The sequence below is a fragment of the Apteryx mantelli genome, chromosome 3 (assembly GCF_036417845.1).
Source record: "Apteryx mantelli isolate bAptMan1 chromosome 3, bAptMan1.hap1, whole genome shotgun sequence".
Classification (NCBI taxonomy): Eukaryota; Metazoa; Chordata; class Aves; order Apterygiformes; family Apterygidae; genus Apteryx; species Apteryx mantelli.
In genome coordinates, this window is record NC_089980.1 from 105,997,038 (window position 1) to 106,069,126 (window position 72,089).

Consider the following 72,089-nt stretch of genomic DNA (forward strand, 5'->3'; position numbering starts at 1 on the left):
CTCACCAGTTTAGAAAGAATAGGTGAAATGTTGTATTCAAACTTAACTGAAACACTTTTCATAACTGTCCATATCTAAGTACTGCTGAGAGTAGGATTATTAAATAGTCTGACAGAAAAATGGAGAATGAAGCCAGAAAGGGAGATATCTTTGTCTTTCATATGTTCACATCTGCACTATAACTAAGCATTGGTAGATACTTCAGCACTATCAGCACAGCGAGCACTCTGGAATTACTTCACTGGAGGCAAAAAAAGAAAGAAAAGAAACATCCCCCCCTCCCCAAAGCAGCAGGCAATAGCAGCTGTTCTCAAGGAGAAGGTTTATGTCAGCAAAACTTACACAGCTATGCTCCAAAAGTTTGTGTCAGCAGCCATAAAAGCTGGCCTGTCAGCATTTCTGTTTTCTTCCATACACAAAATGCATATTACTGAACAGTTATGCCAAAGGCAGGGAGTATTTCTTGATAACACAACTTGGAAGTAATGTCTTCCTGTGGGAGCTATTCATGTCACGTGCCACAGAAATCTGTGGGGTTTTAAATGCAAATCCATGTTGTTTATCCTTACTACAAGATTACCATTGGAAGGCAAATCATTTGTATTACATCCTAGCAAAGGCAGTTTTGGCCTGATCCAAACTCCATGGAAATCAGTGAATCCCCGTTAATTCTAATGACCTTCCACGCATGCTGAAAAAGCATATTCATTGTGAAGGAAACTGGGTGATGCTTAGCTTTTTCGCCCCAAAAGACTTCTGTGGATATTTAAAAAGAAAGCTTCGTCCACTGGTTTCAATGATCTTGTGATCTTACCATTATAAAAGGCAGGGCAGAGAGCTGGAGAAAATTTTGAATACAGACTGATTTACTGCTTTAATATATGTTTATTTCTCTCTTCCAGACACCATTTAACTGTGTTTTGGTTGTCTCCATAAGCAAGAAGGGTTTTTATTCCTTGTATAGAGGTCACAGTTCAGAACAAATATTTTATTAAAAAGCATATGTGGAGAAACGGAATTGTTTTTTTATTTCATTTTTTTATTGAATGAGTCAATTTTTTTATTGAATTCCCTCCTGTGAACAGACAGCAATTTGTTGTGCTGTCCTCATCTTTACTTACTGGGAAGCACAAGTGCTTTAAGAAACTTGCAAAAAAACTCAGGCAAAAGTCTTGTTTAGAGTACTTGAGGAAGTAGGAGGAGGATAAAATTCCCAGACACTCACTGTAGATTTGACCTCTGCCTATGTACAGAAGCTTGACTAATCGAATACATTGCGCTCTAAGTCTGTTTTCTGAAACTAATACAGACCTCTGTTTGGACACTGAGATTGTGGTGAGCCAAATCAGCATAGAAATTGCTGTGACACTAAGATCCACCTTGCCACTTGTCGGTTGTTACCAGTCTACTGCCGGAGGTTACCCACTGCCAGCAACTGAGCCAGCAGAACAAATTTTTCAAGTGCTCCTTATCTTTTATTCAGCTTCAGTAGTATTTTGAACTGATTGGGATGTCTGTGCAAGGCAGTAAAGGAAGTATAAGGATAAGTAGTGCTCACAAGTGTCCTGCTGGATCACTTGTGTCAGGCAGACAACCTTCAGCAAAGGGGAGTCACCATAAGAACCTTAAAAAAATAATAATAACAAAAAAGATATCTGTGACAGCTCTCTGCAGCAGTTGTCTGACCACAGCTCAAGCCAAACTTAAAGGTAGACATTGTCTACATAAAAGATAATATTGATTTAACAAAACTATGCCAGAGGACAAAAATTATAAGAAATGTTTTCATGGATTTGCTGTTAGAGAAGTTTTCTTTCCTTTTTTCTTTCTTTTTTATTCCGATAAAGTTATCTTCCATTCTTATTTAAACCTTCTCAATCTAAAATCAGGAGACTCTAAGAAAAGAGAGGAAAAGTCTAACAATCTATTTGCTTTTTGCTTTTTTTATTGCTTTATTTGCTTTAGTATTTGCTTTTTTCCACAGGCCTTCAGTCAAAACAAATAAGTGAATTTTATCCATTTTGGGAACAATCAAGCGTACTCTAAAGGGCAGTGGCTATTCTCTAGCTTAATGTATTTTTACTTTTTTTGCATGTACAGGTTTTATTTTTCTCCAACAAACACAAACACTACTTTTTGTTTTTCTTTGCGTCCAAGAATTTTCACTTTCATTTCAATGAGAAGTAAACAGGGCCTCTTGCCCTGTCTTTTACAGGGCAGCATTGATCTCTTCTTGCACTTTGGAGGGAGGTGAATGGATGATATAGCTTTGTATAACCAGAGAAGCCAAGCCTTTGCCTTTGCGGTTCATTCCAGGACATCTTTTTTGAGCATTACTTCTCCGTAAATGCCAACTTGTTGAGGGAGGGGAGGCACTATACTCTTGTGGCAAATGTACTGGGGAAGGCAATGACATTGCTCTTTTTGAGGTTGATAAAATATAGCAGTTGATTTTGCTGCATTGTTCTTATGAGAGAATAACCCAATTGTTAATTTTTAGCTAAATATGCAGGCAAAATCCTGTACATCTAACAAAATGCAAAAAAATTCACTGAGGACAAACTACAGATGTTTCTATGTAAGCTAAAACTTAGGCTTTCTTTAGGATATCATCCCATCTGGAGTATCTCCCCCCCACCTATGGACTGAGTTAATAGTCCATGTCTAGTGTTTTTTAACTGGTTCCTCAAAAACTTGTCTGTGATAGTTCCTTTAACACCTCTGATATGCAGGATACTGTATACCTTCTCTCATGTAGGTTCAGTGTCCTGCACTGGTCAAGTACATTGGCGGGTACTGTAGTGTTCTCATTACCTTCCTTGTCTATCTGAACACCTTCCTGAAAGCTTTCTATAAGCTAAAACATCTCTGCTGGTTAATTTTGTCCATGAAGTGGGTAAAATTGGAGGATAGAAGCTCTTGAGAGTTTCTAATCCTGTAATCTTTCAACAATTCAAATTATTTTAGGGACTCATGAGAGATGCAAAGGCTAACTATTTCTCTTTGCCTCTGACTTTGAAAATAGTATGTCAAAACACAAAAAATTAGGCTGGAAAGGACTGAAAAAAAACTCTTTATTTCCACTGCAGCATTGTATTTACTTTTCTTCTTCTTGATTCACTTTAAAAGCAGTCACAGTGTCCTTTCTGTCCAGCTATCCTTAGTGTCTTCAGAAACAATTTTTCCTAATGCAGAGCTTAAACTGATTCGTTTTTAGCTTTAGCCGTTTACACTGTACAACTAATCCCCAGTAGAAATATTTCCCTTCCTTTCATTATGTTTTCTGTGAATATTTATACAGTTATCTTGCTGTTTCCTTTAATTCTTATCCCTCTAGGCCAAATAAATTTAGGTCTTGTCATCTTTCTTTCAAACTTGTATTTTTAAATAATAAAGCAGTGTTAAATATACTTGAAAGCAGACAACATAATGTGTCTTCACAATAATTTAGGCTTTTAGAGACAATGGTACCCATTTTACTAGGACCAGCAATCCTATATTATGAATTAGTCCCTTGTCAGAAGTTTTTGAACATTTGAAATAATAACTGTCTTTTAAAAATAATTTATTGTGTGTTGCTGGCACTGTAAAAGCCCATTGTCAGACTTTACGTAAATTCTCCATCCTGTTTTAATACTAATTACAATGAGAACTTGAATGTTTAATTTTTAAACAGTGAATTAATTTTTCCCTTTGCTTGTTGAAACTCTGTGAAATAGCTTGGAAACTTTTGTGACATCTGACATGGGACTTCATGGTGCATGATGGAAACTGTAGCATGTTTTCTCATATCCTACTCTGGCAGTGTTAGCGCTATTCATTCTTTAGCAAGTGGGATTGGGAAGAAGTCCAGGTTTATCAGTCTTTTCTGGGGGGAAATGGAAGGTTCAGGAGATTTTGGGATTTAGAGATTCTTAACTTCTACATGATTTGTTTAAATTGCTAGTAACAGAAAAGTTTAATATACCAAATATATTTGCAAAGCCTTTTATTTACTATTTGTATACCAAATGGTATCATGTAATGAGCGTTTTAGTGGTTTCTCTTTCCTGGAAAAGTTGTGTAGAAGTTAACTAGATGTTTACTAGAATTTGACAGAAGTTAACTCTTGTGTAATTATAGAGTATCACTCCCTATTTTATTTGTTCATCACAATTTTTTCACATGGTATTGCCAAGTTATTACCTTGTAGCAACCATATACCTTTTGTTTAGCTCATATTCAGAGATACTCTTGAAATTAATATTGGAAGTGATGAGGATCAGAGCTTTATCACTGATTCCTGTATTAAGATCTCGCCTACCACTGGTTAAAACTTCTGAGTGAACTTCCAGCCAGAGTTATTCAGATGGCTGCACCAAGACTAAAAAATACTTTGCAGATAGATCTTTTTAATGATTTGACCAGTAATTTGAACTTTGCAAAGCCATGCATTTGGCTCCAAGCACTGGAAATTTTAAAGCAGGCTCATAATGAGCGACAGAAAGTTGCCTTTTCCAGGTGACACTCTAGACACATTGCCAATATACCTACTTTAAATTTACTAAGCAAGTAAGCAATAAAATAAAGTCTACAGAGGTATATAAAACTACAGTTGTTTGAATTTACTGCAAATAGGTACATGATGAGTATGATTAAGAGGTACTTTATGCTGACTTTCTAATAACTCTCTCCTAAAATATGAATTTCAGGCAGTTCTGCCAGCTTTATTGTTACTTTCTAATTTTAGTCTAAAGATTTTTATCAGATGTGATTGTTCCCTTTGGGGATTATAAGATGTATAAATTTCTCAGGATGAGAGAGTTACTGTGATTCATTTTTCTTGGGCTCTAGTGGTTAAGATGAAACTTCACACCAGTGTCTGTAGTAAGTGTTGTTTTTTTCCTTACTCTGAAATTTTTTCTTAAATCTTCAGTTTGATTTAATACTACTTCTAGCACAGAAAAAGTTTCCTTCCTGCATGAGTGCAGGATGCCTGCATACTGTTTTGAATAAAGAAAGCATTTTTCTTTTCATTGTTGGAAAGACTTTGGGTTTGAATTCCCATTATTTTGCTTGTATTACAACTAAGTTCAGACATGATTGTGCTGGAAGAACCTAGAAATGGAAGCCCTCTGTGCCCTAAAGCTAAATGTATATTGTTTTATCTTCATTTTCACAATGAAAATGATTTAAATCTTGTATCTTTAAGATAAATATTAAAACTATACACATCTTGCTCATGAGGTAAATATGTTTTGGAATTGATTCACTTGTTTAAAGCAGGCATCTGCTGCCCTAGGCCTGTCTGGCTTCTTGCTTCTGATCTGAAAGGGCACTGGTGTCTCATCAGCCATCCCTGTTTGGACTTAAATGAAGCAGTCTGCTAATGTCTTGAAAGACTTTAAAGAAAAAATAGAAGACTAAACTGTGTGCCATGTCTTGGAACAGGTGGATGGAAACAGATACAGTTTTTAGTTTAATTTCTTGCCAAATTCTTTGACTCTGCAGTAACAGCCAGCAGAAGCCACAAGAATCAATGGGCTTAATTTAGATCCCTAAGCATTGGCATCTATTTATTTCCTAGATATCCTGCCCGGCCTCCAGCTGCTGCTCCAGAAGGACATGAGTTTCCATTAAATTCTGTGTTATATATACCAGTGCTGTGTGAATGTTTTTGTTGCCAGCCCTGGGTTGAGCTGAGTCAATCTCCAGGGTCTCTTGGCTGTATCTGCCTCAGCTCCAGGGGTAGCTCACACACCCCGCTCACAGATAGACATGGTTACGTGTCCAGCGCTAGGCAGGATGCTCTAGTGCAATCCTCCTGGCTCCCAGATGCTGCTCCAAAAGGTCAGGGGTCTCATAAATCCTGTGTCATGTCTGCCAGCCCTGCTTGGACATCTCAGATACCCCAGAGCATCTCCATGGCACTGGACACAGTTCCATCTTGAAGCAGGTGTTAGAGCAGAGAAGCCTACTCTAACTTGATTTCCCAGGCAGCCACTGCTGTCTTCCTGTCCTTTTGGAGAATGGAGTCTTAGGGAAAAGCCTGTTCCACCTGCAGTAAACTATAGGTAGTATGGGATGGGATTCACCTCACCTAACTCTAGAGACCAACTCTCAGACAGCTAGTCTACAGAAGGAGTCCAGACAATTTGCTTAGAAATATAGACACTTTCAAAAAGTCTTGTATTAAAGGGGTGCCTAAGATGAGTGACCTGATGCTGCCTGCTTCTTGTGACTGAAGAGGAAACCTAGATGACTAACCTGAACTGCATTCTCAGAGCATGTGTCTATGCTGTACCTCAAAGAAGCTGTGACGAGCCTGCATGTGTGTGCTAAGGCACAGGCAGGCATGCTGTGCAGATAGCCCAGGACCCCAAACACCCATGGTGACGTCTCTGCTAGTGCATCAGGCACTGTGCTAATATAGGCATTTGGGGGCTAGCCACGAGAGAGCAACATGGGAAGGGGGTGGAATGGGTCATGCTCAGAGCCACTCTGGAGAGCACTTTCTGGGCAGCCTAGGTATAGGTTTTAAGGCTTGTCCACATTGCCATCAAAGATGTGTGTTATGGAAAATTAGGCTCGCCGGCCACCATAACAGGGTCCGACCCTAGGTTCCTGCTGAGGCAGAAGTTCGAAGTCAGATTGGAGAGAAATAAAATTTAATAATACACACGTGGTAATTACAGCTTGAGCTGGGTGCCTCTGAAGAGGGACCCCGAACAAAGAAATCCCTGGGCAATTACACCCTTACAATCTAAATTCCCCACCCCTTAAGCGATAGTTTGGACCAATAGTAATAGTTAGGTCTGGGTTCTTCCCCTTCTTCACTGGGCCCCTTCATTGTCTCTAGGCAGGCTGCTTCTTATCTTCAAGGTCTGCTACTCCTGCTGTCCGTGTAACTTCTTTATCTCTCTGGCTTGAACCGGTTCTGGGGCCCCCTTTTACTTATCTAGGTAAAAGTTCAACATATCTAGGCGAAAGTTCACATCTTGAGGTCTCAGGCTTCAGCAAATTTAGTTACTAATGCTAAGCAAGTTATGTTAAGCGATTAATTTTAGACAGCTTCAGTCCAATTTTCTCTAACAATGTGCATACAGTTATGCAGGTGTACCCAGGACTGAATCCATGTTGGGGATGGATGTAGCCAGGCTGTTGTTGACTGGAGGTGTTAAAGGCTTGGAAAATTGTGCAGCAGACAACCTCTGCCTTACAACACCCCCGTGCAGGCAGTGCTACAGCCCACTAAGGTATCCCCATCCTGTTTCAATACACCAGTTAGCTCAGTAACTATGTAGCCATTTTATGCCAAGTTCAATGTGAACTAACTGCTTAAATATTTACCCAGTTTCACAGCAGGCCAAGTTCTGTGTTGCTGCTGATTCACTATTATTAGTACTTATGCTCCTTAGTCTTAAGGCTATTTTGAGCTTGTCTAGAAGGGTTGTGCTATTATGTAAACCTGCAATATAGACATATCCTTATAGGGAACTACTTGTACTTCTTTAGAAATCCTCAGGGGAAAATGAAGACACCCATTTCCCCTTTGTGGCAGCATAAGTTCCCTGGGGAAAGGTGTTGTTTGTTGCCTTTGTCTTCCCCCATCCTGCTATATACATACTGTAAATAGGGAGCGTGGGTGGCTGTACTTTGGAAAGTGAAAATTAGGTTTTCGGTGTTAAAAATTGTGTACAGTGCCCAGAGCAGTGGTTCAGCTTTGCTTCCGCTACCTGTTTGTTTGGTAACCATAGATACTGTACTTTCATTAATGTGAGCTATTTCTCAAAAGATTCCTCCCTGTAGAATTATTGGATGCAATTACTTACAAATACCAGCAGAAAGCTTTTGAAATGAAAGTGACATCTATTGCATTTGCATCAGACTGTTTCCTGATCTACCTGCTCAGCCTGTGAAGAAAACCTGCCCCCCGGGTTGCTCTGTGCTCAGTTCTTCCCTCACATAATTGTCACCAGTTTAGCTTTGCTGGTTTTGGTTGACAAGAGCACCTGACACCACCTATTGCTAATCTAAAGAAAACAATTAGTGGTCCTGGTTCCTGCTGAGTATATTGATGCTCAGCAGTAAGGCTTAAAAGATTGATTATCCTAAATCATCTTCACCAGCTATTGGAGGTGCAAGTGTTAAAAAAGTACATACCTCTTCAAAAAAAGTCTGCAAGGATTTCAGGTCTTATGCAGAGGAGGCAAGCTTCAGTGGAGCATAAATCATTGCAGACACTGTGGTACCGATGATTTGTATTCCTGTAGTACCTATTCCTTTAGCCCTGAACAGCCACAAAATAAAAGGCATTCCCTTGCCCCAGGTGATGGATAATCTTGGCATAACCGAAGGAAAATAGCAGATGGTATAGATGCATGGGGGAATATAAACAGTCAGCCAGGGTCAGGATGGTGCCAGTCTCAGCTTAGCAGCTGTCTAACTACAGTTGAATTTTTGAGGCTTTATGACACTGGACCATTTCAGTGGAGAGGTACTACATAAACACAACTGTCATTGAGCATGGATAAAAGAAAAGGAGGAATATTTTGTAAAATTTCTAAAAAGTAAGGAAGCCTGTTCTTTTTTGTATGATACCTATTTACAACATGTTTTTTTCTGTGAATAACTCACTACTAGTTGCCACAACCCATCAAACCAACAGCCTGCGATGAAAGTAAAATCTAGACAGTGATAGTTGTCAAAAATACTCTGGCTAAGTAGGCAGGATTCAGTTTGAGATTGATGCCTTAATATGGGTGTCTACAGCCTTGCAAATGTTGTACACTCCCGTTTCAGTGAGTGTAGACATAAAACCAGCTCTTGACTAGTGTTTGAGGAATGTTCACTCTAGATCTATGCACAGTCAACAAATCGCTAGAGACAAAGAATTTGACATGGCAGTGGAAGAAATCTAATTTTCAGTAGCTGGGCCAAGCAGGCAGAGATCCTACACAGCGTGCACTCAGTTACATCCTGTGGGTTGCCCTAGCATTTACTACAATATATTGTCAATGCTTTATTCTCATTTTGAGTGCCTTTTCATGCATGTCACATCAACTGATCACTATGTCTTGCTTTGTACCCAGTGAGTCAGCTTAGCAGGGAACAGGTACACCAGGAGCCACCCATCAGGGACAGTGGCGTAGGCATCACTAGCACATTGGTACAATATACTTTATGGGTCTTGTGATGGTATCAGCCTGCATGCAAACATTTTACTTTGGCAGCAAGCAAACACACCTGCAGCTGGAGAACTACTCCAACTCTGCTGTCAGACTCTGTGGTCTGAGCCCTCAGAGCAGAGCTCTGGGGTTGATGGGCACTTCACATGCTGTAGAGAGATAGCATTGCATAGGCAGGGCGATGGCATCTCACAGACCTTTTTTGATGCCTGACAGGCACCTGAGGTAAACTCTGGGCCCAAGAAACTGAGAGATCCATCCCCACGTCCTGCATGTCCTGCGTGCAGCCCACCAAAGTGAAAACACACCACTTTCTCAGCGTCACTCATCTCATCTGCCTTCCCACACTCCCCATGTTCAATTGTCACGTCACTTTGTTGCATTTTGTCTTAATTTAGAGCTAATTTTACAAGCATACTTGTGGGTGAAGACAGTGGTGCTGTACTCACATACGCTATATGACTTTTGCAGCAATGCTTACACAAGCTGAGATCTCAAGTGAGTTATCCAAGGTCAGGAAGGTAGCTTGTGATGGCTTTGTCCTAGGGCCTGGCACAATAAGTCCCTGATCGGGACCAGTGGATGTTACTTTAATACAAACAATAATAGGTTAATTTACAAGGAGAACAAGATTGATGCTGCTGTTATGAAAGGTAGGCATGGAGAAGGATGTAAGTTCCTGTTCACATCTGAAGCTATATGATTTTTTCTATATTTTTATATTGCTTAGCTTTGCTAGTCTCTTCCATTCTTGGAGGAAAGAAATGTTTTCAATAGAATAATGCTTGGTTATTTTAACGTACACCTCCTTTGCAAATGAATGGGGAGAGTTAGAGAATAAAGAAGCAGTATCACATCAGTGTATGAAATCATGTTATATGCAGAGACACCCACAGATGACCAGAATTGTCTGTGTTGTCTTCTTGCCATGCAGAGAAGCTGCAATTGTATTCATCTCCCATCTTATTTTATTTGAGTGGAAGTAGGAATATTTTGAACAAAGATCACAAGGACTGCTATTTTAGAACATTAGCTTTAAGGGATATATTGAATTGTGTCTCTTTAATTTTGTGTGTAGTATGCAAAAATAAAAGAGTACTTCATAGAACATAGCATTAAAAACAACAGAAAGGATAAATACAATCTCGGAAAACCACCACAGTAAAGTTTGAATGTTTGTAAGTGTAGAGATTGACATCATTTTCTGTTTATTTTTTCCATTATACACCTGTTTTACAGAGCAAACAACTGATGAGATATCCTGGTTTGAATGTACTTCAAAAAAGTTGGGTTTTTTTTAAGTTTGATGCTTTGGTGGCAGTTTTGCTAAATTTTTTATTAGAGCAGCCTTCCTGAGCAAGCTCAGATTTAACTACTTACTGAGATTGAACTGTGAAGGATTGAAACAGTTTACTAGTCTTAAAAAAATGTGCCTACAGAAATGTGCCAAATCTAGCTTTTTAAACCAAAATGATTAAAAAACAAAGAATGTAAAGTATGTAACTTTTTTTTCCTGACAATGAATAATCCATTTGTTTACAGGAAAGATAAGGGGCTTGTAACTTCCTTGAAAATATGCAATAGAAAATACATTGCATGAGGAAGATCTTAAAGCTTGTGAAGCAATGAAGGTACTCTTAGATAATGTCATCTGAAGTAAGTCTTGTAATAATCCCTTGGAGCAGTTGCCCAAGTATACCTTTTCCAAAGGTTTGATCCAAAATCAATGGAAATCCAAGAATGTCTTTAAGCTGACTTCAGTAGGCTTCAGATCATCTTGGCAGAGCCCAGTTTTGCCTGCCTAGTGGTGTTTCTCATCAGGTGCCTGTGCCATCTTTTAGTCTAATGATTTAACCTAAGTATTTTCTTCCATATTGTGACTTTGACAATGATGCAGTAACTTATTATCAGTGTGCAGTATTACTTCTCACTGGGGTACTTGGTGTACTCAACTAGGTCAATAGCACAGAAATGGTCTTTATGCATTGTTTTGCCATTTGTTTTGCTCTTTGCAGACATATTAACCTGTAGGTAATAACATCGCAGTTAGTTTACTAGAAGTCCTTGCTTGGATGAAGTCCTAGAGCTGTACTGCTATAAATGAAATCCCATGGGTAGCTGTATTTTGAAATTACCAACAATCTCAGACAGCAATCTCACTTAGGAAGCCTAGAAGAGTACTCAGATATCAGCAGGTACTTTGTATTCTCAGTGAATTCACTACCTCAAGTCTTGTACAGAACTTGTTTCAGCTTATGTTTAATGGATGTTTCCTTTGTTTTAACTTTGAATTTGGCAAAAGTGGCATAGAATCTGTTTGGTGGTTATTTGTATCATTACTTTTAAGTACACTAACTTAGCTGTCTAGTCTTCCTAAACTCCTCCAATAGTCAATGGAGCAAGGGGCTCTTCCAAGGGCTATTCAAGTTATGTTTACATAAGCAATTAGTGCAAACTAATAGCAGACCTGTAGAGCAAAACAACCAGTGATGAGGACCTGACAACCACATGATAAATATTTTAGGGGGGTGGGTTTCAGACTAGTCCTAGCCTGGTCTCATGGGCTGAATGCCCATTGCAGCTGGAGTGCATTAGCAGCCCTCGTGACTTCATCTTTCAGTTTAGTTTATCTAAAAAAAATAAAGTTCATGTGCTCTGAGAATGAGTGAACCAATAATGTGAACCAAAGCCCAGTAAGAGGGGAGGACTGGGAAGTCTGCTTCGAAAACACACTTCTGGTCCAAGCATTAGTATAGATGCACCCTCAAAGCACCAAAGTTAGTTAGATTATAGTTCTGACTCTCCTGGTGAGGGAGTCTCCCTCTCTCTCTTCATTCCCCACAGAGGAAGTCTGTGGAGACTTGCCAACTAATTCATCACAGCAAAGTTGGGTGCTGTGTTGTGCTGTGCAAAGTTGTGCTGTGATCCCCGCGTGACATCATTACAGTATGCAGCTACCCTCCTGGTGGGATCAGGCTTGGCAAGAGTCCTTGAAACCAGCTGATTTTGACAGTCACTTGTCAGATGGCCTGGCAGAACAAGTTCAACCTGCTAAAATGTGCTAATATGTCCAGGCACTGAAGATGGATTTCTTCTTGGGTAACTTTAGACAACTTTAGTCTTGATGTCTACATGTGAGCAAGTCAGTTGATCTCCCTTTATAAAGAAGGCAAAGAAAGAGGCCCTTCATCTGATCTAGTTTAAATGTCTAGGTTAGGATGAAGTGAATCATCACCTAAAAGTTTCAATTTTTCTCCACTGATTGTAAGGGGGGCAAACAGTCAGAGGCATAGCGCCCGCACTGTAGATGTCTAAAGTCACATGAGAAGCCCACCTCTCCTTTCTGTATCGTAGCCAGACTTCAGAGATGCACTTGAGGATTCCTCTTGAGGATTTTGTCAGTTTGAAGCACTTTTTTCATTTTTCAATGTTTATACAACCAGTATGCGAATCACAACTTCTTTCATAAGTTTTATTCAGTTCCTGATGTTTTCTCCCTGGCCCAGAACATCTCACAAACATATCAGCCATTGCTAGCTTTTGCCTCATGATCTGAGCTCTGATCCCCATTAATTCTCAAAATTGCATAAAGAAATACTGATCCTGGAACAAGGTTTAATTTATATCTTGGTGGATGGTTGTTGGCATTAATAGCTTGTGGTGTATTAACATACTGAATTATCAAGAGCCTTAAAGGAATAATGAATACTGCTTGCACTGTCTTTCTGCCAAAAGCATTCCTTTGTAATGTAAATGAAAGAACACCAAAACTGTTATAAACATGTCCCACTGCTGTGTCTGCTCAAACCAACAGTGCTGAAAAGAGCTGTTTCAATGTATCTTTTCAGTTTTAATATGATGCTTACACTAGAATGGATGCTATATTTTTCACTCTGGCGTGTCCTCAGACCTATAGAATTATCCTTGCTTAAGGACAATTGTGAGTGGTGTTAAAGGCTGACAAATTTCATAGAAAGGTAATGCAAAAATTAATCATTATTTTCATCGGGAGCAGCATAGGGAGAAGATCTATTACATTCCTAGAAACTGCAAACACCTGCATGACAGTGAACTGCTTACATCAGAGTTTCAGCCAGCTCTCTTAAAAAACGTCTCTCTAAAAATCCAGAACACTCGATTTTGTTCCTCATGAATGTCTGTCAGTCTTTATTTTGTTTTCGTCCTGATTCCTTTGAAAAATTTGTCAATTCATGCAAACATGTACAGGCATACCTCAGAGATATCGCAGGTTTGGTTCCAGACCACCGCAATAAAGCGAATATCGCAATAAAGCAAGTCACACGAATTTTTTGGCTTCCCAGTCCATATAAAAGTTATGTTTACATTATACTGTAGTCTATTAAGTGTGCAATAGCATTATGTCTAAAAAAACAATGTACATAGCTTAATTAAAAAATACTTTATTGCTAAAAAATGCTAACCATCATCTGAGCCTTCAGCGAGTCGTAATCTTTTTGCTGATGGAGGGTCTTGCCTCAGTGCTGATGGCTGCTGACTGATCAGGGTGGTGGTTGCTGAATGTTGGGGTGGCTTTGGCAATTTCTTAAAATAAGACAGCGATATGAAGTTTGCCACATCGATTGACTCTTCCGTTCACAAAGGATTTCTCTGTAGCATGCGATGCTGTTTGACAGCATTTTACCCACAATAGAACTTCTTTCAAAATTGGAGTCAATCCTCTCAAACCCTGCTGCTGCTTTATCAACTCAGTGTATGCAATATTCTAAATCCTTTGTTGTCATTTCAACAATGTTCACAGCATCTTCACCAGGAGTAGATTCCATCTCAAGAAACCACTTTCTTTGCTCATCCATAAGAAGCAGCTCCTCATCCATTAAAGTTTTATCAGGAGATTGCAGCAATTCAGTCACATCTTCAGGCTCCACTTCTAATTCTAGTTCTCTGGCTTTCGGTTCCGGTTCTCTTGCTGTCTGTCTGCCCTTTGAAGCTCTGAAGCCAGGCATTGACTTCTCCTCTCTAGCTATGAAAGTCCTAGGTAGCATCTTCTTCCAATATAAGGCTGTTCCATCTACATTGAAAATCTGTTGTTTAGTGTAGCCACTTTCATCAATTCTCTTAGCTAGATCTTCTGGATAACTTGCTGCAGCTTCTACATTAGCACTTGCTGCTTCACCTTGCATTTTTACATTATAGAGACAGCTTATTTCCTTAAACCTCACGAACCAACATCTGCTAGCTTCAAACTTTTCTTCTGCAGCTTCCTCACCTCTCTCAGCCTTCACAGAATTGAAGAGAGTTAGGGCCTTGCTCTGGATTAGGCTTTGGCTTAAGGGAATGTTGTGGCTGGTTTGATCTTCTATCCAGACCACTAAAACTTTCTCCATATCAGCAAGAAGGCTGTTTCACTTTCTCATCATTCCTGTGTTCACTGGAGTAGCACTTTGAATTTCCTTCAAGACCTTTTCCTTTGCATTCACAACTTGGCTCACTGTTTGGTGCAAGAGACCCAGCTTTTGGCCTATCTTGGCTTTCAACATGCCTTCCTCACTAAGCTTCATCATTTCTAGCTTTTGATTTAAAGTGGGAGACGTGCAACTCTTCCTTTCACTTGAACACTTAGAGGCCATTGTAGGGCTATTAACTGCCCTAATTTCAATATTGTTGTGTCTCAGGGAATAGGGAGGCCCAAGGAGAGGGAGGGAGATGGGGGAACGGCCGGTTGGTGGAGCAGTCAGAACACACACAAGGTTTATCAATTAAGTTCGCCGTCTTCTATGGACATGGTTCGTGGTGCCCCAAAACAATTCCAATAGTAACATCAAAGATCACTGATCACAGATCACCATAACAGATATCATAATAATGAGAAAGTTTGAAATATTGCGAGAATTACCAAAATGTGACACAGAGACATGAAGTGAGCACATGCTGTTAGAAGAATGGCGCTGATAGATGTGCTTGACGCAGGGTTGCCACACACCTTCAATTTGTAAAAAAACAAAATATCTGCGAAGCGCAATAAAGCGAAGCACAATAAAACAAGGTATGCCTGTATCATGCTTTTTCTTCTGTCGTCCTTGCAATGTTAACATTATCTCTTGGTCTTAAATTCTAGCCTCCCACTACAAAGCAACACCACCTCAAAGCACCACAAGCCAGGAAATATCATTGTTCTAATGTTCTCAAGAAAAAGAAATTATTTTCTGTCCTTTTTCATGCCAATTTCATACAGTAAAATTTGCCTCTGTTTTCTTACATTCTGCACATTTCTACTGTAGGATGAGTATGGTTCTTTCAGGCTGTGACTGTGATCAAGCAAGTATACTGCTTTGCTGCTCTTATCCTCTTGATAGGGATCCTCCTATCCTCCAAATAAGCTGCACTTGCTCAGCAAGGAAGCTGTTCTTTGCTTCCTGTCACCGGCCTGGAACAGTCCTTTTCTTTTCTGCCCATCCTCAGCTCTGCCTGCTGACTCTGGAATCCACCAGGTTTTTTTGCCTGTTCCCTGATTTGTGTTTTGCTTCGTAATGAGCCTTAGGTGACAATGTATTTGAACAGCTTTATCTACTGTCAGTTCTGGTTTTATCCGTAATTATGGTGACACTGGGTTGCTTTTAGTGTTATTTAACAGCAATGCCAATGATTAATGCATATGAAATTTGTACTCCCTTATTCACCCCAAATCTTGGAATTTACCAGCTCACCTAACATTTTCTTGGCAAATGCCTCCGGAGATTCCTCCAAATTCTGATGCAAGCAAACTCTTGGATATAATGTACTGAATTAGGACAAAGCACTCATTGCATTGTACTGTATTGTAAAGCACATTACCATCAGTATTTTGCTGGCCCACTTTGTCACATGCAAAAGGAAAATGATGTATCCATTCACTCATCTCTTTATTCAAGACAGAAGTGAACCCGTTTGGATGCCACTGGTTCATTTGACTTGGTCAAACACTGGTATAAAAGAATAGCAGTGTCTTTCTAGGGCACATCAAAGGCTGACTGTACTCAAACTGTCAGGTACTTTAAGCTGTAACATGGCAAGTTATAAAATGCAACAGGCTAATTCTGGAATACTGAATATGCTCACTGTATTCAGGTAATTTTGGTCACTGTATCAGATTCCTGAAATGAACATTTGTTATGATTATTGGTTAGAACATAACTTCTGTCATAATTGTACCAGGAAAAAATTTTCCCTATATGATAATATACCACGTTAGCTCTTCTGTGTCACTAGCAGTAGAATTTCATCTCTTTCAGCTTGCCATCTTTCATGCTCTATTCAGATGGCAAGTACAGTTAATGCATTGAAGATGCTGAGGAGATAAATGGGGAACTTTTACAGGCATTACTAAATCGTGTTTTCTTCAGAATAAAAGTATGCAATAACATTATGATAAGGCTGTCCCATGGTGACCTAAAGCCCGTGACCATGAATATTGGAGGCAACAAGTAAAATAAAATAAATCAGGCCTTTCATTCCAGAAACTGTATCTGTGTGTACCAACTGCTTACAAAACTTTCTCTGAAACTCAAATACTACAAAGCATAACATGCACCAGTACCATCTTAAATCAGTGTAATGTCACAAACTGTGGGTCATTTGTCACTCCTCAACACTCTGAAGCAGGTGAATTCTTGAGCTGGGTGGTCTGTGCCCTCCAACTGCCCCACTCTGAAGTAATGCAGAGGTTGGTAGGGATGGGGAAGGGTCACTGAGGTGCCATCAAAAAGTAATTGGCATGGCTGACACAGAAATCAACTCTGTTCTGGTGCAAGCTGGGGAGCTGGACCTGTATTTTAATGCTATGCTGAACTGTTTAACTAAGTGAACTAGCTCAAATGGTTATAAAAATCACTGGGCCTGAGATGGTAAATGAAGCCAGAATTGTTGGTGGTTTCCATTTCTGATTTTGTTTGTTTTTAAATCTCACACTACACATTTTTCCCCTACTCACAAGCTAAAAGCACTCTGAAGTATCTGTGACCTAATTAAAAATGGCTTCCCTGATGAACTTATTCCCTGGTTTATTTATATAGGTTTTCTGCAGATGACATATGAAGCATGATATAGAAAAGGACAAAAAGCAAGTGCTGGCAGAGTCATTGCCTGTACATAGACCCGTAGCCACTTGTGTTATTTGCCCTCATGCCAGGTTTAGACTGGAACTAACCGTTCTAGAGCTTGTCAGCAATCAATGATGACATTTTCAAACTGTCTTTGATAAACTCTGTGAAATCCACACTTCTTGTCCCAAAGGCAAACTACAAAACTGCACAAATGTGCATTATTTAACACATAGTATTTTTACTTGTAGGGATTCTATGAATTCCATGACTCCCATCAAGCTTGATGTCAATTCAATCTTGGAAACAGCTATGCTGCACCATCCCTACTATGTAATTCATACAGTCACATAAAAAAACTCAGTTAAGAAAGAACCAGCAGAGTTTTTTGTTTTGAAATAATGGTTTACTGAAAGTATCTTTTACACTGAAGGGGTCAGATCCTAGTGTAGTCAAATAAAAGTACCACTGATCGTGCATGCTTTTCTTTCAGCTGGCAGAGGTGGGCCAAATTTGCAATGTCTGTATATTGGTACTGCTCGGTTGCACTCAGAGGAGCCACCCCTGCTTTAGGTTGCCTGAAAGTTGAGCCCTTTAACTTGAGCAAAGCAGAAGAGGATTCATTACTGCCTCCCCATTGCAGATGGGTAATGGGTTGTGCACAACTTCTGCTGTGCTTAGGTGAGGAAATAAAGCACAGTGTAATGATGTATCAGGGTTATGTGGCACAATGAGAGAAACACCAGTCACTTCAGTACCTTATTTCAAACTCATCTTTACTATACAGGCCGAATACTTAGAAGTTTTTATATATTTTAGCTTGTGCCCATCTAACAGGAAGCAAATGTTCTGATTTGTCAAAAGAGTTTTTTCAACCAATAGAAATGGGTATTTTGTATGGAAGACCATTTTGTGTGGACAGTGGGTTAGATATACAGCTCCCATTATTGCAAAGGGAAATGAAAAAAAAAATATGGAACTCTGAATTATCTCATAGTACTGTGTAGAAGATATGACAATAATGGCAATGCAAGGAGGAGAACATATAACAATATAATGCTGTAGAAAGGCATACAGTATATTCTAATATACACAAATCACACACATGTCATACTGTGATCTCCTTCTACCAGTTCATACTTCTCTAATGCTCCTACAGCCAAAAACTGTTTTTTCATTCAAAGACCAGGGAGAAAACAACTTTCTTGTTAGTCTCCTTATATTTATGCTCCTTTGCTTAGGATATTCAGTAGGATGTGGTAGGAAGGTTAAAGCCCTGTCTCTTCCTAAGGAGACTAAAACTCTGAGTTCTACATACCTGGCAGTAGATATTCTGAAACAAGGGTCCTCTCAATCTCTCACAGAAAGTGTGTTACTTAATATGACCTAATTATAGATATTCCTTGTGCCACAGAATAAGGCAGGTTGACCTGGTTAGGGATGCTGACAGGTCCAGAGGGAGTATTGCATTTCATCTCCTATTCCAATAGGAAGTTGAGTATTCTATACAAAATTCAATAGCTTCAGAAAAGCTCAGTATAGAACGATTAGGTATCTTCATACAGAGTAGAAGTGTGGGATGGGATCATGTCATGTAATTTTTGAATCTGAAAGTCTGATTCTAAACCTGAGTTTGGCTACCTTCCTTAATAATCAATGTACACAAACAACTCTTTAGAGTGATTTCTATTACATATCTTAAATGCCTGTCTTCGGATGATATGAATCATCCTCTGGAGGTGCCTGTTTCTTTCAATTGACTATACAAGGAGTCTTATGTGATTAGCTCAGGCTAAGGCATCTACAAGTTGGATTCCTCAGGACATATAAATCCCCCAAATGAGAAATATGCTCAGGCTCAAAGAAGGATTTCAATGCGTCCTTGAGCTAATGTCCTAGAGGAGGCAATCTCCCGGTTTTTGTGGGTTTGGGCTTGCTCTGAGTACACTGTTAGGTCAGGTCCTACAGATGGCGCAGCTAGGAAATGCCCATTTTATGATCCTGGAAATCGGAGACAGGAGATACTGTGTGCTGTCAGATCAGAGATGTCCACTTACACGTCCACTAGCAAAGACAGTCTGTAGTGGACCTTTCCAGCAGAAATATGGATGCCAAGGGAGATTAGGGGCTGGATCAAGTCTGTGATAAAATGTCTAAATTTAGCTGTTTACACATAGATGTTGGACTACAAGCTGACTAGGTGTGTAAGCTTCCATTAGAATAAATAGAGTCATACAGTCAAGGCAGCTTTCAAAGTGATTCAGTCAACCAGCCAGTCAGATAGAGGCACAGTTGACCACATGTAAGCATATCGTGTCATTTGAGATTCCCCCAAGGAGTATCCAAGACATCTGCATTGAGCTGGCAGCTCTGTCAGAGGACCTATGGATCATCGCTTCTGCAGCAGCAGCTGGGTACACAAGGGGATCTCCAAGCATACTTGGATGCCTAAGTTTGGGTGTCAAAATCACACTCTTGGTGTGATTTTCAGGGAGATGAATCTCTTTCTAGGCTCCACTGCCAAAATGGCTAGCTTTCCTGGTGCAATCCAGAAGTCCCTGAGGAAAACTAAAGGGCATAACTGAACCCTGTGTGAATTTCTGGCGAGTAAATGTCATATCTTGTCAGTGGTCTCAGGCAGATGGCCTGTGGAGGCACCTTAGTCAAGCCCTGCCACAAGAAAGCAGAGTGCACTAACCTAGTCAGCTTGGTTCAGTCCATCAAAACGGTTATGTAGGACCCTAGCTATAAATCAGTTTGCTGCACAGCAGCTCATTTAGACCGTGTTGCATCCTACAGCTGGGATCACTGCATCTCAAGAAACTGGCGGCTGTTGTGTGATGTGTTTGAAAGGCCAGTTGAAGAAGAAACTGAGCAGAATCTTTGTGGATCGGAAGCTTAAGAACCAGAGTGAGACTACTTCTCCAACCATCTAGATCATCTTAAAGTAATACAGTATTTTAATTTGTTCTGGGCTTCCCTTGGCTACAATCTTGTGTACAGTCCTAGTACAAGACACTGTAATAAACAGGGCTTTATTTAAGGTCTTCAGGATTTTAATCACAACCCAACAAAATCAGTCAGAGGAACTTCCATTGGCTTTAGTGAGCTTAATACACAGAACTGTGGTGACTAGTGTGATCTGTGTGAAATCTTTTCTTCCCTGTGAATTAATTTCAGATTTCAATAGAAACAAATTTACACAAATATACAATCTGACTTCTGAGTTTCCAGTTAGTTAATCGTTTCCAGTGACATTCATTAGACTCAGATCATAGAGAACTTTATAAATTAGATGCACCTTCTATAGATCCTACATCAGGTTTGTCATTTCAGCAATCTGGGGCTTTACAGAACTAAAGAAGAGAATTAAATTTCACCATAGTTAGAAATCCATTGAGAATGCTCAATTCCTGTCAAAAGCAAACGAACAGGGTAACAAATCCTATTGAAAATATCAGTCAGTTACAACTATTGTATATAAATCACTGGCATGCCTGTCTGACTTCGGACCCTTGTCCAATTAGCTGGAAAGTTAGCTTCTAGCTAGTGAATATACATTAATAATACTGTAGCTCACAGACATTTCTGTTGTACTGCTGCCTTTCTGCCTTTCTAAAATCTACCTTTGTATGTTTAAGTATCCACTATGAATCATTTTACATTATCTTGACTGAATTTCATTTTACCGAGGTTATTTATTTTGCCCACTTTTGCCATTTATCAAATGGTATTATAGTCTACTCATATCCTCTAAAGATGCATAATCCCTCCCACCTTTATATCACCTTAATATTAGATTGGTGAGAATCTCCACAGTTGTTAATTGACCTCCTTAGTATCCTATTCAAAACATCCTCCTAAGGTAATAATGAAGTATTACAATTACCTCGTATTTAATTTGTAATCAAATTTTACAATTATCACACTGATATGCATACAGCATCAGTTTCCAGAAAATGATGTTGCATCCATTTTAAAGTCCTTATACAACCATGTCCTCATAAAAGAAAAAAAAAAGAGTTCAATATAATTTATTTTTGACAAATTCAAGCCGTTTTTAATACACACTCCTTTAGGTATATAACCAGCAGTTAAATGCTACATAACCAACTTTCTTTATCAGCTTTATTAAAGCTGATATCTAACGTAATAATGGTTTACAGTTCCCTAGGTCTTGTCCTCATCCTTGGGCAGGAAGAGAACTCCTCTGGCCTGTGTTGTGCAGAAGTCAGATTATTGGATCAAAACAGGTCCTTCTGGCTTTAGCACTTAGTAACCTTCTGCTGTACTGGCATATTTTGGTAAACTCAAGTGCCCCAAATTCACCAAATTCTCAAAAATGACTACCAGTGACTGTGAGATAACTCATATTAATTCTTTTATTTTTTAAAAAGATCTGTTTTGTGGGGATCTGTTTAAGTTCTCAGATATTACCCTAAGAAGTTATGTAAGGTGAGAAAACTTCTTCATGAATCCTGACTGCCTCTAGTTCACAACCAGAGCCAGCAATAAGCAGTGACTGTGAAGGACAGGCATTTTTCACAGGAAAATGCACACATCTGGGAAAGTACAGACCTGCCATTCAGAGCTTTGAATATTCTTATCTCAAAAACTCCAACCCATGTCCTTCTGGGCAGCTAAGAGACAGTTGTGAGTAATTCAGGACAGAAATAGCAAACGACTCATTCACAGAAGGAATTCTTCCTTTCTCATTCAGCTGCACAATAGTGCAAACAGGTCTGAATAGACACAAGCTGGATGCCCCATCTCTGACTGACTAGCTAGTCTTGCTGGATGTTAATCTACACAAGAGTTGTTCAATCTTCCTTTCCTGAGCAAACTCACTTAGAAACTAGCCAGTGTCCAATGATAAACTAATGGACAAAAATCAATTGTGTGAAGGTTGACTCCAATTAAAACAAAAGTAATTTGGAGGGGGATCTGAAATATTTTGAAGGGTTGCATCATTGGTGCCACTGCCTTATTTTAAAGTGCCACACTGACAATCAGTCAATTCAGTTTCTAATTTGAGAGGTCTTCTAGATTACCTGCTGATAATAAACTCCATTATAGCAGTGAGTAATGCCTTATAATGTCTCTGGTTGGCTAGGAAAATCTGTACCACCCTGGCAGATGGTGATCAGATTTCAGTCAGCCTCAGTTCTGTCATCTCTTGTGTAGACTGCAAGCAATATGATATGCCTAGCTATCAAACCTTTAGAAGCTCCAAAAATACATTGCAATACTTCAATAATCTCCATCACATCACCTCAGCAGCACAGATTACTGTAAGCAAGTCAAAGCAGTCCTTTGCTCTTGGCAATGGCTTCCCATAGCAATACCAAGTCAATTAATTTGACTCCCAGTTCTTATTTTCACTCCCCTGAGCTCCAGATATTAAAAAAATCCTCCTAAAACTCTGTGATTAGGTTTGACTGACAGCTTTGCTCTTCAGGTAGAACTGAGCTTTCTATAATAAGGTGCAATTATTTGCACAAGAAACAGAGCTTTCTCACAGCATGATCTGAGTTTGTGGAATCAATTGCCATGCAAACTAAAGATCATCAAAACCTTCACCTGATTTTTGATCCATGAACAAGGCATGCTTTTGAGACTCTGCTGTCACTAATATAAACACAGTCAATGTGAAGGAGTATTGATAAAAGCAGTAATAGGGGAAGGGAAGCAGAGCTGGTCTACACTGGAACCTGTTGATGTTAGTTAATGGAAGTAGCTAGTCAGCAAGGAATCAAGACAAGTGGGTTCCAGATATCAGAATCTGGGAAGCCAGTCACTTCAGATTATACTTAGAGAGTGGGAAGAGATGTTGTGAAAGCAGGAAAAAAAAGTCTGCTTTTCCTCCAAATAAGGCTAGAGAAGAAGGAACTCTCAAAAGATGTGAGCATAAGTCTTATAAAAGACTGTTTCCCCAGTTGCAGCTGTAGCATCCAACCTTAGTACTTCCCTTATATGACCTTTCTGGTTCCTGCCTGATGAAGACTTTTTTATTCCATATTAAAGCATTGTCTGCTGGCATGAATGAGGTTGAACCTGCCTGTATGTTGCACGCATTCCTGGATATTGCATTTCAGAAAAGCTCCAGTAGAACTTAAAAAGCTGCAGGAAAAGGTCACAAGTATGATCAGAGCAATGAATTGGCTTCCATACTACATAAGACTGCAAAGAGTAGGACCTTGCATCTTGGAAAAAGACAACAGGTGTAGAAGTGATAGAGGTCTATAAAATAGTGAGTAGCATCAAAGTGAATAGGGAACAATCGTTCACTGTTTCTCATAACATAAGAACCAGTTGGTATCAAAAAATATATATATTTTAAAATATGATACTTACATAACACATTTAAACTGTGTAACATTATCTAAATATGTAACAGAGGTCAAAAGTATAAATAAGTGGTATAAAAAGAAGATTAGACAAATTCATAGAGGACAGGTCCATTGGAGGCTATTAAAATGAAGATTCAGGTGCAATCTTTTTGCTCTGGAATTTTCTAAATCTTTGTTTTTTCATAAGTTGGCAAGATATGTAAAGGTAAAGATTGTTCAGTAAATGTCCTGTTTCTTAAATCTTTCATTAAATATCCCTAACTGACCATTTCCAAAAACAGGAGAGGGGACAAGATGGACCAACTATCGTGATCATACTATTGTTCAAACCATTATTGTGGAATGGGGTACACATCCAGTACTGGGGCAAAAATAGAGGCAGAAGGGCTTGAACTGAATGTTGGGGAGGGGGGGTCTTGGCTGGGACCACCAGGTTTGCTCTTGGACTGAGTGGGAGGAGCTGGCTTCTGAGGAAAGCAGCAGCTGACATGATTGTGACAGAGGCTGAAGAGGCAGAAGTCTTCTTGTTAGTGTCTGGGAAGAGAAGAACCGTTTTCACAGCATCACAGAATAGTTGAGGTCATCACAGAACGGTTGAGGTTGCAAGGGACCTCTGGAGATCATCTGGTCCAACCTCCCTGCTCAAGCAAGGTCACCTGCAACTGGTTGCCCAGGACCATGTCCAATTGGGTTTTGAATATCTCTAAGGTGTTAAACCAACCTCACAGTGAAAAAGTATTCTCTCATGTGCAGACAGGATTTCCTGTGTTTCAGTGTGTGCCCGTTGCCTCTCACCCTGTCACTGGGCACCACTGAGAAGAGTCTGGCTCTGTCTTCTTTACACCCTCCCACCAGATATTTATACACATTGATAAGATCCCCCCTCAGCCTTCTCTTCTCCAGGCCAAACAACTAAACAGTTTTGTGTTTGCCAGACAGTTGGGGGGGGGGGGGGGCTGAGGGAGAGGAATACAGCAGCAGAAGCCTGGGCTCCTGAGGCAGATTGAGCTGTTAAGACAGGTCCCTGCAGTTTGACCATGCAGCCATAGGTGCCTTTAGGTGAACTGCAACTGTAAAAGCTTGCCTGAAACAAGGCCTGACAACCAGGATATTGCCAGTAATTTGCTGTTCTTGTACAATACGTATAGCCCATATACTCAAAATGTACCTGAAGACCGCGTATGTGTAAAAATTAGTGCACACCTTTAGGAGAAGTGGATATATTGGACACTGAAAAGCTGTCTTGAGAGAAAAAAGCAGAACTCCATGAGTGTAAACTGAAGCCTGAAAATCCTAATTAGAAACGAAGAACACTTTTTTAATCATGAGGGTGAGAGCAGCCATTGGAACAACATATTAAGCCTTCGTCTCATCTGGTCTTCCACCCAAGGGAGAGTTTCTGTCCAGCAGACGTGCCCTAGCCAAATGCAAAATACACTGTCCTCGATTGTTGTGTCAGTTTTATCTCCAAACTATCAGGGATTTTAGGTTCAGGGAAACCTGGCTGGGTACCACAATATTGTCTCCTCCAGTCCTGTCTCCTCTGGCGTCTGTCTATTCCTTGAGGTCCACCCACTGCAGCCTTCTCGAATTTAGCGGACAGCCTGTGTTTGGCCACTGCTAGTGACATGACTGTCACACAAAGAGCGTCCCCTCCACAGACCACAGCACGGGAGGGGCTATCCTCTCCGGTCTTCTAGCAAAACATCCTCTTGCAAAACATCCAGGCTTGCTTTTCCGAGGAGAAATCCCCACCGCGCACCTCGAAGAGGAGCTCTCCGCTCTCTCCCGCACGGCTGCCCGGGACCCGCGGCCTCGCCGCGGGCGGGGAGCAGGGCAGCGCGCTGGCTCGGCGCAGCCGCGGGGGCCGCCCGGCCGCGGGGCCGACAGCGGCGGCGATGCCCCGGCGCCTGGGCAGGGCCTGAGGCCGCGGCGCGGGGCTGCACCGCCCGCCGCGCTGAGCCCCGCGCCCGCCGCGCCGCGTCGCGCCGCGCCGCGCCGCGCCGCGCCGGGGGAGGGCGGGCGCGTTTCCTCTGGAAAGCCCGGAGCCGCAGCTCCGCCCCGCGCGTCTCTGCGGGCTGGGGCCGGGCGGGGAGCAGCCCCGGCCGCCGCCGCCGCGCCATGCCGCAGCGCTAGGCAGCCCGCGGCCGCTCCCTGCCCTCGGCCCCGCGGCCCGCGGGCGGCCCTGCCCGATGGGCAGCCTGCTGAGCGGGGCCAGCTTCAAGGAGCCCACCACGGTGGAGGACTGCGACTCCACCTGGGAGACCGACTCCGAGCCCGAGGCGCCCGAGCCCGGCGCCGAGCCGCGGCGGCCGGAGGGGGAGTGCGCCGCCGGCGCAGGCGGGGAGGGGCCGGCCGAGCCGCCGCCGCCCGCCGCGGGCTGCCGGCCCGAGGAGCCCCCTCCCCCGCCGCCGCCGCCGCCGCCGCCGCCGCCGCAGGACGAGGGGGAGCGGGCGGAGGCAGGCGCCCCCAGCGCCGAGCAGGTACCGCCAGCGCCGGGCGCGGCCTCCCCGCCGGCCGGGGCGGGGCAGGAAGGGGCGCCCGCGGGGGCCGTGGGCACCGGGCGCTTGCCGCCTCTGCAGTCCGCGCTGCGCGGCGCGGCGCTGCGAGCGGAGGCAGCGCGCCGGGCCGCGCCGGGCCTGGCAGCTGGTGCCGGCGGCGCTGGCAGGGGAGCGGCGGGAGCGGCCGGCTCGGGGCAGCAAAGCGCAGCGCAGCCCTGCGGGGCTCCGCGCGGGCAGACCCGACGGGCCCTTTCCCACCGCTCGCGCCGGACGGGGCTGGTGCCGGGGCCGGCGAGGAAATCGCCGTCCGGGCTCCCCGCATCCCTAACCCCGGGAAGGGGCCGCCCGGCGGCTCGGTCTCGCGGCGGGACCCCGGCTGGACGGGGCGGGCCGGGCCCTGCGCCTCCTGCCGCCGCTGCCGCCAGCGCGGGGTTTGTTGAAACTTTGAAATACCGAGTTAAATGCAGACCCGAACCGGTCCGGCTGGTTTTACTGTTTAGAAACCTGAATTTTGGATCATACGTAGCACATGCGTGTGACTCCTCACTGGGCCTGGGGCCAGGAATTTTTAGAGCCAGCTTCTGTCTTTTAGGAACTTTTGAAAAACACTGGCTCTAAAAAGGTACAGAGTTGCTTTGCCAGTAATTCTTCTGGAGTTAGAACTGAATGTAGGATGGACAGGCTGGGTTTTTCTTTTAACTTCTTAGATGTGTTGCATTTAGATATGGTTCAGAAGCTGCCATTGTGCAAAATTAGGTAAGAATAAGCTTTTTTCCTTTTCTACTTGATACCCGATCAAACAGCTAATGCTTGATAACTGATTGTCAAGGGGACTTCCTCATTCAAGTAGGCATGTTTTCTCTGTAGCTGTGGTCAAAGTTAGTTTGGCAAAAGGCTCCATGAAAACAGGTGCCAGTTTGTCAGTAATGCACTGTTGATAAGATTCATTGACAAGGGGATGGGTAATAACAAAGGCAAATGCCCAGTGCAATCACATGGACCTTTTCTTTATTAGGCTTGACTTTAACCTATTGCATGGATATTGCAAGGAGTGGAATTAAATATTTTTTTCTCATTTGACCTTTGGCTTTAGAGTAGAGACTTATTTCTGCATATTAAAAAATACAAAACCTGTTGTTACAGTAGAGCTATAAAAAGGAAAATGAAATGGTTAGTGGCATGCTTAAGTACTCTGTACACAGTACTACTTTTTCTGGTTTTCTGAAATAGGGGCAGCTTTTTCAAGTGCTCTCTGAAGTCAGTGGGATCATTTCCATTGACCTTGATGGGCCCTGGTTGCGTCAGCTCATGGCTTCCAAACAGTTGAGGTGCAGTATAAGTTTTCATACAAGGCATAATTTCCCCATGAAGGCTTTCCTTGGCGGTTTAGTGGTACTTCTTACTAGGATTTAAAATTAAGTTCTAAAAAAATGAATGATAGAAAATGGTTCAAGAAAGTGTTAGGACTGCAAATTGGCTTGTCTGGGACTATTCATTTTCTTCCACAGGATGCAGTGATAGCAATTACACGTGCCACAGGTTTGCAAACAGCATGACTTTCTGTTCAAAATGAGTAATGTTTCTGCATTTTCCTGTTCAGTTACTTACTTCTTGTATTAGCACTGTCCAGGTCATTTCAAAGTTTTACATTTGGTAATGCTGATCAACCTGTTGATTGAAATCAAATGCAACTCAGTGAAAAGATCTGTCATATTTCGTAGTCCATAGGTTTTTTTTTTTTTTTTTTAAATTTAGGTTTAAAGTGTGTAGTATTAAGTATTCAGCAGGGAGATTTTCAAATTTTTGAAAAAAATTGACCAAAAAAGTAGGCACTTCTATATGTTTGCGTTGTTGGAACCCATTAAGAAAAATGATTATTTTAATGTTATATCAATTCAGTAGTTAGTGTGTGTACATATGGCTATTATCTACTTTTTAAATGTTTCAGAGTGGTGATGCAACTGAGCTCACAGCCAAGCCAAAGAGAAGTTTCTATGCAGCAAGAGACTTATACAAGTACCGACACCAGTATCCAGTAAGAATACTTAATGGTTTAAAATTCTCTTGTTTGTAGAGAACAGCACACAACCCCCAAATTTGTAAACCTTTATGTTGCTTAATATATATGAGAATGAGAAGAGTCAAAAAGCAAGGTATGCCAGTGGCAGAGGAGTGAAATTAGTGCAACATCTTTTCAGCACAGATGTACAACTCCTTCATGCAAACACCATGAGTTATATCAGCCTAGCAGTAGTGTCAGGAGCCCAGAAAAAAGCTTTTGCCTTAATATCAGAGAGGGTGGATATAGTTTGGACTTCTTTTTGTTCTCTCTCTCTCAGAAATTCCTTGATACTAAAGTCAAGCTCCTGCTATGCTTCCTGCCCTACCTCTGTTGTGGTAGGAGAAAGTACCAGCCAGAAGGAGTTTGCATATTCCTCAAACTATTTTTCTTGGGCTGAATCTTTAAGTACATGAGTAATTCTGAGTGGCTTCAAGTTTTCCTAAAACTCTGTGATTTTTTTTTTTTTTGTCCACAAATTATTCAAAGAGCCAAGTACCACTCTGTGGCTGATAATATCTTATTTTCTTTCTTTCAGCAGAACTTTAAAGATCTTCGATATCAAAATGACTTGTGTAATCTCCGCTTTTACAAAAATAAAATCCCCTTTAAACCTGATGGTGAGTAATCTGTAACAATAATAGTGATAACAGTAGAATGATCACTAATAATAGTAACAAGTAAAACTAGTGTGTTAATTACAGTGCTAATGAACTAGAGGTGCATAGTTATATATTGTATGACTTAAATCTTCCATGTTGGAGTAGCATGTTGGCAACACTGTGGATAACATGGAAGCAGGTTATGTTTAAACCAAAGTTAGCTCCTGGTCTTGAGAGGAAGTTTTCAGTAGTGGTGCTATTCTCATACATTTTCAGCATGATGTAGTTTAGGGCGCTGCCTGTACTGTTAATTTACAATGGGTGTACTTTCTTTTATTTAAAAAAAGATAAAGTTGTGCCACTACACTCCACAAACTCTTGCTGCTTGAAAAGGCAGCAGCAAAGATCACAGTTTTATCCCTAGCCCTGTGTAAGGGATAATGAATGTGTTGCCACTTCCTCATGTGTGAGAAATGATATTATCATTGTTATTATAATAACCATTGTCCCTAGTGGTTCTGTTTATGGACAGGAATCTCATAAGCTAGGCTCTGCACAAACACAGAATGGACTGAAAGATGCAAACCCTGCTCTAGAGAGTTTGCAGTCAAAGTGTGAGAGACAAGAAGACAGCAGACAGATGGGGAAGCAGAATGAGCCAGTAAAGGAGCATTGGGTAGAATGATAGACAGGGGTCTCAGCACATGAGAGCTTAGCCATTGTCAAAAAAATTTGCAGGCAAAAAATGAGCTTTTGAGATTTTTTGAAAGAATGATGATGAGGTTACTTTGAAGGTGGTTTGCAGCGAGAGCCTCTCAGCATGAGAGCAGCTTGGGAGGAAATCTGAAAGTTCATATTTCAATATGTAAGAAGTGAGAGCTGGAGGCTTCCATTGAGGGCTGGTCAGAGGCAGGAATCTATCCTGTAGCAGCAAAGGGTTGAGATAAGGTAGGAAGGGACAGGTCACAAAAGGCTTTGAAAGTGAAGGCATATAGTTTTTGTTTGATGTTGCAGAAAAGGGTATCACAATGGAATAATACAAAGAAAGAGGCAATAAAAAAAAGTAGCAGTCTAGAAACAAGATCTTAGCAGCAGCATTTGGGGTAGAGATAAGTGTGGCAGAATTGCACTTCTCAAGGTCAGAAAAAAGGATGTTGAGATGCAAAATGTCAGAATCCTGATGGAGAGCTGGATGGGAAAGACGATGTATAGATGGATGAAGACATGTAAATATAGCCTGGAAGGTTGAAGATGAAAGGTGTTTATAGGCAACATAGTGATAATATCCTCAGTAACTGAGAAAAAAAGTTAGGTTGTATGAAAGAAGTTTGTTCTAATCTTCTTGAGCTTTGTCTAGGTATCTATAGGCAGATTCTGAAGGCCATGTTTTTAGCTTGGCTAGAAGAAGAGTTAAATCTGTGAATTATCAGCACAGAGATAACAGATTCATGAGACAGTTCACAGAGAACAGATTTAGAGAGAAAGAGAAGGGCACTGAGGATCAGGTGAACCCGAAACTGAAAGACAGAGAAGGTTTGAGAAGGATCCTTTAGAGAACAGAATGGGAGCAATTCAAGAGGTTTATCCAAAAGAGAAGATAGTCATGGAAGTTAGAGGAAGGCAAAATTTTAGGAGCAAATTATGGTCAGTGGTGTCAAAAGTAGCTGATAGGCCATCAAGGCTGAAGTGTTGATGGCTATGAACTCTGGCTTTGCACAAATTTTTATTGAGAATGGGAAAGAATAGCCATCACCTTGACCTAACAACATGAAACTGTGAGAGTGTTCAGGGGGAGTCTAAGGTGCCCCATGGAGTGAAATACTGGGGAATGTTCTTTAAAAAAAAAAAAAAAAAGGGGATTTCTAGTACAGTACTGGATTTGAAGTTTACTTCCACAACCTATAGATTAGAGTGTGGTTCTTGCTCAGAGCTGGCCTGTCTCTCCTCCCTGGAATTCAGCAACAAGTCATCCAATGCTTGAAATGTAATTACTGTGAAAGTTGGATACAGTGTGGTAATGGCATGAGGTCCTCTTAGTGATTTCCAGCCTTGTCCGCACTGGAAACCCCATGTTCTTAGCAGCCCCTTTGACTGGCTGCTTTCTTCATTTCCTGAAGAAAAGCAGCAAATGAAGCAACACTTGGAATGAGTTCTCTCTTCCTGTTGGAACCCAGGTAGAAATTTTTACTGAGGAAGGGAGTAAGACCTCTCACATATAATGGGAGACTGTTTTAGAAATTAAGACGATGGGGGCTTTGGATTTTTTAGGCCAGTCCTGTGCCATTTGACTTTAAGAGAGGCCGTGCTGCAGTGGTAAAACTCTGGTTAGTTGCAGAGAAGAAGTAGGCTAGCACTGAGTGCTCATTCATGAAAAGAGAATGTAGAGCGTTTGGAACAAGAATATCCTTTTGGGTATATTACGTATTTGTACAGTGCCTAGAAGAGAGGTACCCTGGTCCATGACTAAAGTTGAAGGGCACAGCCTCAAATACAAAGAATGATTAATTTCCTTTTATGTGTACTTTGTGCCCTTTTTCTCTCACTCTTTCTTTCCAAGAGGAACTGACTGAACTTTGCACCTTTTTTGAGATTAATGGAAGTTGCAATTCTCATTTGTTTAGCGTGAAATGGGGCCCGCAAGGTCAAACTCCTGGCAGTGGTATCAGGACTCTTAGCCATAGCTAATTGCAAAAGATTTCTAGATCTTAGTATTGTTTGCAGCTGGAGAGATTCCTGAAATGGAAGATTTATTAGTGTTGAGGCTTTATTCTGCAAAGATGATATATATGCACAGCTTCGTCATGTTAAAGCAATGGCAAGTGATTTGTGGTACAATATTTTATTGAAGTGGTTTGTCAGTTATCAGTGTGATAAAGAAATCTAGGACATGAGTACTTTTTGGAAAGTATATTGTACAGGGATCACATACCCTCAGCTGGTAAGTAACTCAGTTATAGCCAGCTGATTTTGTTTGTATTAAAATTTGATAAATCTCCTGCTTTTATATAAGTTTTAGTAACTAAATTCATTTTATATTAAAACTAATTTATTTATGTCTGTAATAGTCCTTATTATAGAATTTGAAATAGAATTAAAGAATGTATTCTATCATTATGTTAACTGGGCGTGTACTTTCTTGATGTAGCTGAAAGCTGGTTTTGATGGCTACCTAACAGTTTTCAAATTATTTTTATGCAGGGGTTTATATTGAAGAAGTCCTAAACAAATGGAAAGGAGACTATGAAAAACTGGAACACAACCACACTTACATACAGTGGTTGGTCGCTTACTACCTATTTCTTTCTAAAGCATTAATTTGATTAAGTGTTCATATGCTGAGAGCTGTAATGCACTTCCTGTTTTAACAGGCTTTTCCCACTGAGGGAACAAGGTCTGAACTTCTATGCTAAAGAACTAACTACATATGAAATTGAGGTAATACACATTGAGTTTAACACAAACCGTCAGATTAATATTGATACATTGCTGCTTATTGTATACAGTTGAGTTGTTGTGTACAACGCAACAGTACTTGCTTTAGTACCATTTAGAATTTTGGATGTATTCTTTGTTTATTAGGAATTCAAGAAAACAAAAGAAGCAATTAGAAGATTCGTTTTAGCTTACAAAATGATGTTGGAGTTTTTTGGGATAAAACTAATTGATAAAACTGGAAATGTAGCACGAGCTGCTAACTGGCAAGAAAGATTCCAGCATTTGAATGAGTAAGTAATGACATGTACTTGACACTCTAAAATTGCCATAGACTTCCTTTAACCTTTTGTCTTCTAGAGAAAGGGAAGATACGTTTTCCAAAGTTTGTCAGGAAAAAAGAGAAAAAGAAATAGTCAATCATTGGTTTCTGTCTCTGTGTGTGTTCTCACTACACATTTTTGTGATTGTGCTTCTCACCCTTTACCAGTCTAGCCAACATCACTGAATTCCCTGAAAAATATAACTTTCAGATGGTGCTGAAGAGGATCACAGTTCCAAATTAGTTTTGTCTGTCATACTACTGAACACATTTTCACCTGATCCCAAAGTGATGCTTCTCAATTGTAAGGGAAGAGTGGCTTATCTTTGTATTCACTTTTCTTTTATGAGAAAAGGCAAATTCTCCACACCTGTGTGGAAGCTAAATAATCAAGATTTCTCTCTCCCCTTAAACATGAAATATTTTCTGTTTAATACTTTTAATTGCAATGCTTGACTGAAGAGCTTTGGACATGTATTGGGTCAGACTTTACCCCAACTTTCACCAAATGACCATCTGTTACTTTCTTCAGCTTTGGGGAGAGTGTAAGTCTGCACCGAGTTTTGTACCATGCAGATTCTTTGTATCACAATTTCTTTTCAAATTTTGTGATCGCTTTTCCAATACCTCTGATCTTGGAGCTCAAGTTTGTTTTCATGCAGTATTTTGTCCTCACATGCAAATGCAAGCTTGTTTGCAAGGTAGGATTGCTGATGACTATATCTGGGTGAATAATGGAAATAATGTGTTATTAATTTCACTCAGGTGTTATATGAGTCAAATCACAGATGTGGGCTCTGACTCAGGCCGCAGATAAAAGAGGGTTTGAAGAAATCTGGATATCACTCACTGCACATCTTTACATTGTAATTTCTGTATTCTCACCAGTGAGTAGCTACACAGATTTAAGTCAGGGACTGGGACATTTTTTACCTAATTTTAGCCATCTAAAATTTAGGTATCTAAAATTTAGGCATCTAAGTTTTACTATTTACTTAGATTTACTTTATGAGGGAAGAGCACTTCAGAAACACTTCCAGAAGACAGTTCATTCCATTTATCTTAGACACATACTTTGTGACAGAAGGATTTGCTCTCCAGAGCTGCCTGTTTTTCTCTCAGCATTGACTATAGAAGGAATGTAGGTAGACAGTCTAGACTGGTCACCCAGCTTTTAAATGGCTTAAGTGAAGTATAATGACTGTGCTTTCTTCTCAGGAAAAAATATATATAGCAGAAGAAATCAAATTCAGTAAACACTTTGATACTTCCTCTATTGGCCTCAAAGCGTTTTACAGAGACTAATTTTCACTCACAACGTCCTATCAAAGGAAGTACTAGGAAGCTTCATTAGCTGTGAGAAATTAGAGTACAGAAAGCTTGAAGTACATGTCTTGAGTGATACAAATAAGTCAAGAATTGCAGTTCTAGTTCTGTATCCGTAAGTTTTTTATTTTCCAATTCAATGGAATTTTTTCAGCCTCTTCTTTTCTCCCAAAGGTCTCAACACAACTACTTGAGGATCACTCGAATTCTGAAAAGCCTTGGTGAACTTGGATATGAGAGTTTCAAATCTCCCCTGGTAAAATTTATTCTTCACGAAGCTCTTGTGGAAGATACCATTCCAAATATTAAGCAAAGCGCTCTAGAATATTTTGTGTATACTATTAGAGACCGAAGAGAAAGGAGGAAGCTCCTGAGATTTGCCCAGCAACATTATACACCTTCAGAGCATTTTATCTGGGGACCGCCAAGAAAACAGAAGTCAGAAGGAAGCAAAACAAGTAAAAAGCCAGCATCTCCAGTTTCTATTCACAATAGTTACATTTCTAAGCATAAGAAACTGAAAGATCCTAAAAATACATCCACAAGTGGAAGTTCAACTAGTAAAACAACTGAAGAAAGAAAGGTAGACCTCACAAAAAATGGGGAAGGAAATGAACAGGATGAACAAGAAATGAATTGTGATGTTGTTAGGCAGAACAACAGTGAAAAGAACAGTGATACTGATACTAGTCAGCATTCAAAATCACAAGAAATTCATGATGCTTCAGACAAAAAGGAGGACACTTCTCATTCCAAAAAAGATGATGAAAATCTGAACAATGACTGTGGAAATCATCCAGGTACTATAGATAAAGATTTATGTGACAGTGAGAATTGTTTGAATAATATGTCAGCGGATCCACAGGATAACCTCGATAAGGATATGCTTTCAGGGGAGACCAACACAAAAAACAAAGATGAGATAAAATCATGAGTCTGAAGTTAAAATCCATTATGTTTCATATTGAATGAAGCAAATTATTCATTACTCCTTCATGTTGGGTGAAACTTACATCTGGTGTAGCATAAAAGTTCAGGAGACCTTGTTGGGTATGAATGCATCGCTTAAATTGATAATTTTCTTTTTAACCTTCATTTATCAGATGTAAAGCAGGTGTGGCTATTTAAAACAATTGTGTAAGTTCAAAGCCTAGAAATTCATTATATTTTCCAGATAGATTGCAGTTTGCATAGAAAAAAACATTATCCTTTTTTGCCAGTAAATTCATCCATTATTTAAAAAAAAGTGTAACTTATTAGGAACTCTTGGGACATCAGAATCTTTAAGTTTTTTAAATATGTGTTGTAAGTATTGGTTTCCTTTTATGAAATAACTAGAAATTATTTTGAGAGCACTGTTTTTCCCTAGTGGATATTAGTTAGGATCTTTGTTCATATTCAAGGGCAGTATTTGCACAGCATCTTTTACCCTAGATTAGCATCCTTGTCTGAGACACTTTATAATGGATATCAAATCGTCCCACGGATCTGGGCATCATTTTACATTGAATAAAAGTTTAACTTATGAAAACTGTATCCACAGCCTTTGGGTACAAGGGAAGTTGCACTTTAGACGACTTTTAGTCCTTTTCAAGTCCTCTATTCTCACGACTCATTTGCTGCTTCTGCTAATTTGGTGGGGAATCACTTTGGTCACTCTTAGATTTGGTCTCAGTTTGACAGCTCTCTGTTAATCAACTGTAATAAAACAACTCACCCAGCTGTGTTTGGTTCCTGTACACCCTCTTCCCTGGGGGTCAGTCGCCAACAACTCAAAAGCAATGTCTTTGCAATGCTGAAACTGCTGTTCCTGGTTTGAGTGAGAAGGATAGTCCTGCTCTTTTCTTTCAGCTGTCTGCTCTCTCCCTTTGTTTTCTCTCTGGGGGTCTTTTGCAGTTTAATTTTATTTTGATCAATATTTAATGTTATTTTAGGCTCAAACCTGAGAAAAGCCAATCTGCTAGCCTGGCTAGAGCCCCACGGATAGGAATTTCCCAATTAAGAGCTTTCCCAACTTTGTTCCCTTAAGGACCATCTGCTTTCCCTGAACAGCCTCTTTTGACTTCATTACATTCAGTCAAGCAGGATTATATCCAGCAAGTTAATTGTATACAATATGAATTACAAAATAATGCGGATAAAACTCAGATTTTGTATAGTCCTAAAATAGTCTTAAACATCTGTTCATATTTTCTGTTTAAAAGTGTATATATTATCCACTGCCTTTAATGTATTTTTAATGAAATGTTTTGATGCTGGTAGCTGACTGCAGTTTGAGTGTCAGAGTGCTACATGATTTTATTCAAGTCCTGTAACTCAAAATGACAAAGGCTTCGGGGGTTCAAAGCATAGATGAAATGTCTTGTATTTTTCTGTTTCACTAATTCCCATTCTGGCAGTACATGCATCCATTGCTCTCCCCAGGTAGCACTGTCTCTTGAGGTCAAACAGAGTGGCAGTTTGAGATTTCGGTTCCCATGGAGTCAGGATTTTCCTATCTAAAGAGGCAGGGAAGGAGCAAAACACATTCTTCCTTCTCCTGCACTGACTTGTAAGAAGAGGAACATACGTATGTGGATTCTCTTAGGGGTAACCCAGGTTGCTCAAGCAAGAGTTGAGACTGAAGCAAAATGCCCCAGAGAATTACCTCCCACAGCCACCACTTCTTGAGAGCTGGAAAGGTGCTGAGGAACCTTTCGTATTACCCTGGACTTGATCTAGGATCCCCTCTTTCGTGTTCGCCTCTGACCTTTAGCACAGAAGGGCACAGGAAATGCTTGGATTAAAAAAAAAAAAAAAAAAATCCATATACTTAAAGACTCTAACCTCACTCATACGCACAAGAAGGACAAGTTTATGTTCTGCCTACAACTTTTTAAATCTTGAGTGCCTAACTTTGCCAGCTTAATAGCGTTTATTGTTTTAACATAGTTATTTCTTGAATGGCATAGGGAAAGTTTACACTCTGCCTATGAAGATCTATAAGGTAGCTAGCTATACAGAGCCTTCAGTTTGTGGACATTCTATGTTAAGGTTAAACATTTAAATAAATACATAGTCTTCGAGTGAAATGGGGGATACTGAGGGCTGTTATTTTATTTATACTGTAATTCGATTGAATATAGATGACCTCAGGAGATCTTTCTTCTTTTGTCTACTGAACAAAAAAATGAGAAGAAATTTGTCTTTAATTTAAACCAGAAGGTTCTTGGGATGTGCATCCACTGGATTTCTCTGCAGTATGTTATTCTGTCATTGTGACACAACTTTCACCTGTGTGTGTTTGCTGGGTGTCCATCCATAATTAAGTATTTAAAATAAAAATGACTTTTTTTTCTGGCAGCTCTAAGCCCCCAGTATATCTGAAAATACAGTCAAGATCTTTGGAACTACATCCTTATTAATTCTTTTATTATTATTATATATTTTTTTAATCTCAAGCTTGGGATATTTCTATCAGTTTTCTTAAAGGTGAGAGTAGTGGTGACGTATCAATTGTATACAAAGAACTACAGCGATAAGGGAAGTTTTTTTTTTGTGTGTGTTGGATGGCTTCCTGCATTCTGTAATATTTGGCTTTTAGCTTTATCAATCGAATTACTCCTACAGGGCACTTCAGCTTTAACTACCATTTTCTGCTCTACGTAAAATGTGATGGTTTGTCATTATTTTTATGAAGGAGATGTTTTTTCTGATTTTGCAAGTGCTTAAAAGAATGATTCATTGCAGGGCAATCATGCTGTGTAGCATCCCATTGAGGTTCGTGAGGCTCAGATGGGTGCACTGTATGCATTTCATCACAGAATCATAGCCTTAGCAACTAGAAGCACCCTGTGCTTGTAATTTGTAAGTATTGGCTTTCAGGTTTACTGTACTATGTATGTTGAAATGATTGTATTCTCATAAATGCCAGCACTTAGTCATTTAATCATTAATTCAGAAATTGAGGATGTGCAAAGCAATTCAGGACATTTGCTCACTACAGAAATTGTTTTTTTCTTGCTATATGCTTAAATATTTGGGAGGGGGGTTGTGTACTTCCTACAACAATGTGCTTTGGCTCTGCCTTTTACTAGAATCTGAACTATTTGTATATCAACAAAGTGGAACTTCCCATGCCAGGATTCATTCCTAATAAGTACATCTGTGTACCCTCTGATGGGAGGGATGTAAGCGGGAGTAGTGTTCATGTGGACACACCTGTGAATTTGATTTTACTTTAATAATCCTGCAGAGAGGGTATATCAATGTGCAACTTAACAAAATTTTACTTTTTTTACACACATGTAAGTGAAAGTGCTTGTACAAGTCATGCAATCATGCAGCACTTCATATTTAAGACTAGTTACAGCTCTGTGCCCTACTACCCAGGACGCAAGTGTGCCTCAGTACATGAGAATGTATTGGCATGGAGCCTGAAGCTTGTGCACATGAGGTAAGCGCAGTGGGCCATTCAAATAAGAAAAGCAGTTACGCATGTGCACATATCTAGGAGCAGAACTGAGCTTTTGGTGTCTATATTTCTAGTAATTAGAGGGGTGATCCTGAAGGATGCTAAAAACATTTGCAGTAAGTCTTTGAGAGCTGTTCCATGGCTTGGTTAGCTTCTCGGGATCATGCTCTAAAATTACAGCAAGCTGATGTACTAGGTATTTGTATAATCTTAATTTATATTTCATGTAAACTAGTGTAATCCTCCTTAAATTACTCTAAAATAATGCAGTTACATATACCTGTACTATAACCAGAAAGACCTTATAAGACCTATAACCTTACAGACCTTATAAGTTCTGTATAATTTTGATGGATGATCCAGTAAGGTAAGTCAAGGGAGGTTTAATAGATTTAAATGGAAAACAGCTCTTGTTTCTTTTTAAATAAAATTTATTTATAGCTGTTTAACTGAATTATTTTATGCACCTTTATTTCCTGAAAGTTGTGATGGTAATGATTTGTCTAGCGGCTGAGAAGCAGGGGGAAAAAACAAAGATCATATTAGAAGTCAGAGGGTAGAAGAATGAGTGGTTTGTCTATTATAAAGAGACTATCTGATAACAGCCTTTTGTGATCATATCTGTGAAACATACCTAACTCCTGTAGACAATTTCTAAAAATATTTGACTTGGGGGAAAGGTAAGTCCTCTTAAATAACTTATTGCCTAAAATGATATCACAATATTTAGAAAAAATAATCTCCATTAACATTTTATAGAACTTGAAAGTAATTTCCTTTTAGAAGATACAATATGGCTTATTCTCATTAAAAGGGAAATGATCATAAATATGTTAATGAGAAACTGATCATAAATTATAGGAAGATATGTATATGTATGTGAAAAAAATACCCTTATTATGCCATATTTTTACAGATAATCTATCATTTTGAACTTCCTTGACAAAAGCTGTATTTATGAAAAAGTTGTAAATATGTGAAGTAAGTTTCTCCATTAAATAAAACTGTGACAAAAATCATGTTAATGATGTACCTTATCCTAAGAACTACCACTGTGGGTCAGAACCAAAGGTGTATCTCTAGCCTTGTGTCCAGTCTCCAACAGTGGCCACCAGCAGATTGTGTGAAACAAAGAACAAGTAAGGTTAGCCCGCTATTCCCCGTGAATTTTTCCATTTTTGAACTTATGCATTCTTTCAGCAATTCTTTCCACAATCCCTTGTGGCTATGAGCTTCAAGTTTTAATTATGTATTGTATGAAAAAGTAATCTCTTTTTTGCTTCAGATCTGTTTTATTCGAGAATTGCTGGTGCACCTGAACACACTTACTGGAAGGGTATTGTAAAATGAACAGTAATCCATTTGCCGTTAGTGTTTAAGAACTTTGGGAAATTTTAATGATGAAATACTCGTTTAGGCAGAAAATGTAGTCACTTGTCCTAAGCTGATGACAATATTGTCTTATTTGTCCCTCTGAATAAATTTTACACATAAATATTAGTGTGTGAAGTATTAAAAGTCAAATTCCAACTGCAGAACAAAATTTTTCTTTTCTTCGTGGTGTAAAAACAAGATCAATCAAAGGCAAAACCTGTTCCTACCCCAAACCCTACGGAGGTAGCACTGGACTTGGAGGCGAGTAGTAAGAGCATTTATTGGGGCTGGCATAAGTGGCTGTAACCTCGTGATTGTGCAGAAGACAGAGACACTGTCCTGGGTATGCTGAAAACCATACTCCTCATTCCACATTTCAGTAACTTATTTTAATACATATCGCCAGTTGCAATTGAAGAGGAGCAACTGCTTAATTGGCGTTCTTGCTGGCTGCTGGAGTTTGAAAATGAGGAACGGGCCAAAAGGCTTAAGCAGAGACTACCCACTCTCCATTCGCATCGTAGCCAGCACCAGAATAGTGGATACAAGGATTTAATGTGGTCCCGCAAGGGGATGTGAATTGCGTCTCTGTAATGTCACCCTGCTCTGTATTGGCTATGAACTATTTCTTTTCCTGAAATCTATGTTCCTTTTACAGCCCAGACTCTTTAAGTGTAAAGACCACTGGGGAAGGCAAGAATGTATCTTAAAGAATTTATTTAATAACCTGCTATATCTGAATAAGCTCTAACTTAATGGACTCTTAAAATATAGTTGAAAAGCTATAGAAATCAATTACCTGGAGACCTACTGCAGCTTTACACTTATAAGCTGTTTATTATAAAATAATGAATGTGAGAATTGGCAAATTTTTCTGAAAGAAGTAGAAACTTGGCACTTTTTAATTCTACCATGCTTACAAGTCTAGTGGCATATTCATCAACTAAAGTTTATTGTGAAATATACTGAATGTGTTTACTACTGTGGCTAACAATGTGGAATTTATTGTTTTTGCAGTAAATATGGTTATGGCACTTAAATTTTTTGGACCTGCTGAAGCATATTTGCTAATCATAAGTTACTCTCTTTCCTGTCGTTTAACCTACTCCATAGTTGTCTGCCCTTTATGCAGTTTGAATTCAGCAACAGATAATTGGGTATAGTTTTGCACTGACAAAATTTGAAGCTACTGTGTACTTGGTTATTAAAATGTTATCTAAGAAAAAAGTGCAGTAACTGTAAAAAAAACAAAACAAAACTATTTTTACTTGCGGTATGAAATGGCAACACGTCGTTTTTGATGAATGGTCCTGCTCTTCTCTCTGTATCCCTCTGCAGTGTTTAATTACAGAATGCCATGCATGTTTGGTAGTACCAATACCATACGTATGTGGTAGGAGTGGTAACCAGTTTCTGGATTTGTAACGCACTATAAAGATATATTTTATAATTCTGTAACTGTATGGCAGTGTTATGCCAAAAAATTGTATAAACATACAGAGCAATAGTTTATGTTGCTTACTGTTATATTTTAAATTGTTTATTTGTAAAATGAAATACTTGGAGTTCCTTTCAGGTAAATATATTTTTAATAACAGCAGCCAAAAACTCTAAAATAACAAAGCTTCTTCATTTAGCAGCATTGTTTTAGCAACATATATGAATATTGTGTAGATCTAATAATGTAATTGCTGTTCTGCGCTTGTTTGTAGAGTCTTCTGTAAATGTATTAATACCTAAAAAGGGCATTAAAGGCTCTGGTCCTGCTCTTTTGTTGTCAGTGGCAAAAGCACCATGGGAAGAGGAACAAGAGAAGGCCCAGAGCATGCTTTACTAAAAGTTTTTTTTTTTTTTTAATTAAATAAACATGTATGCTTTGAGAGCATTTTCACACCATTAAAAGGTAAACTGTCCATCATGATGGTGCAGGCAGAAGTGCCTGGGTGCTGAGCTTCCCCCTGTTGTCCAGGCTGGCACGGCCGGGGAGCCGCACAGGCTGGACTTGCAGGCGCTGCCCGCAGGGTGCCAGCCCTGCAGGGTGCCGCTCGGAGGCTTCAAAGTTTCTGTTTCGAAATCGCTGTTTCACACCTCTTTCCTCCCTGAGAGGGGTCTGCGAGGGGCTGCATGCTGCCAAATGCCAGCAGCTTGACACTTTCGTACCAGCCAGGTAACTAGCTACCGCTGCCTACTTCCTGGTGGTGGTATTTGACCTTTGATTCATATTCATCCTACACTGGGATTTTACTTTCGGAAACAGGGTCGCTTCAGCTCCTTTCCCCAGTTTTGTTGCAAGTTGTTATTTACATAGCAGAATGGTAGATCTGTGTAGCTCTCTAAAGGTCTGGAGGGGGTTTCCTATTCTCAAACGTGGCTTTTCAAAGAATGAAGGCGGCAGGTCCCTGCGCGCAGGAGTCATGCTTCATAGCTGCTCCCTGTCTCTAATGGAGTGCAAAATTAGCATGGATATTTTAATTTACCTCCCTGTTGACATGTCACAGGGGGACGGGATTGAAGTGCCGGCCAATAACACAACCTGTGTCGCTGTGTTTGATCCCCTCTCAGGTTCCTAAAAAATGCAGCACGGCTGCAGCTTCGCGAAGGTGGAGGGAAACACCGAGGCCAGCGCCATGGTGCATCCGCTGGTTTGCAAAGGCGCTGCCGAAACGCGGAAACTTTACAAGCAAGGGGTTGGGGCCTCTGTGCCGCCGTAATAACACATGGCTGCTGTGCTGCTGGCTGTGTTAGAGCAGCTCTGGGGGCGAGGGGACAGTGCCCACATCTGTGCCGACTCGTGCGAGGTTGGCGTGGCCTCTGGGGCGGCTCCCTGGCAAGGGCATGAGCTGATGATTTCCTGTCAGCCTTTCGTGAAAAATGGCTTTCAAAATGTTTTCTCAACCTCAAGGCATGGAAGAGGGTATTCCCAAATCCAGCTGGCCCTGGTTAACTGGGAACAAACTGGGGCTGATAGGACTGAGTGCCTCCCCGCACCTTGGATCAGGAGGGGGTCACCACTCCATCCCCACATCGCCCAAAACAAGGTGGTGGATGGAAATAAACACATGTTTCTCAGGGCATAACGTCACCATAACGTTGCCTGATTTGGGGGGGCCAGGGGCAGGACTGGTGCACACTGGCATAATCATGAGGAAATCCAGGAGGCCTCAACAGTTAGTCACATTAATTGCAAAAATGTAATTTAATTAACAAAACCAAAGAATTCTCTCCAAGTTACATTTTAATGAATTTGTTTTGCTTTGTTTGCCTGGGCTGAGTAATAAACTGGAAAACAAAATATTAAATGTTTTCATTCCCTGTGGTCAAATAGGCCAAGTATTATCAGCAAAGTTAAATCACAAAGTATGACTGGAGAACAGATGCCATTTAAAAATAATGCTCCAAAGAATCAGCAAAAAGTTTTTACCAAAGTATTCTGTGACTCTAAAGCTATATAATGACACTGCTTTTTAAATAGTAGCTTCGTGTAGCCTCTGAGGAGGGCTGCAGTGTAGTCGGCACAAGGCTTAGGTTGCACAGGAAGGCTCCTAAGCTGGGCGTCTGCGGCAGGGTCGCAGCATGGCTCTGTGGCCACCGCTCCAAAGGTGCAGTAACCACGCACACTGCGTTTGCACGTAAGCAGATGAGCTGAAGATTTGGCCCTTTCAGACCTTACCTGGGATCTGCAACTCGGGGCTGGGGCCCTGGTGAGGGATCATCGTCCTGCCTCACATCTGGGCTTAAATTCTTGCAAGCTTGATTATGCTCTCGGTGTGCTCCCTGGAGCGTAGGTACCTGCCCAGGTGCAACTGCAGCTCGGACCTTTCCTTATGGTTAATCTTGGTCTGAGTATATTGGTCTGAATGTTAGCTTAAAAATAAATTTATTTCTCAAGATCTCTCCCTGTGGAAAGCCAGTTTATGAAACTTTAATTATGCCCCCAAATTTGCCTTATCTGATAAACTCTTGGAATACTTTAAAAATGTTTTGGTTTAGTATGTGCAATCTGTTAGGCATTTTTGCAGGCAATATTCTATAGACGTCATAATTTCAAGACTTACTGAGTGTAGGAAAAACATTTAAAATTCAACTGCTTCTTTCTATTTTTATTTAATGTATAAATCAGACATAATTCATGCACAGCTCCTTCCAGGTTTAGACATTTACTGAACACTATATATGGTTCTAAATATTTTGTGGCAGCTGTTTCAAATTTGAGAATAAAAATAGGGGGAAAAAAGGAACCTCACATTTTCACTTCTTCAATTTCCTTTGAAGACTTAAACAAGGAAGCTTTGAATTTTCAGCTTCCAAACTGGCAGCTGAAATTAGGGCCTTAAATTACTCCTGAAAACCAGGACTTGGGACCTTCAGCCCTTCATGGGACCCTCTGTCACTTTGAGGCAAATGTATATTATTTAGTTAACTAAAAATTCAGAAGGATAGTGGAATTTTCCAGAACTGCTTTAGCACCTAATGCTGATATTAAATTAATGGGTGCTCCCTGGGAAGTGTTTCTCTGCATATAGAGGAACTTCAGGAGCAGCCTAATTCTTCAGTCACTTTTGAAACAGTTATCAAAGACCCCACATTTTAACTATTTATTTGAAGGTAAGTCCCCAGGCTTGGAAAGCAGTGTCTCTCAGCCTCTCCAAACTGGCAGTATTTTATCTAAGTCAGATAACTTTTTTTCTTTTTTGCTTTTATGGTAAGTGCGCAGTGATAATGGTGCCCATATAATTTGTGTTTGACAGAAAATGTTACCTCTGATGTCCTAGGGTGTTTTTTTTTGTTTGTTTTTGTTTTTGCTTTAGATTGAATACGGTTTTCAGTGGTCTTCACGGGAGCTTATGACCCTCCCACAGAAAAAGTGTGGGTAAATGAGCAGGTAAAACCCATGACATCTTCTGTAATTCCAGTGCCTGGCCAGCCTAACTCTTCCTAAAGCAGCCTGAGGGTCTTTCTCCTCTTCCATAAGAACGAGGTAGGCACCTGCATGCTGTCAGTAATGCACACCAAACACAACCTAAAGAACTCAAAAATACTCTCTTACGAGAGTTATGCTGGCTTTCAGATTTTACAGATTTGGAGTATTTGATTGGCCCGAGGGTGTTCTGGCGAGGGAAGCTGGCTCTGAAGTAAGCACTGTCTCTCTCTTCCCCACCCCTCAAATTCAGGATCTTGCCATTTTAGGTTGAGTCTCTAGATGCTTCCCAGCCTTCGCCTCCCGCGCGGCCGATCCTGGGTGTCATCACCACTCCAGGCTGTTGCTGGTGCCTCACCCTGCTGCGCGGCCGCTTCTCCCTGCGCAGCTGTGGTGGCTCTTCCCGAAGCTGAAGCAACCTTCTCCCACGCTCCAGTCTGCGCTTCCGCAGTGGTTGATAACTGCCCCTGGGTGCTGTGTTAATAGTTTGAGGGCCTCTTTTCTCAGCCAGAGTCCATATTTTCATGGCCTTTGCAGTTATTCCATACTTAAATTGTGCACTGTAACAAGGGACACCTGGTACCAAGCTTGGTTCATGCAACAAGGTGATAACAAGCCTGGTGGGTCCAGCTGGGGCCCTGCAAAGCTGACATCAGGCACAGTTAGCATAAGGCTTGTGGCCTGTCATTAGCAGTGGCAATACTATTGTTACTGGGTCACTGGATACTAAAATGTTTACGCAGTGATGTATTTTAGCATGCTTATATTTGGGTTCAAATCAAGCTGAAGTCTGTGTACTGCCCTGCTCTGTTTATGGGAGCAACAGGCTTCTGCCCTGGCTGCGGGAGGGGGAAGGTGTCTCCTACCCAGGCAGCTTTGACAAGCAGGTAGCTTATGGGGATGCCGTCGTCCCCACCGCACCCCAGCACCAAACCAGGCTGCTTCCCACGGGGGCTGCTGCTGCCACTATGGACACATGCTTTGGTGAACGCAACAAGCCTTCCTTTGGCCTGATGTGAAATGTCCCAAAATACCACACTCAGGCATCAAAGTTTGCTTATGATAATAAAGACACAGTGCTGTAGAGCAAGAATATGCCCCAACAGTGCTTGTCAGAAGCTTTTGACTACTTTGGATAGTGCTGCTGACAAAATCATTCCCTTTTCTTCAATCTTAAAATCTCCTGGAAACTTCTCATAATTAAGAAACGCTGCTGAGTCACACTCGCCATAGGGTAGGGGCCTCCATGGGGCATGGCTGGGAACACCAATGCCTATTTCTGATGTGCCCCTAATAGAGCAGATGCGAATGATTAAGTAATGTACCCAGAGGCACGCTCTGTGCTGACTCATTTGCTGTATAGCTATTGAGATGATAGGAGTCCTATCAAGTGAAAAAGGGCAGAGTTTAGCTGGGACTTTATAAAGATCTTTGCATATAGACTCAGGATGATAGTAATTTTGTGCCATCATGATATGGGCTGTAGACAGACTGGAAGGATCACCTTATCCGCTAGAAGTGGGTGCACTCCTCTTCTCCTCTCTTAGCCAGAACCTACTGAAAGTCACTGACTTGAAGTTAAGTAGAAATGATGAATGTTTCAGAAGATACACATGTTGCATTCAAGATCCTGATGTGTTTATGGATCCACAAATCTAATTTCGCCTTCCTGCAATGTGAGGTAAAAGCTTTGTTAAAAGGTCCTGAGTGTCTCATAAGCAGGGTTTCCTCAAGGGCTCTCCACTGTGGCATTCACAGCAGCAAAGAAAAGGTGCTGCCTAGCTCAGGAGGCTGCAAGCCACAAAATGTCGGCCACAGCTGCTTATTTGCTCCTCCTGGCTCAGATGTTGTCTTCCTCCACTCTGCCAGCCTTGGGCTGGTCCCATCTCCCTTGCCCTCCTGCTCATGCTTGTCTCCATCCCTTTGCAACAGAAAAACTCAGAAGACAACCAATATGAGGACCAAAACTCATGGCAGTCACACCTTTAATCACATCTATGCCCATGTCTACATTAATCACAGCACTTTGCTATCACAGCTATGTTGGAGCTGTTCTCCAGCCCTGGTTGACTTCACTGGGCTGGAGGTTGTCTTGGGCCCACAGCGACCACCCTAAGCTGGATGAGAGAGGAATAACTTGGAGCAAACACACTTATGATTTAAAGAGTGCTCTCAGCACAGGTCATTACGGTCTTTCAGTTCCTGTGTTCATTCCACATTGGTTTCTTCTTGATTTCACAGTGAGAAAGACTGGAAAGATTAGGGAGCCTCTGCTTCTGTTCTAATTACAAGTCGCCTAAAAACAGAATTAGTAAAAATCAGCTGAACCCCTGAGGTGGTCTCTCTTCAAAGGGGAAAATTGGGATGTTCTTAGCTGCTGAGAGGTTAAGGTCGGTATTTGAAAACTCATCTTCAACTTCTGTGGGGAAAAATGCTTTAATTTTCTGTCTCCGATTTGCTTTGCCTCCTATGCTTCTTATGTATTTACAGTGAAAGCTGAAAATATCTCAGGCCAAGTGGGTGATGGATGGCTTGTAAAGAAATCCAGCGAGACCACAGGAAACCGATTATGCGCTTTCTGCGACAGCCAGGCTACAGGACAAGAGATGGAATTTGCAAGCGGTGGAGCAGCTGGCAGCTCCAGCCCACGCCAGCTGGATCTGTGCAATTTTATAATATTTGTTGTCACTAACTCTAAGAGGAATATGAATGGAGCTGGCTGAAAGTGCAAATGAGCTGGCTTTTCCATCGAGCAAATCCTGCGAGCAGCCTTGGCAGGGACATGGAGCAGGGCGAGTGTCTGATACCAGCCAGCCAGCCAGCCAGCCACGAATTACCACTTCATTGGTCAGGCTGACTATGTGGAACAACAACCAAAAATCTTTCAGTCAGGCAAGGAAAGCCCTGTTGAAGAAAGTGGCATTTCAAATCTATTATTCTGCGAGGGGAGGTGTAAGGTTGCCAGCTCTCCATCTTCAGTCTTGTGAAAACTGGATGATTTTTTCCTTAAAGCCTTAGCATCAAAAGACACAAGATTACTCACAAATCTTAAACTTCCATTAAAAAGAAGTCTTTTTGGCCCTCATGGTTAAGAAAAAATGTGACCAACCTCTACCAAACAGCTTCACAAAATAGAATAACCCTCAAGCTCATTTTCTTAAATCTTAATGATTTAAACCGGTTTGTGAATTGGGGATTCTTGCATGTGATTTTGACAGATTTGGAGCTGTCTGTGCTGAGCACATTCATTTAGGTAGCAGGATTTCTGCCTCCGGAACGTGACCCGTTCTCTGGAGGTGCCTGTTTCTTTCCATTAATGCTAAAGGGATCCTAATGCTCCTAACACAGCTATCTCAGAAGCTTAAAGTTAGATAGGAAGAAATAGGGCTTTTATGTTGCTGTTCTCATCTGTGAAAGGGGATAGCAATTTTTTCCTTCCTGCACATCAGCCAAAGGATAAGGTCCTTGCCTTCTGATACCATGCCTCTGCAAGCTGATAGTTACATGAAAGCCCAGCCTGTCTTACTTTTATTTTAAAATATGTTTTTGCTTCTTGCGGTTGATTAGGAAAACTTTAAACTTTTAGTCAAACCAAACTAAAAAAGAAGGACAAATAATGGCATCTTCTTTCCCTCCTCTTTCTCTCTCTCTCTCATTCTTTTTTTTTTTTTTTTTTAATTTTCTGATTTTAAAGACATTTCAGTCCTATGTGGTTTGGGAACAGACCTAGTTTTGATCAATGATTGTAGTACTGAAACAACAGAGAAATACGTGCCATAAAATATCAAAAAAGTAAAATAGCATTTTATTCTAGTAAATGACTGTATTTTCCAAACCTGTGTTTCTTCATCTTTGAAATCCCATTTTTAATTAGTTTTTTAAATGGAAAAATACTGGTTCTCTCTTCTGGGATTCACTCCACAGCTGAAAACACTAATATTTGTAGATGGTCAATTTACAAAACCTGTCAGTTAAGCTGAAGAAAAATGTAGCAAGACACTGCATGCCAGACAAGATAAAGTGCCTAGCTAAGAAGCACAAGAGAATGCGTCTTATGTCAGGCTCACACAGAGTGCAATGCCTCAAAAGGGAAAGGGCAATCACACAGAATAGTGCTGGCTATTCTGGTTTTAGCTAGCAGAAATGGGTAATAAAAGCAACAGCAGAGAAGAATGCAAAGGTCCAGCACTCGTATTAATAAGATACCCCTCTAGAAAAGCCTGCAGTGATGACAGAAATATCCTCAACAGCATGTCAAGGAGACACAGAGAGAAGGAAGCCAATTTAAATACATTTGTATCATGTACTGTGATGAAGATAAATCAAGAAGCAAAGAAGGAAGCTCAACCATATTTGTCAGCGGCAGGTACAGCTCTCGGTGTCGCGGTGTGCGCTGGGTCTGCATCTATTAAAAAGGAAGAATTTAGCTAGAGAAGCAACAGATGGGCAGAAGAAGCAGCCTATCTGAAATACCTTCGTTTCTCCAAAAAGCCCCAGAGCAAAGCAAACGTGTGCCCAGAAGGACCAGCGCTGAAGTGCCATGTCCCGTTCGCCAAGGGCAGGATTTGCCTCTGAAAGGGTCTGTGCAGCTAAAGGGGCAAATGGAGAAGGGAGGAGCCAGAGCAAGGTTCAGACAGGTCCAGGCAACTGCCTGCATGCGAGGAGATTTGAAAAACATTTTGAGAGAAATGCTGTATTGAAATATGTGCTTTGTGGAGTTATTATGTATTCTGCCCTCATTGTTCAGGTTGGTGGAAGAGCACTGGCAGAGCCGGGGTGCTGGGAAGGGAACCTTGTAGAGAGGGTACACTTTTAAATCTCTCTTCTTCCCTTATCAAATGATGCTGAATTTCTGCTTCTTCAAGGGAAAGGTACAGGAATTTCTCAGCCTATCAACTCCATCCATTTAGCCCAAGTTTTATGTCCCTCATGGTGAGAGCTCATATTACAGCTGGAAAAACAGGAGGTCTCAAAGCACTAAATCTGAAGAAGTGAATCCCAGCAGCACTTGCTGGGTGGGCGACACCTCTCCCTCCTGATGCCCCATGTGTGCTGACCAGGATCTGCACCTCCCCGGTGCTTTCCCTGAATGAGGCTATATTACACTAAAAATATTCTCTGATGATGAGTCTCTCAACAGCATTTTCTACAATGCTGAATTACAAAGCTATAAACTCATTCACTTTGTATTGCAGCTGGCGCCATTGCAATTGAGGCACTCAGAAAAAAAAGTCATATTTTGGAAATGCCAGCATGTGCAGTCAGGAGTGAACATAAAGGAGAACAGAGGAGACAGCAGCACCTTCTCTTTCCTTCTTAGCCAAAAGTGCTTATCTGGAGCACCAGCTGCCGCAACAACTCAACCATCCTGTGGCCAAGTCCTGAGTGGCAACTGGCCACAGAGGACCAACTGGTCTGGCTGGTGGTGGCAGCTAGCCATGCTGGGCTTCCCAAAGGTCTCCCACCATTTGGCCTCATTACCCTGGGCTTTCTGCACACATGCTGTGATGCCATGGGAGACTGAGTGTTCAAGTGGGTGGTCTTAATGCATCCTCAGCTGTAAGACCAAGGAGCAATAACGTCTTGAAACAAAATTCTTCAACTGAAAATCCTCATTAGAAATCATTCATTCAGGTCCCTACCATTGAAATTCTTGTAAATACAAATACCTCATAGCCAGATAGTATGTTTCCCAGTCCTGAAGGAATAGAAGGGTTGTACATTTTTTTTAAAGTGCAGCTATTGAGCAGATGAATGGAAATATGACCATTATATAAAACAAGGCATAAAATAAAGAGAACAAATTCTTCAGTTCCTTTGCAGCAAAATTGTGTTTAATCATATTCAGCTCTTTTCTCCTTCGCCAGGCAGGTCCAGAAAAATTCAATCTCATGATCTACATACCAGCAGAATCTCCTTTTTGAATTTATCTCTCTAAGGGATTCTCTTTTGATCCTTCTGATCAGACAAGAACAATTATTGTGCCTCAAAGCTCTCCCCTGCCTCCAGCCTCCAGTTAGTCACATGTGATAATGTTTTTTCAACCCCCAAAGAAGGTCATCTCTTCAATTGCTTGTATCTAAATCAGGAGACACTAAGCTGCCTCATTCACAAAACAACAGCTCCCTGTTCCCAGCCAGCCTGGGGCCTTCCACACTTGGTTTTTGCAAATTTATTACCTTTTAAAAGCCTTGGTCTGGGCTGTAAGGATGCCATTGATTGAATTTTTGTTTGCTTGAGATGCCTCCTGGTGTTTTGAGCTGCACACAGACTAAGCCAAGTGCTTGAGTGTATGTCTTTCAGTTCTCAGAGAGACCATGTGAGATGCCCAGGATTACTGACACATTGAAATTGAACCTGTACTTGAATGCTTTGAGCCCAGAACTTGCTCTGCTACACTTTTTCAGTTTTTTTTCTTTTTTTTCCAGAACTTTGAACTATGTTGTGTTTTTTTTCTATTGTCCTTTCAAATTTGTCATTGAGAAAGGCCACAGTCTTCACAGTTTGTTGGTCTTCTGCTCTGATGTCAGTCAGGCCTTGAAGGCAGGAATGTCTCGCCTGTATTTGGACAAGATGAAGACCCATGCTGGCCATGATAGCACTTGAGTTTGCTGTTGAACTCCCCCCCGCCATCAAAAAAACCCATTGGCTATAGTACGTACAGTATGTGTATAGTATGTACAGAAAACTTTGTAAAAAAGGAAATGATGTATTAGTTTCCTTTCTTCTTACTAATGAAGAAGTGTACTTCAGTAAAGATTAGGAAATTGGATTATTTTTCTGATCTGTATCTATGTGTTTCTCATGTGTCTTCTGAAATTTCCTTTTAACATACTGGACAGTTGCATTCATCATTACACAAAAGCAGCCAATGTTCAACAAATGAAAAAATGACTAAGTGATAAACTGCACAGAGTACTTATAAATGGGGAATCACCATGAAATTGAGGATGGATTTCTCAGTAATGCTAGGGAGCTCTTCCTGGCCTGGTGCTATGTGACAGAAAGGCGAAATGAATGACTTCTGCAGCAGTTGGACAAGACAAGAGGATGAAGGACCTGTATTTGGGACAGCTGCAATTTTGAAAGGGACTTCAGGATCAAAATAAAAAACAATTATTTAAACTGAGTTTTGGGTCGGTAACAGTGGTGACCTTACTTGAGCAGGGGGGGGTTGGACTAGATGATTTACCAAGCGGTCCCTTGCAGCCTCAACCATCCTGTGATTCTGTGATAAGACAATCCATGAGACCTCTGTATGCATGCTAAGGGCAAAAAAGGCAGCAGGAGGAAGCCGTGTTCCCAGTACAAAGCACTGGAGCGTATAGGAGACGGGAGGACCTACAGTTCCACTGAAGCCTCTCTTGGAGTGACAGCCCTCCTGGCAGCTCTTCTTAAAGGATATTGACAAATTGGAAATGGTTCAGAGAAGACCTACATGAGCACATCAAGCTCTGGAAAACCTTTCCTGATTACACAATATACTGGCTTTTGTGGGGAAGCTGGTTTAGGCAGCTTCTGCCTCCATTGATTCTTGCCTTTGCATCCCAGTTCTCTCTCATTTCTGTCAGCACAGTAGTAAGCTGGACCATGCTGTATGCATCGCTACAAAGAACTACTTTGTAAACAAGTCTCCAAAAATATTATTCTATACAACAGCTATTGTACCTCTTACGGGGGGGGGGGGGGGGGGGGGCAATCCTGCATTCTGCAATTTTCCCCTTAACTTTAGCCCTAATACATAAGAGTGCTATTATCAAGGTTCTCCAAAGGATTTCCTTTTTCCAGTGAGAAAATGTTGTGTGGGTAGGAGAAGAAGGCTCCAGACATGAGTCTTGGATTTGCAGAACTCTAGCAGTCAGTTAAGAGCAATAGCCTTTCCAAACTTCCCCAAATTCCTGATAATTATCCCTTACACATACGCAGCTCAGCACTTCGCTACAACACCCTCAATGGTGTAGGCATCAGCAGTCCTGCTCGTGTGTTGGACAATTGGTCTGTGCTTCCACAGCAAGCCCACCACATTCAGGAGGCCTCAGGCTCACTCTACAAATTCTTGTCATTTGAGCAGTAAATGTGTGGCACGCCTGGTATGTCCTGGGCATAGCACACTTCATGGGCACATTCATAAACTTCTGTCTAGGAAATCTGGGACAGAAATATGACAGGTCTGTAATATAGGTGTATAAATAATATAGGTAATATAAATAGCATTTTCAAAAGCAACCAAATATCAGCATAAGGTCCATATTCAGAAGCAGTCACTTAGACATTCAGGAGTCTGTTTCATTGAAAATAGGTTTTAGAGTACTTTTTTCCAAAGCCCTTATATTTTTTTATTTCCAGTTTTACAGTGTTTATGGCTGTAGGCTCCCTGAGAATTGCTACTGGTTTGACACGCGGAGAAATCTTACTTAATACCTTTGCAAAGAATATACAAGGTCATATCAAGGTATCATTTTTTAAGCAGAAGACCTACTGAAAACGGCTGAGCAATGACAGTACTAACGGTTCTGAAGGTAGTTATATCAGTATGATGTTTCACTGCATAAAGAAACTGATGCTGTTAAAAAAGATCATGACAATCATATGGACATAGCCAATTTGAGAGCGCTATTCACTGAATAACTAGTGACCAATTTTCCGGTTCTCCTGTTTAAATTAATGAATATTTAATGAGCAGATTAATTTGATTTCCCTAAAACCTGCTCAGTTTCATTAACACAGTGGGGCAAGATACAAAATATGTATTTGGATGCTTTGTTCTTCAAGAAAAGCTATTCTACCTCTGACATGTGGAAGATTAAAAGAAACCATTGATTAAAATAATATTAATGCAGTTTGTATCACTCCTTTTCTTTCTTAGTCTTAAACTCTAGCAAGTTAAAAATGGTTAAATTCCTATTTTTTAGTGAGACCATTCATAGAATAATACATGTGCTTTGTGGGAAGGCAGAAAAAAATCCATTTTTTTCACGAAACAGTGACAATCATTTGGAGGGGAGGGCGACTCCAACATGACAAGAAGGTAGTGTAGGCTAGGATATCTCCCAAGTACAGTGACACTGTATTAAAGCCATTGTGAATATCAACAAGCTTCGCTGTGCGCAAAGACTGTAAATGATACAGAAGCAGTCCCTTATCTGGGTAGAACAAAGACTGTCAGAAAAATCTTTCTATTTTTTCCTAGATTAATTCCGTTTACCTTTTCAACAGATTTTAAATCTTTTGTAAGGTACTCCAAGGGGGCATAGCACAGTGTGAGACTTGTAATCAGCCTGCAAAGAGTGACAGAAAGCTGGCTCATTTGGTCTCTCTCAGTGGTTTCCTTTATTCTAACTCATCTGTTCCGAGTTTAAATCACAGGAAATGTGTTTAACTCTTAAGGTAGGCAGCAAAAAAAGCACAAAGGAGCCTGAACAAAATATCTGAAGTAAAACCCAGCTTCAGAAGCAAATCAGGGGCATGACTCACCTACATACACCAATTGCTGTACATACATAAACTTTTCTGTTGTTGATTCACTTGACAATTGAATGAATTTAACAAGAAAAAAAATATCACCCTTAGCCTATCATGCAGGAAGTAATTGGATGAAAAGGAATTTTCAGAAAAATAAAACGTGGGTACATATTAGCTGGCTAGCAGCAGAAAATGACTGATCTCGGTGTGGAACTCTAGCAAAAAATGCTGCAGCGTTTATGGATGATACCTATCAATCTGTTCGTAATGGCATGCCACCTGTCTCTGATAGAGGTATAGTGCTGTCGGTACCCAAAATCCTTTTTAGTTCATCAATTTAGTGATGTCACTCCTTTGTTTCACCAGAAAGTGTTCAGCATGTGCAAGTCTTCTAGAGGCAAGCAGAAGAATGTTGTCAAATATGTTTGTTTACCTCCTGGTTCATGAGCCCTTGAACACACAGCATCCCTCTGAACTGTGGGCTCCTGAAATGTCATGAACTCACAAATTGGGTGGGAGCTTTTCAAGGAAAAGAAGCCGGTGAAGAAAATAGTTTGGGCTCTCCAGTAAGGTGGCACCCTTTCCCCTGAATTACCAGCAGAAGGGTTGTCCAGCCTGGATGTCTGGTCACTGCTGCAAGCACTCACTTTTCAGTGGATGGGTAAGGTTAAATGTCACATTACATCCCTGTTTCCTGAAAAAAGGAAAAATAAATCAGCAGTTGTTAGCCAGCAAAGGTGGTAAGATTATTTCCTCAAGCCTAACCAGTATTTCTTTCATACTTTCTTTGTGCTCTTCATACGAGGTGTTTGCATATGCCTATAGGTAGGCTAGCTGACTTAGGTGATTAGGACCTTATTTAGAGAGGGACATAACAGCTGTAACACTCAAAGCTGTGAAGTTTAAAAGTTGCTTGTGGAGTACAAGAATTTGGTGGTAAACACCTTTGTTCCAGCTGTGCTGGAAAAAGAAAGCCTCACAGAGGGGAAAGACCATGTGCCAGGGGCCATGGAGTCCAGGCTAGTTCAAGGACAGGCGAGTTTTAGTAGCTTTCTCTTGCAGACTTAGATACTGAAGTGAGAATTTAGGCACTTTTAGGAAACCGGGGTCCACGCTTGAAATTCACTCCTTATCTTGTGTACAGGCAACTGCTTCCATCAAATGTGCAAGTGGGAAGGAATTACCATTTACCTTTTGTTTAAATAGGCCAAGGTTGGAGAGCTTGTCTGGGCAAGGACAGTCCTGGGCTCCTCTTTGGGGAGGATGTGCCCGCACTACTTGCAGCCCCACAGGATGGCTAAAGAGACCACCACTATATCGCTAGCTCTAGTGTTGGCCTCTGCTGCCACAGCAAGGGTTTCAGAGTGGAGAGGGGTTGCTGCTGCTGAACTCCATGCTGGACACGTTGGCTGAGCCGTAAGTGTGCCTCACAAATTGTGCTCTTCAGATATCGAGGCAGCTCATCTGTGAACCTTAAATGAGAAAAAGGCACCTAGAGGTTTGGCTCAGCCAACTTGCATACTGAAAGAAGTGTTTGCAAGGCAAAGAAGGCACCTGCGGGTTGTCTCCAGCACTTTACATTCTGCCTAAATAAACTGCTGTGTATGTTTTAGGTCTTACATCTTGCATCTTGGGACTGGCACCATTTCTGTTATGTGTTGGAGTGATAGCTGCTCTGCTCTGTGTTCAGGCTTTCTAGGAGATACAAATTGTATAGATGAACAGACAATATTGGAAAATCCAAAATCTGAAAATATTTACAAAGATGAGAATACTTAAGCATGACAGGACCCTTTGTCTAAGACCTGGACAGCTGCATTTTGTCTATCTCGGTTCCATCTGGAATTTTAATCAGATACCTCCCAAGGGATATTTTTTGTCACTTCTGTTTTGCTGTTGTTTCTTTAAAATAGAAACAGAATTTAATTTTTAAGAAACAAATGCTGAAGCCCTTAAACCCAGCCTTTTTAACACCGCTCTAGTGATATCAAATATAGCTCTAGTGTTCCACAGCTAGAGTGCTAGAGAAAAAGAGGGCTAGGACATTCTCTGATAACATTATTCAGCTTTCCAAAAGCTTCACTTTTAGAAAGTCTCTAACTGTAAAGTTTCAATACATAACTCACACTGTATTGTAAAGGTAGGAGAATACCTTGTTTCTCTTCACTATGCAAGCAGACAATCTTTGTTAGTTGCGAATAACACTTAAAAATAACTAAGAGTTTTCAACTCACTAAGTCATTAATAGCAGTCTTAATGAAATACTTGTATTCTGTAAGTTTGAACAAATGCTAACAGAAGTAGAAGTAGAACCAGATTTGCTCAGAGGACTGATATCAAGCTGTGTTAAAAATACAGATTATTTATCTGGTCTTTCATCCAGTTTTTGCTCAGCAGGACAAAATGTTGCTTTGCAGATCCTCCAGGCTACATCTATACTAGCAGATAAAACAGGACAAGCGCACACAAGGGACTTCAACACCCTCCAGGGGATGTCTCCGGTGTTTAATTATTAGCATGCTCCGTGGAACAGTTTTGGCCCATGTCAAGTAGCTCACTCTGAGGCCAGTGAGAGCCTGCCCCAGTGGGCACCTTGGGCAAGATCACCCAGTTTTGGGAGGAAAGAGCATTCATTAGGCAACAGCCAAAGGGTGTTGCTCCTATTATTTACTTGCACAGACACAGCCATGAAGACCAGCATCAAACTAAAGCAGTTGGTCTCCTTCATACACATGGATGCAGATCACTGGATAGATTAAATAGCAGTCAATAGGACTGTTTCCACTTATGGCACTCAAGGATTTGTCTGACAGTAGTGATTTTACTTACATTCAGTAAAAAAGTTGGGATTGCTTCCTTTCCTCATTATACCTTTCCCTCTGCACACTGAGCTACTTAGAATCTCTAAGGAATTATATTAAGTCCACAGAAAGCTTGCTCTTTCCCAGCTTAATTCACTTTACAGTAAAATCAGCTAGATTATCTCAAACCACATTGATCTGCAATGTAACTTGAAATGGAGAATTTGCATAGGAATGAATGAGGACTGCTCGTCTGTTCTTTCTGCCAGATCTGCCGCGGGGGTGGAGCAGACAACTGGGGTAGCAGTAATAGTAGCACCCGCGGTACGAGGACCCAAAGTAGTGTCAGCTATTTCCAGAGTGATGTAGTGTCTGTCCCATTAGTCATTTCTGTAAGGTGCAGTTCTGTAACATTCCAGAGTCCTAAAATTGACCCCAGTATTAAATGCTGGATTACACCTTTATAGCTCAGACATCTGTACATTCCTGTTCTCAGTGTGGCTGTTTATGCAAATGATTGAATTTCTGCCCCCATTGAAAAAGACACAAGGAATTAATTAGTAAAAAGTGAACTCTTTTTAGTTAAGTTCAGTTTCAGTTAAATTCGACAACAGTGTCTTTCCAATTAACAGCAAAACACTCCCCCAGTGGCAAATTTGATTCCAAAACACAAGCTGTTTTCCTAAAATTGCTTCTGTAACATGCTAAAAAGAGCTGCTGTCATGAAGTTCTGCTATAAAACTATCCTCTCCCTGTTAAATAAAAGTCAGGCACGTATTGACCTTTCTGTTGCTCTAGCAGAGATGGTTTATCTGAATAACATTAATCTTCCCAGTGAAGAGAAAACTGCTTTTGAAAATCATGTACAATTCTTCAGCAGTGTTCTTCTAAATGCTGATAACATCACCACTGAGTATGATGATGTCTAACAGATATATCTAAGAATGTTGATTTAAGAAGTACTCTTTTTGTACATTTTTGTTACATTTCTTCCATCAAAACAAGCTTGAGTTTGGTGGGGTGATACAGGAGCTTTCTCAGCATTGTCTGTGGAGGGTTACAGTCTGATTAACATTAGCCCCCCCAAATCACAGTTCTGTAAACCAGTGGATTTGTACACAGAGTGTATATTTAGCAGCAGCAGCAGTTTATGGCATTTTCTGCTTAAATCGTTGGGATTATGTGAAAGCAGCTGGAATCATCTGTGCAGCCATTTTGTCTGAACTGTAACAACTGCAATCTTGCTGTACAATACCTTGGATTAAAAAAACCCATCCTATTGTGGTCCTCATTCAAAGTGACAGATTTGTGATAACAGTCCTCTTTCAAAGCAAGCACTTATATAAAACAAGTTTCAAACTTGCTTAGAGAGGTATGTTTCTCTCCTTCTTTCTCCTCAAAACTGAAGCAATATGGGATGTTGTAGCATTTGTGATGAATGGTGAACAGATGATCCGTTTTAGTTTGTAATCTCTCCAAAGCAGCGACATCACAGTGAATTTTATTAACAGTACCCTGGGTCCCAGAATACAATGCATATCTGGGGTCCATGCCAATATAAATTGTTGCTAAACCTATCTGACAGCAAGAGTGGCACAGTGGTAAGAACAATGAGGATGGAGCCATCTGATAAACTGATCTTCACACAACCTGCATTTTAATAGCTGCTAAATGCAAATAAGTGCATATCCAGGAACAGGGAGTGCATGGTCCTTCCTACAGAATGTGCAAAAGTATGCCAAAAACATGTGACTCTTAATTGGATTTAGGGCTTATAGTGGACATGGAACTGAATACAAATTGCAAGTGGAAAAAAGAGCTACTTCAGTTATTGCCCGGACTATTAGCTGAAGTAAGGAATAGGAGTGGGAGGCGAGATCTTTTTTTCTGATTGATGTAAGGATTTGTTCAGTTCTGTTGTGCTACCCATCTGACCTAGCATTCATCATTTAAAAGTGAGGCATATAGTCTAAACTAGCTGTTCAGACATCCTGTGTATTCAGTGGAGAGAATTAGACACCTTCACAGGGCAACCAGCTGATCCTGGGTGCCTAGGAGAGGTGAGAAGAATTGCCTCCTGGCACTGCTGTCTCTCTCCATTGACTAGACAGAGAGCCAAAACTATTATTTTAGAATAGACACCTGTGTTTCAGACAACTAAATTTAGATTATCTGAGTCCTACTTTCAGTAGTCATGATTTTTCAAAGATGCTGCCATGTTGGAGATGGTATCAAAAATATTTTGAAGATACAGAAAAAGCCTTTTAGTTATATAGAGCTTGATTAATTTACTTTATCCAACAGACACTCAAGAGAAGACTTGATTATAGTGCGATTGGCTTAGATAAGAGGTGAGGTACTAAATATCCTTTGCTGAAGAAAAAGAGAAGAGAGGAAGAATTGGTAGCTGGAACCTAGAGCCAGTCATGTTCAATCTGAAAGCCATCAAGGTGAATAATTCTGGAACAACTTTTGGGGAAACTGTGGCTTCTCCATTTCTTGGAGCTTTCGGGTTGGAACTGAATGATTTTATATGGTACATGCTTTAATGAAATCCAAGTTACTGGGCTCAAACCAAGGTTAATTGGGTAGGAGAAATTCCACTTTTCACCTAAGCCTGCCGATCAGACAACAAAACTGTCAGCACAGAGGCACAGATATGATGATGGGGAACAGTTCATTTCCCTAGATTGGGTTACTGCTTTTCTCTGGCTTTTGTAAGAATGATGGATCTAGCCAGTCTTCTTTTTGGTATCTGTTTATCTTTTCTGCTGCCTGATTAAACATTTATAAGGTGGGAAAATCTCACCACCTCCTTTTGATGCTTGAGCAAAACAGCACATCCCATCACAACATGACCAAGTGATGCTGAGCAACAGAAATTCTGTTTAATTTGGACTGCTTTGATTTCAGATTTCACTATTAATCTTACTTTAAGATATGGAGAAATAGGATTCCAGATGGTACAATGATGTTATTCATAATCTTTCTATAATGTGTTGGAAGACTCACTCTGCAGAGCAATATGTTGTTCCAGATCACTCGCTCCTTAAAAGGTGTAAGCATGATTATTTCTGTTACTTCATAGAAAGATTCAGTTTTCCATGTGATATATGGACACAAAGTATATATATATATACTTTATTCACATCTGTTCCATTTATCACAGAATCATGGAGCGGTTGAGATTGGAAGGGATCTTTAAAGATCATCTAGTCCAACCCCCCTGCTCAAGCAGGGTCACCTAGAGCACGTTGCGCAGGATCGCGTCCAGGCGGCTTTTGAATATCTCCAGAGAAGGAGACTCCACAACCTCTCTGGGCAACCTGTGCCAGTGCTCTGTCACCCTCACAGTGAAGAAGTTTTTCCTCATGTTCAGATGGAACTTTCTGTGTTTCAGTTTGTGCCCGTTGCCTCGCGTCCTGTTGCTGGGCACCACTGAAAGGAGTCTGGCCCCATCCTCTCGACACCCTCCCTTCAGATACTTGTACACATTGATAAGATCTCCTCTGAGCCTTCTCTTCTCCAAGCTAAACAGGCCAAGCTCTCTCAGCCTTTCCTCATAAGAGAGATGCTCCAGTCCCCTAATCATCTTTGTGGCCCTTCGCTGGACTTGCTCCAGTAGTGCCACATCCCTCTTGTACTGGGGAGCCCAGAACTGGACACAGCACTCCAGATGTGGCCTCACCAGGGCTGAGTAGAGGGGGAGAATCACCTCCCTCGACCTGCTGGCAACACTCTTCCTGATGCACCCCAGGATACCATTGGCCTTCTTGGCCACAAGGGCACATTGCTGGCTCATGCTTAACTTGGTGTCCACCAGCACTCCCAGGTCCTTCTCCACAGAGCTGCTTTCCAGCAGGTCAACCCCCAACCTGTCCTGTTGCATGGGGTTACATGTTTATTATTATTATTACATGATATTATTATTACTACAGACAGACCTTCCTGTGTTTCAGTTTGTGCCTGTTGTCTCTCCTCCTATCATTGGGCACCACTAAGAAAAGTCTGGCCCCATCCTTTTTATACCCTCTCTTCAGATACTTAAACACATTGATAAGATCCCCCCTCAGTCTTCTCTTCTCCAGGTTGAAGAGTCCCGGCTTTCTCAGTCTTTCCTCATAGGAGAGATGCTCCAGTTCTTTCATCATCTTTGCTGGACTTGCTTCAGTAGCTCCATGTCTCTCTTGTATTGGGGAGCCCAGAACTGGACCCAGCACTCCAGATGTGGCCTCACCAGGGCAGAGTAGAAGGGAAGGATGACCTCCCTTGACCTGCTGGCAACGCCCTTCCTAATGCAGCTCAGGATGCTGTTGGTCTTCTTGGCCACAAGGGCACATTGCTGGCTCACGGTCAACTTGTCCACCAGGACTCCCAGGTCCTTCTCTGCAGAGCTGCTTTCCAGCAGGTCAGCCCACAGCCTGTACTGGTGCATGGGGTTATTCCTCCCTAGATGCAGGACCTTGCACTTGCCTTTGTTGAACTTCGTGAGCTTCCTCTCTGCCCATTTTTCCAGCCTGTCCAGGTCTCTCTGAATGGCAGCACAGCCCTCTGGCGTATTGGCCACTCCTCCCAGTGTTGTATCATCAGCAAACTTGCTGAGGGTGCACTCTGTCCCTTCATCCAGGTCAGTGATGAATAAGTTGAACAGGATTGGGCCCAGTATTGACCCCTGGGGGACACCACTAGCTACAGGCCTCCAACTAGACTTTGCACCACTGATCACAACCCTCTGAGCTCTGCCATTCAGCCAGTTCTCAATCCACCTCACTGTCCACTCATCTAGCCCAAACTTCTTGATCTTGTCTATGAGGATGTTATGTGAGATAGTGTCAAAAGCCTTGCTGAAGTCAAGGTAGACAACATCCACTGCTCTCCCCTCATCTACTCACCCAGTCATTCCACCACAGAAGGCTACCATCAGATTGGTTAAGCACAATTTTCCCTTTGTGAATCCATGCTGACTATTCCTGATCACCTTCTTGTGATATTGTCCTGTCACCTCTCTTCACACTGCATCAATTCTTTCCTCATTCATTGTGCTGTCCCCTTATTTAAACTCATAACAACAAACTGTCTTTTCCTCCTGAATATTACGTCGAGAAATACAACTTATCTTGCAATGTTTAGTGGCACTCAGAATCATCACTCCAAACAGCGAAATAAAACGTTACAAAGTCCTTCCCTTAGCACCATTAATAAAAGAGAAATTGTCCCAGACAAGTCTGTCATTGAAGAATATGAAGTTACAGACCTACCTGTAACAATTTTGGTAGTTGCAGCACCATTATAAGGTGTATGTTTTCTATCAGTTAATAACCCCTGTTTACACATTTCCAATTTATACACCATGACTACCTTCTTTGCCTCTTGGTCTCGGCTGTCTTGTTAATAAAGTTATAGAAAAATACTCTGGTTTATCATGTAGTCTCTTGGGTATATTATGATTGAAGCCATATACATAACCCTATACTCTCACTGCCTGGTTGAAGGTCATGTATGTACTTCCTAAACTGTAGCCTTAGGTCACTTCAAGGAGTATTAATATAGAAGGGTCACAGATGCTGAAGATCTTTCTTAAGACTTGAGGAGAGGGTTGTCATGATATGTGAGTGGTACGATGAGCAGATCATCCCAGAAGATATTTTCATTAACAGGGAAAAGGTTAGATGCTGCTGCTTAATTTCAAGTGTGTTCTATCAGGCACCTAATCGATCGCCTTATCACAGGACATACTGAAACCATTCCCTATTGTAGCCTGAGGTGAATTTGGTCCACAATTTGGAATAATATGAGAAAAACACTGTCCAAAAAATTATGGAAGTGAAAGAAGCTTGTTTTGAGTTCATGAACTGAATGCAACTTCCTGATTCAGACAATAAGGATTTCTTTAGAACAGTTGAATCACAGCTTTCACAGCATCCCTCCGGAGATACCTAATGAATATTATGAGAAATTCAATAGTTGTGTTAGAAAATTACTGTGGGGGCTGGAGGAAAAATAAACTTGTATTAGCCTTGCCAGTTTCTATAATACAGTGCACTGGCACCCAAAAGCAACATTACTGCTTTTTGTTAGCATTTTAATCATAAACCCTTTTATTAAGGTTTTTCAACTGCCTTTTCCAATTACATTGGGCTGAAATTTGTCCACTGCGATGTGAATGCTTTGAGAGTAATTCTATTTAAGTTGCTTTAACCTCTTTCAACAAAGAGAAGAGCAATGAACGATTTAACTTACTATGCTTTCAGACTTCACTTTGTTCCACTCTTGTGACTCTACATAGAGCAATTTGGTATAGCAGTTTGAGGTAGGTCTGGTAAACTGCTGTGGTTTCGAGTCCCAGTTCTGGTACTTGGTCTCCTTGGGCAAGTCCTCTGACTTTTGTCTGTCACCCTCTTCACACATACTAACTAGGAGCTGAAAGAGCCACAGAGGAACTAAAGAGGTGTAGCCACCACAATACACTTATCTCATGCAGTTAAACTGCTGTAAAATATTTCTTCCATGCCCTAATTTATCTACTCATTTGTTGTAATCCCTTCCTATGCTTAGTCTCATTAATATTTTAAGCTCTTAAGTCAGGGCCTGTCACCTTTATTTCTCTGCGAAGTCACATGAATGTTTTCTGGCTATTTACAAGTAAAATTAAAATAATTAATAATATTAATAGCAGCTATTTTGGGGTGGTTTAAGTTTCTCAAAACAAGGTATTCTATCTGCATAATATATTCCTTTTTTCTTTTTATTATTATTATTTTCCATTCTGAAATGGCAGTTTAGTACTTCCAAGGGACTAACATAACAACATAATTCAAAGTGACATTTTAATCACAATGCGTCTTTTTTTTCCTTTGAAATCATCATTTTGAATTTGGCCTAAATCAGAACAACTGAAAACATTTCTGGCTATCTGAATGTCATTCGGGGTGGGATTCAGGAATCCAAATTCAGATGTTTGCAGTGTAGATATCTATATAGAAACTAGTCATGTAAGATGCAATTTATCTCAGACAAATTCCTCCAGAAGTTCCTGTTCTTTCCCTGAACTGTGCTACTTATCCAGGAATTCTGGATAAGTAGCTCATACCTATACTGAAGATACCCGAAGGAGATGTTGTTCCAGAGAGATGTCCTGTGCTGATGTTCCCTTCTTTGGAATTGTTATGGTCTTTTTCAGTCTCAAGATAAATATTGCTGCTTTTTTTACAATATCAGTTAACCAATTAACACCCTTTGCAAGCTGATTATGAACTGAATGAGCATTGTAGCTGAGCTGACTTCCCTCCTGTGAAGTAACCCTTTCCTGGTAGCCCCTTGCCTGGACAGTGGGACAAGAAGGACGGCTAGACTGCTGTGACATGTAATATACTTGTTATGTGGACAGGAGTTGCAGTCTATAAAGCTGTCAATCTGGTGTTTTTTACCAACACAAAACTCATTTTAAAGTGAGAGAAGTGAAAAGGATGTCACAAAGAAGCAAATAGAATCCGTCCATGTTAGCAGCTTTTGCTTATCTAGGGAGCGTTTTTGATCCTGAGATACTTCAGACAGCATATCTGAAATTTAAAGTGAATAAGATATTCCAAGCAACAAACTATTACTTTATCTCAGCAAAGATTCAAGGTTGCAGAAGCTTACAAGTTGAGTCCTTTCACTGAAAATGTCAGCATCAGCCAAGTCTCAGACTAATTCAATTATTTTCCCTTTGCAGTATGATGTCCAAAGGAAGTGTTCACAATGCTTGAGCGTCTTCAGCTCTCCAGCACATTTTGGTCCACCTCAGAGCACTGGTGCCTTCGGATCTGACTCCCTGTCAGCTTCGCTGAGTGCAGGCAGCAGCAGAGCTGCCACGGGGACTGACAGGTGCCATGAGTTTCCTTCGTGTTTCTTTTGCTCTGGTTTCGAATGAACTTTCAATTTGTTAGTGTCTAAGGTATATGTATTGAGGGGAGCTTGTAGGGATTAGAGAGATACAAAATTGCCTATGTTAAGGTTATTACTTTAATCTGCTTCATTGAAGGATGAAGCAGATTGGAGAAAAGAATGTTTATCACACAGGCCCTGGTGGCTTAGGGGGTATGGAGAGGAAATGGAATGATTTATTAAAGTATATTTTAGAATACTTTCAAAGTTTGAATCATATTTATAATTTCAAATCACTTCAGATCTGTCAGAGCTTATCCAAAGACTGACAGAAATTAAAAAGAAGTCATTTTTTCATCTGAAAATGTTTGGGTACTTTTTAGTAGAGATGAGTGAACACCAGACTGCAACATTTGACACATAGATGTTAAGGAGAAGGAAAAGTAAAGATTACATTTTGGACCAAAATGTTGACACTGTGGCTCGTCTTTCATTCTTGCAACTTCTTTGAACATACCACTGAGTTTTTTTGCCCTAATCTGTAATGGGTAATGGAAACACCAAAACATTTTCAGTACAGCAACAAAGTGCATCATAAACTATAGCACTTTGTTTTCTGCGAGTAACCAACATGCGCTAATTCACCACTGCCTTGGGATCTGTGTGCAAAGTCAGTGTAAAATGTGACCTGACCAGGAGGATAACATTAAACATCCTTTTTAGAAATAAACAAACTCCTGTGGGTTTGCTTCCATTAATTAAACGCCCATCGCCATTTTTCTGCCAAGCCTTTAAGCAATTTTTAACTGCTTTAACAGTATGAGGTACATCCGCTTCTGCAGCGCAGCGTGTCATCATTTCCTTTGCTCCTGTATTCACCAAGGCCCCTTCTTTTCACTCACTGTATAGACAAGACCTGTGTTTTATCACAGCCAGATTAGATCCTGCTCTAGCCAAATCTTTGCCATTACTTTGCCTGCTGTTAGTAGTGGACACCTTGCATTTCATGAAAATATGGTCTCCTGACACTTTTAGGAGTTATTCGTGTTCATCCTTCTGAGGTAAAATGGAAGGCCTATTTATCTTCCTTTTCTGGAGGGATTTCTCCCTATCACCCTTTCACTTTGTTTTGGGATCCTGTCTCTAGAGAAAACTCAGATTCTTACTGAGGAGATTACTTCAAATTATTCCATCCAACAGGTAACTTCTGTGCACAGCTGAAGAGAAAATATGGGACTTCCATACCTGGTGGATGACTCAGGGCTGTGAGAGTCCTGACTGGAGGCACCCTGCCTTGCTGGGTCACTACCTCAAGGGGACCCCCCTGCACAAGGCTGTGGTGAAGGCCATTTCCAAGAGCTGCTTTTTGGAACTCATTCCCTAGCATGGGAGGGGCTTCATCCTAGCACCCACAGGAACAACTCTCCTATCCTCGAGGCAGATTTCCTGTGTGGTCTCTAGTAAATAACAGATACCCCTTTAGTTCTGCCCCAGACCCAGACTGAGAGCCATATGAGATTTAATGTTGGGAGTCATCCATAAAAATCCGTAGAGCTTTGAGGAAATTTCCACCTTGGGTCTCTGAAAAATATATCTTAATAGATGAATATGATGCAGCTGATTTATTTTTCAAGTTATCAGATATGTGCTACTCGCCTCAGACAAGCGTGCAAGAACAGAGATCCTGCCAAGAAGAGCTCAAATCCATATTTGGCACAATGCAGTGAGTGAAGGTGATTATTAGATAAAACAGTGGAGAATACAGGAAGGACAAGAGCCACTGCTAAGATAGTTATTTCACAGCATGTGCATAGCGGTTTTCAGAAGTGATTTGGAAGCCCTGAGAACACTGACAAAATGGCTTGGGGCAGCATGAAAGACAGGTAGGAGAGGACAAGGCAGGTAGGAGAGGACAGAAGGAGACAGCAGGGCTGACTGATTTTAGTGGAAAGACAAAGAGAGCAGAGGAAACAGGGAATTAAAGTATAGAGAAGGCTCATACTGACATCCAGGTCTGGTCTGTGAATTGAGCCCTACAAACAGGACCAATTTGAGACAATAGCAGAAACCACAACATTTTTGCACAGCTGGATGTACAGTTTCAAACTGCTCCCCTGTGCTCCCATTTCTAGCACTTGTATATGATGATTGCCTTCTTTTTTTCTCTTTTTACTAACCGCATTTCAAAAGCCCAAGTAGCAATTGAAACAAAAATATGAGAACTCATAAAACTTTACTGCTCTATTATAAATTACAAATCTCACTCTAACATGAAGTATATATATAGAATGAGGAACAGTTCTCTGCTTTACTTCTAGTGTTTAATGTCTGCCTTTCTTCTTCCTGCTGGGTGCAACAAACTATTCATGTCTCTTTATGAAGCATATTAAAAGTACAGTATCTCTAGGTACAGCTAAAGGAGAGAGAGCCCCATACAAAGAGAGGCAGTGCACAAACACGGGGTCAGAAACATTCCCAGATCCAAAAGCAAAGATAGGTCTCTTCAACTCCCACTCATTACTGTAAAGGGAGTGTGTGGGGGGGGGTGCCCAAAAAATCTTGACCAAGACAGGCACCCTGTTTATCCTTCTCTAAATATCTCTTCACACCATATGTCACAGGAATAATCTGCCCCATTCAGCTGCAAGAAGAGGCGGCAGAGGTAAAAGCTGGGCGGGCTAATTCAGTATTGTCCATCTGGGGTAGAGAACAGAAAGTGTCGTCTTTCTTTTTTGCTTGTTGGGGATTTGGCCGAGGCAACAGCAGCAGGATTGACAGCATGTAGCTAAATAATCAGTGTTGGAACAAGGGTATCTCCAGAGAGAAATTTTCCTACTTGAATTATATCTCCACCTGTGCAGAAGTGAAACATAGCATTTGCATTGGTATTCTCCCCGCCCCCCCGGGAAACCTGGAGGGAGCCCCTGGGCAGCTGCTGTGCTCTTCTCCAGGCCTGTTGCTCGTCCCGCTGTGCCAGGAGGATGGGGAGCTCAGCGAATCCTTCTGACTGGGGAGAGATGTTTCCATACCTTTCTCCCCAGCTGAGCTTGTAATCCTTCTACAGCTGAGAAGAAATAGCCTCTGACACAAGGAGCAAAAGGAGGTCTTTGGGGAAATGTAAATGTGTCCTGCTTTGCTCTTTAGGCTATGAGATACTTGGGCTGGAGAAGGCTATTTTTGGACGATGGAGCTCAGTTTTAGCTGGGGCCTTTTACTGTGTCTATCATATAGCAAACAGCAACAATAGCATGATCTTCCCTGATAGCTGTTTGTGGAGAATTGTGGGGACTTTCTTGGAAAAAAGGGCACATGAGCACCCCTCAGCCAGAGGAAGGTGTTAAATGCCGGCATGGGAGCACCTCGGGAACAGGCTCCTCCATCCCTTCAGTATCAGCAGGGGAGGTCACTCAAGCGGCAGCTTCGCCCAGCCAAGGTACTCCTCACTTACTATGAGGCTGGTTTCTCTTCTGTGATTGTTTCAGGAGTAATGCAGCTAGGTCTCCTGACTGAGGTACAGCAGCACTAGCACTCAGGGTAAAACCTAGGTCTATGCTTCTGTATAAAAGTGGGGTACCGGCATCACCACTGCTTTTTCTGATGATGCCAAAACAGGCAGCCACTTCTTAACATGAACGACAGTGATTTATTTTCTCCTTTAGGGTTTACTTTTATTACATATACATGCAATAAGTTTATGTGAGACAATGTCAGCAAATGTCCAGTAAGGTGGATTTTGAAGGTAATAATACTAAAAATAATTGCTCCTTCCCTCACGTTGCTATTGAACAAGACATCTTACACAATATTGACAATCTTAAAATTGTTGTCCCTAGAAGGTTATTATTTCACTGTCTTTTCACAGTTGTCTCTTCTATTAAATATCTCACTTGCTAACAAGTGACAGGACATAGCTGAACATGTGTTCGTTTTGTATCTGCTACAAATTAAACATTCCTGCGCAAAACCCATCAAGACAATTTTTTTCGTAAAAAAAGATCCCACTAAGACTATACTCTGGATCACCTTCAAGAATATAATTTTAATTATCCTAAATAATTGCATTTTGTGGACATTTGGTTAGTTAGGACATTATTTTCTGCTGTATGGTATAGTGGTAAATTGCTCTAAGATTTAAAAATTACTTTTGGCTACAGCTTTCATTTGCAAGAAAAGGTCAAACCTTACTAAGCTGAACAACTGCTAGCAGAAATTGTTACTGGGCTATAGTTAAATCAGAAAGCTTGCAAAGCAGCATCTGCACCCCAGAGAGATCAGGGACGTTTAGGAGCTCATTGAGTACAGAGGAAGAACAAACATCAGCTCCTTTCCATAGCACCTCCAGAGTCTTCTCCCTCATTAAAGCCTCTCAAAAGCTGTTTGCTAGGCAAGTTGTTCTTTCAGGGCTCCGTGAGCCTTCTAATCCCTAATCACCTGAAAAAGGATTTATATGCACAACAGCTTGTCCAGCTGACTTTTCTTCAGCTATATCAGTTTCTCTAATAAAGTAGATGACCTTTTCCTATGAATTTTGCTTCTCTTAATCACTGGCAGTAGTGGGAAATCCCTATTTACATTACTATTTGCATACAAAATCGTTGGAAGAGAAAGCACAGAAAATAGTCTTAAGAATAATGCATAATATGCCGGGGAAACTGTTTCCAGCTGTTCATCCAATGATCAGTTCAGCTCTGCAGAAGGGAGAAAACAAAGAAATTAGAATAATTTTAAAATAAATAAATTATATACAAGCTTTGCCATAATTCTTGTGTTTGATATTGATTGATGTGTTTGATAATTCACAACTGTGTTTGATATGACTTGATGAGTGCAGAGCCTTCAGCCACGTTAGGAAGCCAAGCTGCTGTTTGGTCTTAGAGGCAAAAAAACAGATCTCCCAATGTTACTGCTTCTGCTGTTGCTACCATTTTATGTTGCCATCACTAAAAGAGCTGGTACTTATTAAAAGTGAAGTGCAAAGCACAGGCAAAATCTTACAGATCAATCCCAGAATTTTAAAATATTTTTACCTAAAGAAATAGTGAAGTTTGACACCACTGAGATTATTTATATGTGTAGGGATTACTAAGTGGTTAGAGACTGTAATAGTTACCAGTATTGCTTTAGATTAATATCATGAAGTGTAAGAGTGTAAATCGCCCATTATTTCAATGGGACGTCAACTCAAAGTGTTATTATGACAATTAACAAGATGATTAAACATACTAAGAAGGAGAAGGGCTGTATGATCCAGACTACGATCTTCTCATGTGAGACAGAGCTTGCTTCCCTGGGGAATGTCTCTGAAAACAACAGGAAACCTTGTGAAACAAAATTAGTATCGAGAAAATACAATCCATAACGACAAAGTGCCAGATCTGCTGTATTCCCTGTGCCAGGAGAAGAGCTTGGACGCAGAACATGAGCTGTGCAGCCTCCTAGGGTCCCCCTTTCTCTGCTCCTCCATGGTCTCTTTTGATTCCTGCACTTCAAGGTTTCAGAGCACGTTTCAGAGTTTCCCTTCCCCGAAACCTTTGTCATGTGTAATGGGACCAACCCAGCTAACCACGTAGTCTCCAAATCCTAATCTTGATGCACGTTCAAAGAGAATCTCATTTGCCTTTCATTTATCTGAAACCTTTTGTTTCCTTTTACAACATCTGGAAAAGAGTGATTTAAATGTTGTTCTCAGATGTAACTCCAATACTTCCACATAAAGATGGACAAGTTCTCAGTTCAGAGGACCACATGCGAATCACAGAATCACAGAGTAGTCGGGGTTGGAAGGCACCTCTGGAGATCATCTGGTCCAACCTCTCCACTCAAGCAGGGTCACCTAGAGCAGGTTGCCCAGGACCACGTCCAGATGAGTTTTGAATATCTCCAAGGATGGAGACTCCACAACCTTGCTGGGCAACCTGTTCAGTGTTCAACAGCCTTCACAGTGAAGAAGCATTTTCTCGTGTTTAATTGTAATTCCCTGTTTCAGGTTGTGCCCATTGCCTCTGGTCCTGTCACTGGGCATCCCTGAGAAGTGTCTGGCTCTGTCTTTTTTACACCCTCCCATCAGATATTTATAAACATTGATAAGATCCCCCCGAGCCTTCTCCTCTCTATGCTAAACAGTCTCATGTATGAAGACACACATGACTTCTGCCCTAGCTTCTAGCAGCAACCAATGTGTCTTCAGAAGCTAAAACCATCAGCTATTATTACCTCACCTGACAGAAAATCAGACTGGTATCTCATATACGGTGATGGTTTTGATTGTCTCCTACTCTTTATGGTAGTTATTTGGCATTTGACTGTCATGGCAGCATGGACTTTCATGCATCACCATGTGTCTGTCCATTTGGCTACAGTGCCATGGCTCTAGGCCACCCTTCCAGTCCTCTACAGCTGTGCTGCAGGATAGGCTAAAACTATGGTTTTAGATCCCAGTTGTGTGTTTTTTCAATACTTTTTTGATGCTGCAATTTCCAGCACACAAAGCTGCAAGAGATGCTTTTTGTCGAAGGCCATGCCCCCTCCCATGACTGCAGCAGACCAGCTGACCGGCTCACGGTGTGACCTCTCTCAGAGGACGCCGAGCTCCACACTGCGTTGAGTGTTTCTTTCCTGTAAGAAGGCTGGCTACTGATGGAAACAGCTCTACAGAGAACCAAGTCAGAGCAACTTCATTTTTTAAAAACACGTAGAAATGCTAGTCCTTTAAAGACAATACAGCATAGCTTCAGTATAGCTTCATCTGCTAAAGGTCAGCTGCCTAACATTATTTAAAGTAGCTTGACAAGTATGAAAGGATGATCAAACTTGGAGCAATTCACTTGGAAATGTACTACCAAAATATGCTTAGTTTTAGGAGCACTGTACAATAATGTGTCTGCTTTGCCCATCAGTAAGAATGCATTTATGAGAGATCACTTGTATTGGAATCTTTTTTCTAAAGATTAATTAGAAAACTATGAATCACTTTTTTTTCCCCAGAAACAGACTTCAAACTTCAGTTCTGTTTGCTGTTAATAATCTTGGTTTTTTTGTTACTCTGTAATATAATCCCTGCTAATGTAGTTCTGCATTAATATAATTTGAGATATGATGGCACACAAAGACTTTGGCTGGGAGCAGGGTACCCTGGAGCTGGAAAGTCTATAGATACATGTGAAGTCATCCACAGTGTTCCTAAGAGTTTAAAATGACATTTGAATCAAGTTGTAAGAATGAAAAAACAGAGGGAAGCTGAATACAGTGGTGATGAGACTAATCACAGTGGTATGCTGTGGTTATGTAAAACTCAGCTCCATGGTTCCAAATTATTACTAAGTCTGATTCTGTAGGTATGGTGTAAAAAACAAGAATACCAACCTCTGTGTATCTTGACTGTTAATGGATGACTGGTATC

General features: G+C 41.0%; 1 protein-coding gene across 2 annotated transcripts; it reads left to right on the plus strand.

The window, feature by feature from the left end:
- Positions 1 to 25,700: 25,700 nt before the first annotated feature.
- On the plus strand, positions 25,701 to 41,482 carry OGFRL1 (opioid growth factor receptor like 1). Of its 2 annotated transcripts, XM_067294118.1 has the most exons (7): positions 25,701 to 26,057; positions 28,024 to 28,110; positions 28,673 to 28,754; positions 31,935 to 32,013; positions 32,105 to 32,171; positions 32,316 to 32,461; positions 33,991 to 41,482. In XM_067294118.1, exons 1-7 carry the CDS (start codon positions 25,767 to 25,769, stop codon positions 34,748 to 34,750), a joined length of 1,512 nt encoding a protein of 503 aa, XP_067150219.1. In that variant the 5' UTR covers positions 25,701 to 25,766; the 3' UTR covers positions 34,751 to 41,482. The 2 variants fall into 2 exon arrangements, with proteins under 2 accessions (XP_067150219.1, XP_013807841.1); XM_013952387.2 differs by lacking the exon at positions 25,701 to 26,057 and having other exon boundaries at positions 27,909 to 28,110; positions 28,676 to 28,754.
- Positions 41,483 to 72,089: the final 30,607 nt, after the last annotated feature.

What these genes read in the sequence shown, in the direction of transcription:
- OGFRL1 (XM_067294118.1), top strand. Translation starts at nt 25,767, where the DNA reads ATGGGCAGCCTGCTGAGCGGGGCCAGCTTCAAGGAGCCCACCACGGTG. An exon ending in AATCCCCTTTAAACCTGATG is followed by an intron (nt 28,755 to 31,934) that starts GTGAGTAATCTG and finishes ATTTTTATGCAG; the next exon opens with GGGTTTATATTGAAGAAGTC. An exon ending in AGATTCCAGCATTTGAATGA is followed by an intron (nt 32,462 to 33,990) that starts GTAAGTAATGAC and finishes TTTCTCCCAAAG; the next exon opens with GTCTCAACACAACTACTTGA.